This window comes from Juglans regia, chromosome 4, assembly GCF_001411555.2.
Source record: "Juglans regia cultivar Chandler chromosome 4, Walnut 2.0, whole genome shotgun sequence".
In the NCBI taxonomy this organism is placed as follows: Eukaryota; Viridiplantae; Streptophyta; class Magnoliopsida; order Fagales; family Juglandaceae; genus Juglans; species Juglans regia.
Window position 1 is genome coordinate 8,181,145 of NC_049904.1, and position 72,089 is coordinate 8,253,233.

At 36.0% G+C, this 72,089-nt stretch overlaps 3 protein-coding genes, 1 long non-coding RNA gene and 1 other non-coding gene across 6 annotated transcripts; 3 read left to right on the top strand and 2 right to left on the bottom strand.

Annotated features, from left to right (window-relative positions):
- Nucleotides 1-22,888: 22,888 nt before the first annotated feature.
- Nucleotides 22,889-24,760, top strand: LOC109009882 (zinc finger protein 593-like). The gene is made up of 4 exons (XM_018990528.2): nt 22,889-23,113; nt 23,238-23,346; nt 23,705-23,767; nt 24,433-24,760. Exons 1-4 carry the CDS (start codon nt 23,029-23,031, stop codon nt 24,533-24,535), a joined length of 360 nt encoding a protein of 119 aa, XP_018846073.1. The 5' UTR covers nt 22,889-23,028; the 3' UTR covers nt 24,536-24,760.
- Nucleotides 24,761-25,562: 802 nt separating this feature from the next.
- On the bottom strand, nt 25,563-29,971 carry LOC108982339 (4-coumarate--CoA ligase-like 7). The gene is made up of 6 exons (XM_035689879.1): nt 28,867-29,971; nt 28,436-28,625; nt 27,138-27,283; nt 26,828-26,895; nt 26,595-26,697; nt 25,563-25,796 (listed from the first exon to the last, which is right to left on the bottom strand). Exons 1-6 carry the CDS (start codon nt 29,872-29,874, stop codon nt 25,683-25,685), a joined length of 1,629 nt encoding a protein of 542 aa, XP_035545772.1. The 5' UTR covers nt 29,875-29,971; the 3' UTR covers nt 25,563-25,682.
- An 82-nt stretch (nt 29,972-30,053) lies between these two features.
- On the top strand, nt 30,054-34,938 carry LOC108982967 (protein FAR1-RELATED SEQUENCE 5-like). Of its 2 annotated transcripts, XM_035689552.1 has the most exons (8): nt 30,054-30,652; nt 31,199-31,316; nt 31,397-31,534; nt 31,618-31,836; nt 31,907-32,861; nt 33,804-34,087; nt 34,167-34,376; nt 34,468-34,938. In XM_035689552.1, the coding sequence occupies exons 2-8, from the start codon at nt 31,221-31,223 to the stop codon at nt 34,486-34,488; spliced, it is 1,923 nt and encodes a 640-aa protein (XP_035545445.1). In that variant the 5' UTR covers nt 30,054-30,652; nt 31,199-31,220; the 3' UTR covers nt 34,489-34,938. The 2 variants fall into 2 exon arrangements, with proteins under 2 accessions (XP_035545445.1, XP_018810009.2); XM_018954464.2 differs by having other exon boundaries at nt 31,907-34,087.
- Nucleotides 34,939-34,998: 60 nt separating this feature from the next.
- Nucleotides 34,999-37,680, bottom strand: LOC109009337. Its single transcript, XR_004801362.1, has 3 exons — nt 37,160-37,680; nt 35,520-35,676; nt 34,999-35,442 (listed from the first exon to the last, which is right to left on the bottom strand). It is a non-coding gene; the product is annotated as an uncharacterized LOC109009337 (long non-coding RNA).
- A 2,326-nt stretch (nt 37,681-40,006) lies between these two features.
- On the top strand, nt 40,007-40,093 carry LOC118348382. Its single transcript, XR_004801473.1, has one exon. It is a non-coding gene; the product is annotated as a small nucleolar RNA Z102/R77 (small nucleolar RNA).
- Nucleotides 40,094-72,089: the final 31,996 nt, after the last annotated feature.

Here is a 72,089-nt window from a genome sequence, read left to right on the forward strand (position 1 = left end):
CACTCGTCTTTAATTGTCGGAGATGTGCTCGATCACGCTAGATTGTGAGGAGTGATGCACTTGAGCAAGTGACGTATCCTTTGATCAACGAACATGAGTGTTAGAACACTCAGCTTCATGGTGAGGTAGGAGATGTGCTCAACTAGGCTAGTTGGTGAGGAGTGATGCACTTGAGCAAGTGGTGCCATCCTTGATTTATGGTATGAGGGACAACATTTGGAAATGAGCTAACTTTATTGTAGTTTCGAGTTTACATGAGTACTCTTAAGGGAAATAGTTTCTAATGTGTTATGCATTCTACGGATGAGGTAACTCATTTCCTTTTGTGTCCATGAGGTTGTATGATCCTAGTTTGTGGTTGTCTGTGACCACATATGGTCCTTCCCATCGAGGGTCGAGTTTTCCATCTCCCTGAGTTGTTGTCCCTGCTTCCTTCAGAACCAAGTCCCCAACTTTGAATGACCTGGGCTTGACCCTTCTGTTGAAGCAGTACTTTGCTTGGTTTTTGCTGACCACCGTCCTGGCTTCCGTCTCTTCTCTTCTTTCTACTAGTAGGTCAAAGTTCTCCTTCAGCCCTTTATTATTTGGCTCCTCATCGCGATGATAGACTCTATAGCTTGTTATTCTGATTTTCACCTATACCACTTCTTCAGTTCTATAGTCAAGGCAAAATGGGTTTCTCTCATTGTTTTCTTCATGGTTTTTCTATATGCCCACAAGACCCTTGGAAGTTCATCGGTCGAAGCTCCTTCTTTGTTCTCTAATTTTTCCTTCATTATACCAAGCAATGTTTTGTTGGTCGCTTCGACTTGTTCATTGGCTTGAGGGTGACCTGGAGAGGAGTATTTGATCTTGATTTCTAACTCAGCACACCAATTGCGATAGTGGTTGGAATCTAGTTTTCGCCCGTTTTCTAGGATTATGCTTCAGGGTATACCTACCCTGCATACGATGGCCTTTCTATAGGAATCTGGTGACATTGTTAGTCGTGATTGTCGCTAAGGCCTCTACTTCCACCCATTTTGTGAAAGAATCTACGATGATAATGAAAAACTTTACTTCTTTTGCCCAGGGGCAATGGTCCAACAATGTCAACCCCCATTGGGTGAAAGGCCAAAGCGTTGTGATCGGCGGTAGTTATTCGGGCAGTCAATGAGGACTGGTGTGTGCAATTGACACTTTACACATTTTCTAACAAATTTTTCTGCATCTTTGACAGCACGTGGCCAATAATAGCCCACACTCATGACCTTTCCCGCCAAAGTAATTCCCATGCACCCCTTTGTGTATTTCCGCCATCACATACTGTGCTTTTTCCAATGATATGCATCTCAAAAGAGCTGTGGAGAAGTTTTTTTTTTGTATAATACCCCATTTACCAGAGTGAATTGAGCCACCTTGTTTTCCACTTTTCTCACCTCCCACTTTTCGTCAAGGAGCTCTTCAGTAGTAAGATATTTAATCATGTCCAGCGCCCATTCCGGGGCTCTTGAATTTAATCATGTATGGGATTTTGAACCTAACAACGGGGATTTCCAAGGTTATGATGGTTACCTCCCATGATAGGGTTAACTCATCCATGCCCAAGGCAGCTCATGCTAACTTGTCACCTTCCAGTTGTCTTCCTATGGTATTTGCTGAATGTTGAAATACTAGAAGTGGTCACACTTCTCCCATACTCGTTGCAAGTATATTCTTAAGTTTTTTCCCTTTTTCCAAGTACTCTCCCATTACTTGGTTGACTACTGCTTGGGAGTCAGCCCTTACATCAACTTCTTTTGCTCCTAATGCTTCTGCCATGACGAGTCCTACCGGTAAAGCCTCATACTCTGCCTCGTTGTTGGTGGTTTTAAATGCCAGTTTTATCACATAATAAACTTATTTACCAGAACTGGTTATGAGATACATGCCTACCCCCAGCTAGAATGGCAAGAGGAGTCATTGACATAATTCTTCCAAGGATTTCCTGTCGGTGTCACTTGTACTTCCTCGGAGAAGTTGGCAAACTCAATTACAAAATTTGCCAGTACTTGACCTTTCACGGAGTTTTAAGGGAGATACTCAATATCAAATTCGCTTAGCTCAACTCACCAATTCATGAGGTGTCCAAACGTAACGGGCTTTTGCAATACTTTCTTTAGGGGAGCCTCAGTTAATACTTTGTTGGGGTGGGGCCTGGAACTAGGGCCTCAATTGGGGGGTGGCTATTATTAATGCGAAACATATCCATTTGCTTGTAACGAGTCTCAACTCCTCTCAAAGCTCGGCTTGTATAGTATATCGATCTTTGGGTGTTTTCTTCTTCCTTCACCAATGTTGCTCAGATGGCATCAGGGGAGATTGATAAATACAAGTACAAAATTTTCCCCTATCAAGCTTGACTCAGGAGGGGCGGGTTAGATAAGTGCTTCTTTAGTTTCCCAAACGCCTAGTCACATTCATCACTCCAGGACTAGGCTTTTCGCAATACTTTGAAGAAAGGCAAGCTTTTGTTTGTTGATTTGGACACAAATCTATTGAGTGTTGCTATCTGGTTAGCCCATTTTTACTGATTTATATTTCGGGCAGCTTCATGTCAATTATCACCCTAATCTTTTTAGTATTGGTTTCTATTCTCCTTTCTGAGACCATGGAGCCTTGGAATTAGCCTAAATCAATGATGAAGGTACACTTCATCAGATTGAGTTTCATTTTACATCACGACAGTACGACGAAAGCTTCCTGGAAGTCTGCTATGTGGTGCTCGGGTGCCTTGTTCTCGACAAGTAGATCATCCACATAGATTTCTATATTGTAGCCGATTTGTTCTTTGAACATGCGGTTTACTAGCCTTTGATATGTGGCCTCGACGTTCTACTATCCGAAGGGCATCACCTGGTAGCAATATAATTCACCATCTCTTATGAAGGAAGTCTTCTCCTGATCAGCTTGACTCATCTAGATTTAATTATACCTGGAATATGTTTCCATGAAACTTAGCATTCGATGACTTGCTATAGAGTATAATATCAGGTCGATACATGGAAGGGGAAAGTTGTCCTTTCGGTATGCCTTGTTTAAGTCGATAAAATCAATGTACATTCTCCACTTGCCATCTTACTTCTTTACCAAGACCAAGTTGGAGAGCCAATCTAGGTGATGAGCTTCCCTAAGGAACCCAGCAATCAAGAGGCATTCCACTTCTTCTGTTATTGTCACATACTTGTATGTGCTGAAGCTCATTCATTTCTACCAGACCTTTTTGGCCTCGGGGTTTACATAGAGGTGGTGTTCAATGACCTCATTGTAGATTCTGGGCATATATTCGTGGTTTCAAGCGAACACATCCTTGTGTTCTAATAGGAGTTACTTTAGTTTCTGCCTGACTTTAAACCCCATTCTGGTTCCAATCCTCGATGTTGCTTCAGGGTGATCTGTGCCAAGGTTGTAAGCTCCAGGGGTTGGTCAACCTCACCCTACTTTAGACTTTGCTTGTCCTGTGTTTCAATCCCATGTTCAATTAGTTCAGGCAGTGGCGATGGTGAAGCTTCACCGAATCCTGAACTTGTTGCTACACGCACGTCCTTTCCCTTATTCTTGAGCTCTTGTACATAGCATTCTCACACCAACACCTGTTCGTACTTCCCCTACACCCACCTCAGTTGAAAATTTCATCTTTAAATGATAGGTGGAAGTAACGGCTTTTAAGTTGTTTAGGGTCTGGTGCCCAATGATTCCATTGTACTAGAAATGGGCCTTAATCCCAGAAAATCTGTCATGTTGGTGGTTATGCATGGTCCTATTCTTGCGGATACAGGTAGCACGTTGACATCTACATATTGAACTATTTCTCCCGAGAAGTCCTTTAGTGTCATGGGCGATGGGTGCAATCGACTTAGGTCAATTCTCATCTTTGTAAAAGCGTCCCAGAAAAGGATGTTAGCCAAACTCCCGTTGTCAACTAGGATTCTCTAGGTGGTGTTATTGGCTACTAGTAACGTCACTACTAGTGCATCATCATATGGATATTAGACCCCTTCGCAATCTTCGTCGCCAAAGGATATGGTGATCATCTTCTAGCTCTTTGCTTGTTTTGGCAGTCTCTCCATGGAGAAGACTTCTCTATATCTAGCTTTCTAAGCATGCACCTTTTTGCTAGAAGATGTTGAACTGCCCCTAGAAAACCCTCCCACTATTGTTCAAATCTAGCCAAGGGGTGCATTATTTGTGTTAGGACTTTGGAAGATGCAGGGTTTCCTCGCATTGTCCTTCTTCACTTTGGGCTTTCACTTCTGTTGGACCTTTGGGGTCCGTTCCTGCCCTCTATCTAATGACTGTCTTAAAGGTGAAGAATGTTGGGTGACCAATCGCTCCACCTCCCCATTCTCCCGCATTGCCTCTATCCTCCATTTTAGGAAGTGGCAATCTCCCATCAGGTCCCTTCCATGTTGTGGAAGATGCAGTAGCGGTGGGTTCTCTTACCTTGGTTGCTATCACCCCACGCATATTCCCCACTCCCTATCTAAATGGCCAACTCGAATGTGATAACCTCGAATTCTAATTTTTGGAGTGTGCGCGCCTCCATCCCTCCTTTTATTGTATGGCTCTTCCTCGCCTTCTACTCCTGATGAATTCTTCCATTGCTTGTTCAGTGTAGAGAGGGAATTTCGGGGTGTGCTGTCGTGAGGATGAAAAGGGTGAGCGATAGAGGCAAAAAGGGGCGGAGGAAGAAAAAGAGCAGAGAGATAGCCTATGTGTGTGTACCTTGCAGTGTCTGTTTCGTGGTGATTGGCCATGGACAACAACAATGATTCTAGTTGAGCTTTAGCGTACAAAGGCTTGATATGAAGGAGATCATGGCTTTTGCTTGTTGGGCCATGTGTTCGATGTGTGCTGGAAGTTGGCCACTATGAAGTGGCGTCGCAGACAGTGGTTGCAGGCTGTCGAGGTGGAGCCAGCAGTGATGGGCTATGTAGCTTGAAGAAGGAAAGTAGGGAGGGAGAAAAGAGAGAGGGTCTGAAACCGAAAAGGGAGAGAGAGAATTTATCGATGTGAGGCGGCATCGCCGATGGTGGTGCTGGAAGATCACGATGGTTGCAGCTGGGTTGCAAAGAGGTGTGCTGGGGGGTCACTTGAGGGGACGACACAGGTGGGTGGAGAAGGAAAAGAAAGAGAGGTATTAGGATTTTTGGGCAAACTAATCCTAACCCTACATTTATGCCTAACTTTAATCCGAGGGTGAGATTAAACATGGAGAAATAAGAGAGAAATAAATAGAAAAAAATAGAAAGGGAAGGGAAATGCACTGAATAGAAAATTCAACTTTTCTTTCCATGATTCAAAATAATATTTTTTATCATAAAATAAAATGATGAGTTTTAATAAATATTACTTAGAATAAATAAAATCTTCTAAACAAGTAGAGATTTTAACATAAAATAAAATGATGAATATTAAATAATATTTCTAAAGAAATAAAATCATTTAAATAAAATGACTTTTTAAAAATAAATTATTTTCGAGTCTCCAAAAGTAAAGAGGCTTATTTGAAAATTAGGCTTGGTCCATTAACACTAAAATACCCCATTAAAATAATCTTGGACTCATAAAAATGTTTAGAAGATTTTAAAACACTTGGCTCAATTTAAAAAAGCGTCGGCTAAATTTAAAAACAAAGATTCGAAATTTAAACGTATAAGCAAGATTCGTGACCAATCGATAAGAAAAGGAATGGTTGGTCACAGTTACACACCCTTACGCTCATGATGGTAAATATGCATGAATCTAGCATGCTAATAATTGCAACGGAAAGGTAAATTAAAAATTCTTCCAAATAAAATATATACCAATCCAAAAGCTTTCATAGTCACAAAGATAAATTTACATTACATGCCATACTTCCCTTAACATAAAATATTGTCTTCATTTACAATGTCTACAAGATCATGCCCCCAAATATTACAAGCCATACGTCCTACTCTCTCTCTACTTCTCTCTCATGGTGTCACTCTTGGTCTTTCTCCCTCTTGGATTTACTAGCAAGTGCGGGGCAATTGAAAGAGAATAGTATGTGCGTTTGGGTGTTCGGTTGAGATAGCCTAATCAAGAGAAAGGTGCAAAGTGTTGTTCTTCACCTATACATAGTCTTTAACCACATTGACAAGTATTTATGCATTGTCAATAAAGCTATGAGGTCTCAAGAGACTCGATGTGAGGTGTTGTGTACATAAACATGAAAGGTGGTAGTTCATGCATGGCTTTCGAGCATCCTTCCAGTTTGAGAAATGTGTTTACTATGTACTTAAGTCAGAGTACTGGGCGAATAAAATATAGCATACATGTAACAACCTATCTGAAATTTAACAGATTAATTTCTTTAAACTGTAGGAACCTCGTGAAAATCTCAGAAGTTTTCATAAATCTACCAATCGCATAAGTTTTAGTCTGTTAGTATAGTCAATCTTACTACTTATTATGATGTCAGAAAAGCGATTTTATTTATTTGAAGTACTTAGGAGTGTGAGAATAAGAAATGGTCTACGACATTAGTCTAATATGAATATTTAGGATTTTATGGTGCAATAAAATGATTTTTGTTTTCGTGATAATAACTGTTCAAAAACACTTTCTGATTTGTTTAAAGCACTTAGGAGTTGAATTTCATGAAATGAAGTATGCTCCTAGTTTTGTATGAATATTTAGCATTTTATGGTACAAAGTTATTTTCACCATTTATTAAAGTGAGTAGTGACTAGTGTAAGCGTCATGTGGCACTCAGTCTAATGTTTTCAAAATCACAGTGTTGAATGTCCAAATGAGGTTAGATAAGTTTTATTTGGACACTTGGCAAGATTTTAGCCACAGTTGGTGAATAGTATTAGACACTTGGCACCAAGATGAACCATGAGATGGAAATGTGAAAGAAAATCAAGTTTTGTAATCATGCCACCTATGCCAAACATTATTCCACCCAACCATCCAATTTGTGCCAAACCAATAGGGTTTCAACCCTAGTGAAACCCCAAATACTTGGAATCCAATTGAAGCCCCATAATCTTTGTGAAAATCGAAACCCCAAATGGTTTCCCCAAACCCCAAAAGTTTGCTTCCAAACCCTAATTGGAACTGGTTGTGGCTTAGTGTTTAATCACTTGATTAAATCACTTCTACATTATATTAACCACTAAAATTCATGTTATTACATCCCTATTTATTCTTTTATACCTTGGTAATTTATTGGGCCAAGAAAAATTAGATTTGGGCTGGTTAGAAACTCAAATCCCCATTGAAACCCAAAATGAAGGCCCATTAAGACCTACAAAATTGCACCATCAAGGCAAGACTTAAGGAGGAATTTTCCCCCTACCAAGGATGTCCTTTCACTACCCAAGTCAGTCCCAAATATTTTTTGATAGGAAGGCCAAAAGCTGCCTCATCACCTCCCTTTCACTCAGCAGCAGCAAGGCTGAAAACCATGGGCTGTGCCACCTGATTTTGCATCTTGTTCTGGCTAACACCACATCACCCAAAGTGTCTTTCACATATCACCCCTCCAGATGTATAAGTTTCATCCTTTTTCATTCCACTAGTCTTTGATCACTTTTGAAGCCTTTTCTTAGAGAGGAAATCAGAGGAGCTTTTAGACAATTTTTTCTAACCCTACTTGCTCGACTTTTTTGAAGCTATTTCAAGTGTTTTCTCACTAAGTACCCTTCACGCAATTTGTTTCCCTTTGATCTAGTTTCCTTTGGTATTTTTTGAGTAAATTTTCATGGTTGTTTGATGGGTGAAAAGTTCGTTTAAGCATGAAGAAGTCATTCTAGGTGATAAACTGGACAGTGTGTGATTCTTTGAATTTTTATGGTGTTCATGGAAAGATATTGGTCTAATGCTTTTATAGTTTATAATTAATATTCTAATATAAAGGTTTGATGAAGATTCCTTGCATGTTATAAGTTTTTTATGAGAGTTTTGCATAAGTCTAAAAGGTTGAAAACTGTAAGTATGAAAACAAATTCTATTTTGAATAAGCTTAGGTCTTCTATTGTGAAAGCATGCTCCAGTGGCTTTAATATTCACATATGATGTTCCTAGAACTTTGATCTACATTTTAGGATATTATTTTGAAGATTTATTGTGTTGATTTTAAATATATGAATTTTTACGCATGGAAAAGTCTGGATAGGTCTTGTATTTGAGGTTCTCATGTAGATCTATGTTTTCATGCGAATTTTGCCTTGTGATCATAGGTTTGATTCTTAGATCTATTCTAGGACTTGACTATTAAGTATATAATTTGTTCATTTATAATTTATAGGTTTTGGATCTAATGGTTTGATCAAAACCAAACCACAAGGCTTTTGGTTTTAGTGAAAGGGTGAAAACTGAATGTTATAAGTTAGATTTTGTTACTTTTTGTGGTTTTGGCTTGATGATTCAAAGCATGATAGGTCTTAGCAATGTGTTATGAATATATTGAGAGTATGTTATTAAATTTTTGGAGTCCTTGGAGTTGTTTTAAAAGGAGATAAAACCTTGAATATCAAGGGTTGTTCTTAAGGTTAAATACTTGAAGTTTTATATTGAAGAAATTTGTGATTTTGTGATGTAAGTTTTTTTTTTTTTTGTTCTAGTATGTTATCTGAGCATAGGATGTGATTTTTTTATATTGCATATTTCGGTTTTAGCATGAGAAATGAGGTTTGAAATAATTGCAACAAAAATTAAGAGTTTTAGCCTATATATGTTTCGGCCTATGCATGTTTGACCTAGTTGGGTTGTGTTTTATAATTCTCTAATTAGATATTTTGATTTAGGATAAAATGTACATGAGGAATATAAATTTTGGTGAATTTTGGAGTTAGGATGTGAAATCTTTAAGATATGGATAAAATAGTCGTTTTACTCTAAGTCAGTATTTTTATATTTCAAAGTTGTTTGTGAGAAGTTTCTGACATTTAGAAATATCTCCTTACAAATTCTATTTATTCAAGAATTTTGTTCATTATGCTACGCTCACTGTAAGTTAGCTCATAACTTATTGTCAGAATATTGTGTATGTGTTGGTAAGATAATAGTTATTCATGTTCTTATGTTCTTATATATGTTATGTTATGTCATATCACGAAATATTTATCTGTTACACATTATATTATGTCATGAAATATTTATCTATCACACATTATACTATATCACGAAATGTTCATCTGTTACATGTTATATCATGTCACGAAATATTTGTCAGTTTCATGCTATATCATGTCATTCATCTCACATACATGTCATGTTACATTACGTTAGGTCATCTGTCCTTTCATTTCATGTCATTTCATATCTCGAGTACAAAGTGTTTCTCGAAAACAGTTTTCCACGTCAAGTTGAGTCTTTTTACGTTTATCAAGATGCCAAATGCTAGGATCAATGCTCCAATTTATCAACAGTATTATGGCATCCTTGACTGAGTTGCGTGAGCTACTCAATAGATTAGCTTAGTAGTTGCAATAGTTCTAACTTGTACTCGAGGAGCTCAGTCTCCAGTACTCTTATGATTACAGCAGAACTTTTGGACTTATGCTCTAATCTTGAATGTCTATCACATTTAGTTTATGAATTATGTTTCAATGTTTGGGATATATCTTATTTGTTGTAATATTGCTAGATGCTTGCTAGGTGCATTACATCTTTAATTGTCATGAATGGGGTTAGCTAACCATGTGTTGCATGTCTCGATACTTCAAAGTTCATTCAATTTCAAGTGGAATCTAGGGGCGTCACAATGGAAATCTCGAGTAAATCGACTAAAGCATAGTTTAAGACACCAAACCAAACTCATGAGAGGGGCGGGAAATGCATTCTAGGTGCTTTTCCGAAAGATTTCGAGGTATACTTCTGAGCACTTGCTTGGACACTTCAAGGAACACACTCCTATTTGCTCTCCCTATCTTGGGTACTTACCACACGTGCTCGCCTGCCTATGCCCACAAGGTACATTGCCCGTCCTAATCCATTGTTGCCCGTTCTCTTGCTCGACTACTGCTCGTTCATCGCACTTCTTCACCCAGTATCCGACTGCACCAACTCTTTGCCCACCAACACCTTTGCTTGGCTAAGTGTGTTGCTTGGCTGCTTGATGCTCACCCAAGTAAACTGCCCGACCACTCATTACTCGCCCAAATAGTTAGTTAGCTTGTTTTTCTCACCCAAAAGAAATAAATCTCATTTTCCTCAATTTTCCCCTTAAGTATAGACTACCTAAGACCGTGGATCTCATAATTTGTATTAAACGCATGCATTCATAGATATCAATTGAAGGTAGAAGCAATTTTGGAGTGGCCAATGCCCAAGGCCTTACACAATGTGCGGAATTTTCATGGATTGGCGTCTTTCTTCCATTGACTCATCCGAAATTTTAAAATCTGATCACCCCATCAGAGAGTTCCTCAAGGGTTGTACATTCCAATAGTCTGAAGAGGCAGAGATCAGTTTTCAACAAGTCAATCTGAAGATTACAGAAACACTAGTTTTGGCACTTTCTCATTTTGATAAACTTTTTAGGTCAGTGGTGATGCTCTTGGGGTAGGGATTCATGGAGTTCTAAGCCATGAAGGGTGCCCAAATCCTTTTCAATGAGAAGTTGTGGGTGTTCAAGAAGATCTACTCCATGTACGACTTGGAGTTCTATGCTATTGTGCAGTCCCTAAGGTATTGGCGACATTATATGGTGTAGAAAGATTTTATCTTATCATTGACCGCGAGGAATTAAAGTACATCAATGGCTAGTAGAATTTGAGTCAATTACATGCCAACTGTGTTGCCTATTTGTTTGGGTTGACATTTTAACAAAGGCACTAATTAGGGAGTTTGCAACTTCCTAGTAGATGCAAAAGTAAACTCGAGGGCAGGATTCATGCTTTCGGGCATGCTAAAAGACACACACACCACTTGCCACATGGCATCCATGCATAAGCCCCTAGGGATTCTAGAAGGTTCTAATCATTACAAAAGATATTTAGGATTTTGGCCATAAGGGCCTACACGACACCCTTACAATGGTTCATTGAACCTAGACCGCAAAAGAGATGGTAAGAGGCACTTAAATTTCGGCTACGGCAAGAAACCACCACTTGTCATCCATGCAAGCCCTTAGCATTCCCAAGAGAAGCAATAATGAGGGAGGAAGAAGAGGTGATTTTCAGTCAAAGTAAGAGGCAAGGTACCACATGGCACCCATGTACAAGAAACCTTTCAGTTTCCACATTAGATGTAATGATAAGAGAGAGAGTTAGTGGGGGGACAAAAAGCATATATAAGAAAGGGGTATTAATGGCCAGGGGCCCCTTACCCTTTCTAGAAGAACACCAAAGGTCATGTTTAGATTTCTCTTCTCATCTTCTCTCGTCTCTTTCTCACCTACCCTTGAAGAAGAAGAATAATAAAAACCACCACCATTCTTCCACCAACATGCCACTATCACACAAGCATAGAAAGGAACACACAAGCATAGAAAGGAACCACAAACCTCAAGCGAGGAAGGGTTTTGGCATGGTAAGAATTTTTTATTTCTATTTCCTTCACATGAACACGCACACACACCCCAAGTTGGAGAAGTGATTTAGCCTAAAGGAGTTGAAGCATATGTGGCATGGCTTTGTTTTATGTCCCACAGGACAAAGGGGAATGTTAGTTCATCCAAAAGAAGGCAACTTCGATTGGAATGGGTGTTTTAGGGTTTCTTTTTCTAACCCTAGCTCGATGGTGGAATAAGAAAAGAGGTTGAACCTTGGGAGGGCAAGACGTGTTCGACTCTTACTAGAGTTTGTGTGAGGTTCCACTTGACCTTTGTTTCAAGAAACCCATCCAAAATGTTTTCATGCATTTCAGCCATTTGGGTTATGCCGAATAAGTTACACACTTGCATTCTTCACACCAAAAGTCAATGGGAAAGAGCTTGTAGCTGAATAGGGTTATGGGCACAAAAACCCTAGTTCACACCACACACATGTTTGGTTTAGTATTAAATCCGAATCTAATGGTTTAAAAACACACACTTCCAGCTTGTTAGTTCGTTGGTATCTTTACATCGAAAAATTTGTAAGTTACCCTCTAATTTACTATTGAATAATATATTTATATTTATGTGTAAACTCTACATCTTGATCGTTCAAATTGGATTATGGAATTGCTACTTGTCACATGCTATGATTTGTATCTTATATGTACATGCTATGCTCAAATGTTGCTTGTTAAATTATTAGTTCAAATGGCATGTTTGGAGTTTTGGGAAATTGTGTATGCTTTGTTAAGCTTTCATATATTATACACAAGTATCTGTTTCTGCATATTCTAATACTTTCAAGCTAGAAAGTGATGTACTCTTGATATATGGCATAAACACATGACATTGTTGCATGAAAATTACATGGTCACATGTCACATGTTTGTTTCGGGTTATGCATTGAAATAAATAGTTTGGTCACGATCCCAAATGCTATGATGGGGGAATATCCTGATGGAACTCCTCTATCCATTCTGGAGTGCATAAATTGGAGTTGTAACCCCTGGGTTGACAAAACGCAATCAACTGATTTCAAATGGATTCTTTTTAAGGGATTCCAGAGTGAAGTAGCATCTAACGCTAGTAGGTGCAACACATTGGAAATGGGGTGAAGGAGAATTGAAAATTTTCGTATCATATGGACTCTGACGTACTCACACCCGATCAAGAAGGCGGCAATGTGATGTCGTAACAGGCAAGGAGCACGCAATGCTTAGGGGAGTCGTGAGGTGTCCACCCACATTCTTAAATGGCTTAATGATTATAAAATATTAATATTAATTGAAAATGATATTTTGTTAGATGGTCACTTGTTACTCTGTTACATTATTACAATTTCAATGTTTGAGAAAGAACACACATAAGAAAGAAAAGAGTTTTTAGTCAAGTTCATGTTCATGCTCATGCATTCAAATTCATGGTTTGCCTTTATATGCTTATGTTATCTTCATATATGTTACTAGTTTAACTTGTTGCGATTTCTTGAAATCTCACCATGGTGGTTTTCATTATCATTCCCTCCAGAATAGTAGAAGTTGTGACAGGAATAGACAATAGTGACGCAGAAATGCAAACTTGAGGATGCCCTAAAGGGGAAAGAGACTCCTAAGAGCCTTAAGCGCTCTCGGGGGAACCAAAACTAGTAGAACGACTTGAGTCGGCCAAGAACTTTATATGTGAAATGATAAAGCTCTTTAAGGACCTACAAAAGATTTTGGATAAGGACTTGGACAAATAAGACATCTCCTGACTTTGTTAAGGAACAATATGATTTTTGGATAATTGGATTTTGAAATCGCAAGAGTTGTGTTTAAACCATTTTATTTTGTATTGGGAGATATTTTTAAACAAATTATTTTAGAATTAATAGTTATTTTATTTGGTACGATACTTTAATTGCTCAAAATTTTAATTAGAAATTAACTTTTTTCGCTGTGATTATTACATAATGCTAGAAACATGTTAGGTGTATTGCATGTTAACTGTCATGAACGAGGGGTGTGTAACATTGAGTTACATATCTCGACTCTTTAATCTCCGTCCAATTCTAAAAAAGTTCTAGGGGCGTCACATTTGCAAATCAAAGGGAGGTCGATGTCCATTGGGTGGTGTAAAGCACACCATGTCTGGTTAGCAAGCGATCTAGGGGTTTTTTTTTTTTTCTAGTTCTTGTTAAATATGATTAAAAGGATTCATCCTCGAAGATGCATGACAGCTATAGCCCCATTTGATGGTAAAATCATTTCAGAATTTATCAATATACTTCATGCGATTAAGCATACTCTTTATCCGAACTCATAGGTCTCATCTAAAAGATTATTACTTTTCTCACTTTTTCTTAATATTATTCCCTGAACGGCAACTCATAACATGGCAGAGGGGTCAGGGTGAACTCTTCTCCCTTTCATGTGACTGACGTTCCTCCCTTCCCCCAAAACCCTCAGCATCCTCCCCTAGCCCCCACCCAAGTCCGTGCATTTGAAACATTTGTTTTTTCTATTTAAATATGTTTTTCCGCTTTTCAAACCCATAATTGATTTTTATTAAAAATGAAAATTAAAAAGTAATAATTATAAATAATTATTCTATTATTACAACAACAAATCAATCATTGATGAGACCCACTACGTTTTTAACTTCTCATACATGTCTCATCTCACTCAAAAGTTAAATATGTCTCAACTAACTTCATACATCCAAACATATCGATCGACTATAACCCATATCGAGTTCTTTCGTGATGACATCCTTGGCAGACCGATTACAAAGTCCATAGACACATCATCCCACTTCCACTCCAGAATAGGCAATGACTGTAATTCACCTGCTAGTTTCTGATGTTCAGCTTTTACCATCTGGCAAATGGAATATTTCGCCACAAACTCTGCTACATCCTTCTTGATTCCATCCCATAAAAACAGGCCTTTTAAATCTAGATACATCTTTGTACTGTCAGGGTGCGCTGTGTAAGGGGTGCAATGAGCCTCCCTTAGCAACTTTTCCTTAAGTTCAGCGAGATTAGGAATAACTTTTCTCTCCTTATAAAAGAGCATCTCATTCCTTCCAATAGAGAAACGTCGTGGCCCTTCTGATTTCAGAATCTTCTGTCGAAGCTTTTCCAGTTTCTCATCCTTGCACTGTCCTTCCAGGATTTCTTCTTCAGTCACAGCTATGAACTCTTGCGCAACTGCATACATGACATCTCGCAGCAGATCTCCAATCATTAGGTTCCTCAATCTTGCTAAAATTGATGGTAAGTCTGCCTGAGCCTTTTACTAAATGCATTAGTTACAACGTTAGCCTTACCGGGGTAATATTTAATCTCGCACTGATAATCACTAATGGTCTCCACCCATCTTCGTTGACTCATATTTAGGATCTTCTGACTAAATAGATACTTTAGACTTTTGTGATCCGTGTACACTTCGCATTTCTCCCCATGCAAATAGTGACTCCAAATTTTTAATGCAAAGATTACCACTGCTAATTCCAATTCATGGGTAGGATTATTTTGTGTCTCTAAGCTATCACAAAGCATATGCGACAACCCTTCCTTCCTGCATTAGAACACATCCCAATCTCATCTTAGATGCATCATTGTAGACTATGTAGGCCTTATGAGGTCCTAGTAATGCCAACATTGGGGCCGAAGTCAACTTCTTCTTCTATTCCTGGAAACTCCTCTCCCACTGGTCAGTCCATACATATCTAGCATTCTTTCTTGTCAATGTTGTTAAAGGACTAGAAAGTTTGGAAAATCCTTCCACAAACCTTGGTAATATCTTGCCAAACCAAGGAAACTACGTACTTCATGAGCATTAGTTGGCCTTTGTCATTCCATTACAACATCAATCTTAGCAGGATCCACTGCCACTCCTTTGCTAGAAATCACATGTCCCAAAAATTTCACTTCTCGAAGCCAGAACTCGCACTTACTAAGTTTGGCATACAATTGATGTTTCCAGTACAATCCTCAAGTGCTTCTTATGCTTTTCCTCATCATGAGAGTAAACCAATATGTCATCTAAGAATACCACTACAAAGCTATCTAAATATTACCTGAAAATCCGATTCATCAATTTCATAAATGCGGCAGGGGCATTCGTGAGCCCAAAAAGCATGGCTAGAAACTCGAAATGTCCAAAACGAGTTCAAAAAGCGGTCTTAGAGACATCTTGCTTCCTGATTCTAAGTTGATGATATCCAGATCATAAATCAATTTTCGAGAAAATAGTAGCTCCTTGCAATTGATCCAATAAATCGTCTATCCTTGGCAAAGGATATTTATTCTTAACAGTCACTTTATTCAAATCCCTATAATCAATGCACATCTGAAGAGTCCCATCCTTCTTCTTACCGAACAAGATCGATGCTCCCTATGACGACCAGCTAGGTCGAATAAAACCCTTTGCTAGAAGTTCTTTAATCTGCACTTTAAGCTCTTTTAATTCTATTGGGGCCATCCGATAGGGTGCCTTATGCACTGGAGTTGTGGACGGTTCAAGCTCAATTACAAATTCCGTCTCTCGTTCTGGAGGTAATCGAAGTAGTTCATCAGCGAAGGCCTTAGGAAAATCCTCAATCACAAGGATTCCTTGGATTCGTTCAGGTCCTTCCATTACGTCCCTTATCATCACTAGATAGACATTATCCCCATTCACCAAACTCTTCTTAACTTGTTCGGCCATTACCATAAACAAATCAAGCCAAACAAACTCACCCATATTAAATCCTTTCACATGCAGGTAAGTTAAACACTACTTCCCGCCTCCGACAGTCTATCTAGGCATAATGCCTAGACAACTAATCCATTCCTAAGATTAGATCGAATTTCATCATGTGAAAAACAATTACGGTTAGGACTAAGTTCGCAATTTCCAAAGGGCAATTCGCAACTATACTCGTACAACCGATTACCGTCCCGTCAAGAATAGCTACTAAAACCTTATGAGACATTGGCTTAGCCTTGAGCTCACATCGTCGTACGCATCTATTAGAGATAAAAGACCTTGACGCTCTGAAATCAAACAAAGCACAAACCACGTACTGCTTCAATCTAACTTTACCTAAAGAGATAACTATGATTACTCAAGATTTCCCAAACACAAGTTATCTACAATTAAGGCAAAGTTAAAAATGTTACGAGTAATCACTCTCGCGTTGGCCGTCTCATCAGCTTCTAGGTCTACTTCTCCTAGCGTAATAGCATAAACCTTGGGTTTAGCGTTTGGCGTCGACACTCCTCCAGGCATAATCTACAGGAAATCCCGAATCATATGGGTAGTTTGACCACATCTAAAACACATTCCTGAGGCCCTTTGACATTCTCCACTTTGCCTCTTCCCGCATTGGTGACAAGGTGGTGGAGTAATGGGTGCTGCCTTCCCAACTACCACACTCTTTCCTTTGCTTGGGGTTACCGGGGCCTTTCGCTTCCCCATATTACTTTCTTACGAGTAAGGAAATCCCCTTTTCCTATCCGCTTGAGCCAGTGCAATTAGTCTCTGTAGCTCTGCCTCTGCTATTGAAGCCACATTGACTAATTCTTGGAAATTTCCTATCTGTAGACATGCTACTTGGTTTCAGATGCGAGGTTACAAACCGTCCTGGAACGTCCTTGCTTGCATCTTCTCTAATAAGATGAGGTGCGAACCTCCCCATTTCCATAAAACGAGCAGCGTACTGATCGACCGTCATATTCCCTTGAGTTAAACTTGCAAATTCCAAAGCCTTCTGCTGCTTAGCCATCTCCGGAAAGAAACGGTTGTCGAACTCGATCTTGAATCGTTCCCAAGTGAGTGCGGTCAGACTTCCCAATTCTTGGACCGAAAGTTGTCGTTTAGTTTTCCACCAAATTCCAGCTTCTCCCTGAAGCATATGTCCCTCATACTGAACCTTTTGCTCCTCAGTACATCCACTAATTTCGAAAGTCCTTTCTAAATCCATAAGCCACTTGTTGGCCTTCAAAGGTCCTTTCGTTCCAATGAAATTTGGGTATCTATACACCATGAACTTCTCGTAGGTACACCCTTGTTCTCTAGGTGGTACTTGTCTGACATTTTGTCCTTATTCCACCTAAGTACACCACTTCAGTCATCTGGCGAATGGCTTCAGCTATGGCCTGTCCCCCTTCCATGGGAGGATTCCCAGTCTCTTGATCCTTGCCTCTCGGAGATGTATTCTCATGCCGGTTTTAGACCATAGTTTCATTCTTCCTGAAAATGCACAAAACCAATGTGGGTCAATCCTTTCCTCAAAGAGAGTAACCCTTCTTCCCTTGGACTGGCGATCTTATGGCGCAACTCCTTCGTCCGCATTCAAGCCTAGAGCTATAAGATCCAAGCCTAAGACTACAGATCTCAAACCTAGTTAAAGGTACCATGCATTCCTAGGACAACGTGTGGGTTTACCTAGAGACTTAATTGCTCTTATACCATGCTCTGTGGCACCCCCAGCCCCTGCCATGCTCTGTGGCACCCCCAGCCCCTGCTTGTGATTGGACGGTGACTGAGACGCTCGGACATGTAACACAAGGTTGCATATCCCTCGTACATGACAGATAAAATGCTATGTACCTAAGTACACCAGCAATATGCAATAACGATGCAGCGGAAAAATTATAAAAGTCAAATAACTAGGCAATGCGATAAGCAATTGTAAAGCACATGGCATCATAAACTAATATCATAACCCAAAACATTGTCCCGAAACATAAACATAGGCCTTAAATGTAAAATATCCCAAAAGCATGAAGCATAATTTTAAAGTTCCCAAAACACGGTATTCACACAAAAGAAACTTGAATCCACAAAAGATGGCCATAAACATTGATGTCCTCTTTTTTTTTCCACAAAATATTTAAACTCCCTTACTCTTCGTGATCATCGTCCCATCGGGAGATAGACACCAAAAAACTCCAGAAAAGGTGCTGTTCTTTTTCTCTTGGCCATGGATATCTTATTCTACACCTGTAACAACTTCTACCATTCCGGTTGGGGAATGGTAGTGGAAACTACCACAATGAGAGTTTGAGAAATCTCAACAAATAAACACATAACATACCACAGTTAATACATGCATACAAAAAGTATATCATGATATGCGTGCATGGACTGTACTTGACTTATGCCTTAACCAGAACTTAACTTATGCACTTGACCATTTGTAAAAGACTTATAACGGAGACTTAATCTTTTCAGAAAAACTTCTTAGCTTTTTCTTATTCACGTGATCTTATTCAAAACTTGCCTTATCAAAACATATTACAAGACTTTTATCAAGAGATCCTTATTATATGAGCTCTTATATTTGTTCAGAGGGTGGATACAACACGGCTCCCCTCCTTGCACCGCGTGTTCCTGCTAGTTATCGTACCATTAACGATCAGTAGGCGGGAATTGCAGGTGAGACTCTACCACCATCCATGCTTACCACCTTCCCTATAGTTTGAGATACATAGAGGATCATAATAACTCGACCTTACTTCATCGAACTACATGCATTATGCACCTACTAGCATTAGGTGCTTCCTCGCTCCGGCATTCTTTAAAAAGAATCCATTTGAGATTCGTCAACTATTCTTCGTCAACCGAGGGATTATCACTCCATTCTTATACACTCCAGAGTGGACATAGGAGTTCCACTAGAACATTCCCCCGCCTTAGCACTTGGAGTCATGATAAAACTGTTAGACTTTTTTTTTTTCTTTGAAAAACACTTTTTGAAAATACTTCTTTGAAAACATATTCTTTGAAACATTTCTTCTCTAAAATGCATGTGACATGAGACTTAAACATGCTTACTTATGCATCGCATATGAAATATGACATGCCATGCATAGAACAACTAAGCATAACATCTTCATTTCATAGCATAATCACAAAAAACCATGATAGATATAAAAACATGTGCATAGAACCATAAAATCTTGCTAAGGCCGAAACTCATGGGCATAAAAAATGAAAAACCATCACATAAACATGTTCCAAACTTCAAGCAAATAACATAGAAATCATAGTTTAGTAAAACAAAGCATGAAATCGTAACATTTTACCAAGATCCGAATCATTCAAGACATGGTATGGCCGAAACATTATGTTACATTTTCCATCATTCATAAACATGTGAAAAACAAAACATATACAAGAATTTCATGGCATATTCATCACAATTTCAAAGCATATAATTCCTTCCATAGATTGATATAAGATCATAGTAATATAATCAACAAACAATCAAGAAATAACAACCAAGATAAACATGGTAATGAAAAGATTTACATAATCATATACAAGTGTTAACCAAGAGTAAGTTGATTGTATACTTACAAAAAAAATTCACGTATAGCAATATTAACAAGCTGTAAATCCGAACATTCCTCATTAGAAAAATAACTAAAAACCTCACCTTATTGTTCTTGAGTGTATGTGCAGATTTCTGGAGCAAAACTTATCTATATCTATTCGGCTTCTAGGGTTTTTGGGGTAAAAACTACTTTAATTCATTCTTAAGGTAAAACAAACCCTAAAATAACTAAAGACGGAGGATAAACTCTTCCCTCCATTCAGCTTCTAAGGTTTCTTAAGAACCTCAAACCATCTTCAAGAAATCACAAGAAAAGTGGGTGTTCTATCTTCCACATTGACCAAATGAGATTTGAATCTCATTTTCGGGTTAAACAAGTGATATGTGTAAAGCTTAGAAGGAAAAACCGATTCTTACCTTGACTAGACTTAGTGTGCCGAAATATCTTCCTGAGACAAGAAAATATTCTTGTTTGGTTTAGGAGAAAGTATAAGAAAGTGAGAGATTCTTCAAGAAAATATGAGAGAATTGTATGGAGAGGGTAAGAGCATGAAAATTTCAGATTTTGCAAAGGAAGAAGCCTTTAGGAGTGTGGTCTTTGATGAGTGCGTAAAAGTGCACTCTAAATATCCTATTATTGGATTAAAATATTAAAATGTGAATAGAAATAATTAGATATAATTTATATTCTTGAATTTAATATCTATTTACACTTAGATATATTTGAGCATGATTTTATAATATTTTAAATCTCAAATATTGCATTATTAGTTGTGAGATATAATTTGCAATTAGACTTTATACTTTAACATTTTTGGAACTTTACTATTTTAATTTTTACATTTAGTTTTTGACGGCAGCCGCATGGAGTAAAATGCGCGCATGGCAACATATATATATATATATATATATATATATATATATATATATATACACACATATATATAGGTGAAAAGAATTGGAGAGCAGCCGTATATCACTTTGGGTTACACTTACATGGGCTCAAATCTTAAAGAAATGAGAGTACTGATAGTAAAAGAATGATCTAGAAAGTATTTTTTAAATATTTTTAAAAAATACACTGAAGTTACATTCGGAAAGACGAATTTGTATTTGAGTTTCAAATCAATGTCATGATTTCAAATTCCTTTCGTTTCAATATAATCTAAAATTTGAGATTTTTATAATAAAAATATTTATTGAATAACTTGATTAATTACAAGTGTAAATCAACATTTATATTATAAAAAGTAGGGTTGTTGGGCGGGCCCCGCATCCGGCCCATCCGCCCACCCTCACATGGGCCTGGACGGACAATCTGCACAGCTCAAGAAGACGGGTGAGCGGGCTTTTTGAAGACATGGGTATGTGGATGTGGGGGGCAGGTGGGGCTACCCACCTAACTACATTTCACCCGCTCGTCTCTTAGACACAAGCATAAACATTAACAAAAAATTTACACAATTTTTATACACCACATTTTTTTTAATTTTATTATTTTTTTTATAAAATATTTAATATCTAAATAATAAATAGAAAATTTTAATTAGTTTAAATAGAATAAACTCAAAAAAAAATTAAAAATTTTAAAAATTTTAAAAAAATATGGTATGGGGAGAATGAGAAGTTGTGTAGCATTGCTCTCTGTCGCCATGTGGGTGTGAGGGGTGAGGTGGCTAGCTGCCCGTCCGCTAGAGGCGGGTACCAAGCCTAATGGAAAATGAATTTCGAGCACCTTACTTATATGTCTATCAAGTACCAAGCATGTCTAGCTAGGTTGTTGGCCACCTCATGAAACATACATCCAAGTGTGATTTAGAATTCAAAATTTTAAAAAATTAAAATCTCGTTCAAATCAAAATTCTAATGTATATTCTAAATAGGAAATTTTTCTTTTAAAAATACAAATCCAAATTCTCTTCTTTAAATTTATCCATACAATTTATAGTTTGAGAAATGATTTATTCACAATATTTTTTATAATATTTTACACAATTATATTTTAAAATTAAGGGTAGTTTTGTAAAATAACTTATAAAATTAATATCACTTTAAAAAAATATCACCATATTAAAACGTTGTTGTAAAATATATTGTAAAATATGTTAGATATTATTATTCTTATAGAGTTTGTTGGATGAATAATCACGTGAGAAAGTTTCATTTATCTATCTTGTATATGATTACAACTATTTTATAACTTTATAAAAAAAATATTTTTTAATTTAAACATATCACATCAAAAATAAGTTTTTATAAAAAAATATTTTATTAGAATTTTTTTTATAAGATATTTTAAGAATAATGATAGGCTAATTAATTCCTACCACTTATTTACTATTCTTTTTTTTTAATTCTTTTTACGTAATGATTAAGGGGGTAACAAGCTGAAGGATAATAATAGGTTTATTATTTTCCTACCACCCTTTTATTACTTTATAGTATATTTGAAATTTTATTTTTTATTATTTTATTTTAAGTAATTTTTTAACATTCTTAATTATTAAGAAAAACTAAAAAAAAATATACAGTTTCACTAATAATCAATTCCTTAGCTATTAAATAAAAAAATTTAAAAAAATAAATAGAAGTAATAAGTCTACCATCATCCAAAGAGCCATGTTGCAGCCACAAAAAAAGTGACCCGAATGAGTTTACCGAATAGTGTATTTTGCTTTTTTATTTTATTTTCCTTTATTTTTATGTATTTTTTTAATTATTATAAAAATTAAAAAAAATTACAACATCATTAAAAATATTTCTTTAATCACTAAGTTAAAAAAAAAAAACCATTCAAAACACAAATCCGGAATCGAAAGCATTTCTGTTATCCAAATATGTTGGTTCTCCAAAGAAAAAAGTTATGCATCAGTCGAAAACCGCAGCACATCTCATTTTTTTTTTTTTTACACTCAATACTTTGAGTATGCTGCAGTTCCGGCTGATACAAATGTTCTCTCTTCTCCAAATATGTTGCTCCGATTTTGGCCCTTGTGCTTTGGTCCTCTTGCACATTAAAATGTTAAACCGACGTCGGTTAACGACTCCACATAAATACAAAGAAACCATAGGGAAATTTCTCTCTCTTACTTCCTCGAAATCTAGGGTTTTGCCCGAGAACAAGACCCAGAAACCTCTGCCCCCTTGAAGATTCTGAGGATCCGAACACCGCAACCCAATATCAGAGAGACATGGGAGGGAAGTGCCCGCACAGACATGTGAAGAAGAGACGCTATTCTCACAAGACTGCTCGCCGCACCAAATTCCTCGTCAATGATATCCTTTTTTTCCTCTCTCTTCCCCTTCAAAAATTTTCTGTCCTTTTCTCTTTTCTTATTCCGGAAACGTTGATTTCCTTTTTTATTTGAGTAGATTTCGCTCCTTGACTGAAATTAGACACGGGACGATATGGTTTTTGATGAGCTGAAGAAGTCCGAAGAGGAAAGGAAGCCGTTGCCGGTTGATGAAGACTTGCCCGGAATGGGCCAGTATTATTGCATCCACTGCGAGTATGTCTTTTTTCTTTTTGTAATTGTTATTTATTTTATCATTCAAAAAAATTCTTTCTGTTGTTCCCTGAATTTTACAATCCTGTTATTTCATTTGCAAGAGAAAAAGGCTAATCTAGAAATTTTATATTTTGTTACCTAAAAGTTAGCTTTCTTTGGCGTGGTTTGGTTTGCCATGTTAACTGGTTGTGTTCGTTCGAAAACGAATATTTTCAAATACAACAGTGAGAATATATCACGGACTCGTTTGATGTTTTTCAGTGCCCCATTCTGTTAGGATGGATGGGTTCTGGGTTTTCTTTATTCGTTCGATTGTTGAATTTTGTTTTTGTTCTGATATGTTTGTTCTTGAATGCAGCCGATACTTTGCGAATGTATCTGTGAGAGATGAGCATTTCAAGACAAAACGTCACAGGAAGCGGTAGGAAACTTCTTGCACCAAAATTTCCTTTGTATTTTTTTCCTTGTGCTCTGAATGAAGACGTGTAATAGGTTCATTTGTCAATGTTTTGCACTATTTTTCTCCTATGTTCAAGTGTTACTCCAACTCTTGCTTTTTCTCAGCTCCAACTTTTACTTCTTTAGGCTTATATTAAAGAGCTACTTTGTTGCCATACTTGATAGCTTGTATCCAAGAGCTTAGGTTGCTTTCTTCCCTAGAAAGTAGTTCGTTCCGGGCAATTTATATATTGATGCTAAGGGCTTAGCTTTTAGACTTGATTGCTACATTCTTGTTTGGTGTCACAGTTCTTTGAATTGGGTGTGCTTCTTGGCCTCTTTTGTCCAAAAGCAGCTGAATGTTGTAATTTAGGCCAATGCATGTTTTTTTATCTTTTAAGTATTTCAGGCCTATTAATCTGTTTTTGGTCATGTATTAACTCAAACCTTAAAAGAGTCTTTTTTGTGAGGAAGATGCCTTCTGTTCAATTGGGGAATTGTTTTGTGATGTTCTTTCATTTTCAGACTCAGCCGATGTAGAAGCAATCTTCCTCTGCTTTATAATGACTTAAGACTGACTCTGTGTAGCTGTATATCCTATAATCACTGGAGTTGATATATCATCTCACATGGTTCTTGTTGATGCAGTGTTAAGCAGATGATGGGTCCTGCACCTCATACTCAGCTTGATGCTGATTTAGCATCTGGAATGGGTATGCCAGATAATGGTCCAAAGCTTATGTCAACATAGATTTGTATTTTTGATATAGCTATTAGGTTATGAGTTTGAGTTCAAAACTTTTTATGTTGCAATAGTGGTCTTTTTTGTTACACTTGCCAGTATCAACATGAATGTAACGATAATCAATTTTCCTTTCAATTTTTCTTAATGCCATATTACATGTTATATCTGCAGATTATGTAGTAGTTTATTTAAAATGATGCTTTGGGGATTTTTGCTGCTCTTGTTTCGTTACACTATAGTTGGAATCAATTGTGAGTACGGTATTTGCACTGATTATATTCTTTAAGTAACATCCCTGATCTGGTTTTGGAATTTCTGTTTTTTTGCCCCTTTTTACCATGCTCCATATTTGTGATATTGATCATCATACTAGGTATACATCATTAGATGATTGTTTTATGGTGTTTGGTCAGTTTTCTATCTAAGAAACTGTAATACCATTATTCAAGTAATAAATTTTTCTTGGGAATCATTAAAATGGTTGAAACTACAATCTGGCTCTTCTTAATTGTGCTAATTTTTTGTGACATAATAAGGAATGGTACCAAGACACTCGAGTGTATTTATATATTCGACCAGTTGGTCTTGAAGGGAAAGTCTAATACCTCATATTTATGAGGGTGATAGGTGAGATTCTACATTACCTGAGCAGTTAAAGTTCTTGTGGGTTATATAATGATATTAAGAGATTCCAAGCACAACGTTGGCTAGTCATTGTAAAGTGTTAACTTGTATATATAGCTTAGGTGTCCTTACAGCTAGTAAGCATTAACATTTATAATGCTTTGGGTTGGGAAACTAAATGAATCGATGGTTTGTTTGGAGCTTCAAAATTCTGATATGATTGAGATGATTGTCTTTTTAGGTTGAAATATATGAAGTAGGTTAAGATGAACTTAATTTTTTTTATGGAAAATTGAAAAAGCAGTGAGTCTTATAAATGATTGGTTTGAGATGAGTTGAGTTAGATCCATAAACCAAACACAGCCTAAGCTCCACAACAAGAGCCAACTAGATTGGAAAGAGATTTGAGTTTATATCATCTAACGCTTGAAAATTTGAATATACTACCGAACCGAGTCACATATACTGATATGATCTTTATTTAGAATCTGTTGGCAATTTTGTCACATGTCTGTGTCAATATCATTCTCTATATCTTCGATCGGACTTTGTCTATGAGCACCCTCCTCAAAATCTTCCCCGAAGCTGACTTTGGGACACTTTTTACAAAAGTTACCGCCCGTAATCTTTTAAATGGTGCGACCTGAGGAAGCCAAAGAAACTGATCAAAATTTGAGCAAATACATGCCTGAGCATCTTCATGAGCTCTTAATATTGTGCATGCATATGCATAGGTGACAAAGATTTATCACCCTGTACCAACTGTACAGAGTTCATAATAAAAAGCCAAATATCGCATATACGTTATTGGGACATCTAACTTTTATAATCTAGACAAAATGGCTGGCCAGAAGCATGAAAGCCTACATTCTAAATCAACAGAATATTTCACTTTTTTAAGGAATGCCGGAATGGTGTTGAGCATCTCACAAAATAAGAGAACTGATTTGTACGTCTTAAATAGACAAGTCTTATACAAGTCTTTATAAAAAGTGGACCCTACTTTAAAAAAGTGTAAAAAAACTATTCTTTATTAGTAGAATCTACTTTTTTACAAAAGATTTGTATGGAATTTATCTATTTGAGGCTTGTATCTAGCATTTCTTAACAAATGATGACCCAATAAAGAGGTATGTTTATTTGAGAAATGATAGTTGCAGTTGTAAGTACGCAAGCGCCGTGCAGTTATTTTGAAAAAAAGTGAATAAATATAGAACCCGTATGAAAAGAAATTATTTTTTTAAAAGTAGAGTCTACTTATTTTCAAAGCAACTGTACGGCACTTGTGCACTCCACACTTTATGTAGAATTACTTATTCTGCCATTACTGAAATTGATATATTCCCAAACGTTACGGACTTTTTTACTTGATGAAATCAACCAAACAACAAAGAAGTCGTGTTTTTTTTTTTACAGTGAGATGCTTTTCAAACTCTCCTACCTGCTTTCCGATAAATTTCTGAACATCTTCTTCTGTCAACAAGCTGTTTGGAGAGCGGACAACATATGCAACTGGGACTTCACCAGATTTAGGGTCTGGAAATCTACAAGTTGAAATTCACATACAAATCTCATGCGATGTTTCAAATCTAAGGCAATTAAATAAATGGATCTGTATTAAATGCTAACAAAGCATGGAAAAAGTACTAAACACGTTTTTATTCTCCTACTTACGGGATCACAACGGCGTCTGATATTTCAGGGTGAGAAAGCAGCAAGCCTTCAATCTCTGCCGGTGACACCTAACAACAGTCATATACATATATAAAACTTTGTTTCTTACCACACTTAAATTTAATAGGACAAAGTGTGCCATTTTTAGTTTAACAACCAAAGGGTTTCCAAACTAATCAGATAAGAAAAATTATTAGTAGTACTGTAACATTGACAGCAAGATCGATCTGTGCTAATGCTGCAAATCAACTAATCTTGATCAGGCACTATTTAAAATACGTGACACCAGATCTATAAATGATTAAATTACCTGGAAAGCATCACACTTAATGAGCTCTTTAATTCGATCTACCACAAATAATTGTCCCTCTTCATTAAAATATCCAAGATCTCCAGTGTGTAGCCATCCTTGCCCATCTATAGTTAGTTTTGTGGCTTCCGGATTGTTGAAATAACCTGAAAGGATTTTCTGATATTGCATGAACCATACTGGCAATATTTAATGTGCAAGACAAAGATCAGTACTAAAACAAATATAACTTAATAAGCAAGATCAAAGAATGTTTTTTCTTCATTGATTAGTTTGTTTATTTAGTTATTTACCTTTTCTTTTTTTTTGAAAGGAAAACAATTTTATTCCTCAATAATCTCAGATCAAAGAAACAAACAAGGACTTTTCTTCCATTTCTACAATTACATCAGAAATGAGTAATGCAGATCTTGCCAAGGCATGAGCAACAACACTATTTGCATTTCTGGGAACATGATGTGTAGACCAGTTTGAGAACATCTGTAACTTATGCTTGATATTGTTGATCACCATTCCATGACTTGCCAAATTTGTAGAGTCTCTTGATAAGTCCTTGACCACCTGTAACGAGTCCCCCTCAAGGATGATGTTCTGCAATCCTAAATCCAGACCAAACATAGAGGCATGTAGTGCACCAATAGCTTCAGCCAGCAAAGGATCAAACAGTAATGGTCAATTGAATCTCAAGCAGCTAAGAACTGACCCTTCCCACAGTCTGACCACAACTCCAATACCAATGATTGACCCTTTTTGGTTTGGTAGTAATAACACCGACCTTTTTAACTAGAGTTAATTAGGATGTAAAGATAGGGTTCAATCACTTGAATCCTGCATTAAGATGGCTAGTCAAGTAACTCTAATCCATAGGTGTCAAGGTAAGTGTATAGAATCTGTGGTTAAACCCTGATTTCACTTTAAATGACTAGGAAACATATGAAGTGCTATGCTCATAGCAGTGAACATACATACATACACATTATGTAATCAGTCTGAGGCCAATAACTCTCTGAAACGATGATAATATTTAAAACCACCTAATCTGGCAAATCACTTAGCGAATCCCATAATGAACCATTTGACTAATGTGTTTAATGCTGTCCTATCTTGAAACGCCATTATGAGCAGGCTTGACCGTTTTAACGCCAGAAAAGGTGCCTAAATCAGTGGCATAACAGTCTGCTAGATGTTGCTTCCTTAGGGAAGAAAAAATAGAGATGTAAGGAATCTTAGATTAGAAATGAGGATATACTCTGTCAGAAGGGATAAACCATATCAAAAATAGTTAACCAAAACTCAACCTTTCATCATATTAGGTCCTCGAAGCCATATTTCACCCAATTGATTAGGTGGAAGAGGCTTTAAAGTATCAGTGCTAATTATTTGGGATTCAACTCCCGGAGCAAGTGTTCCCGCTGAACCAGAAAGGCAGGATTCTTCCCTTGGATTTTCCGATGAAATGAGTCCGCATGATTCTGTCATACCATATCCCTGCCAGAATAGGACATGAGGCAATTCAAATCTAGATTAAGCTTTCTTGCTACAAACTATTACAAAAAAAAAAAATTAAAGAGTACATAATTTAGAGCTCTATTTACCAAAGACAACCTCAAAACAAGGCCGTGAAAAGTATGAAACAATTGCTGCGAAATGTATGCAAACACTGACAAAGATGATATATCAAATTAAAGTTTTTGACTTGATAATATCTAAAACCTTATATCAAAGTTACCTGAGTAATTGCAGCGTGAGGGAGATTTTTCGCGCACTCCTCCATCACATCTATTCCCAAAGGAGCCGCACCTGACCCAATCCGCTTCAATGATGACAAATCGAACTTCTTCAGCACAGCATTCCGCTTTGCCAGTACAATCATCACAGGCGGAACAACGGACAGATAAGTCACCCTATACTTCTCCACCGCCCCCAGCATCTTCTCAAATTCAAACTTTCCCATCGAAACCACTGTGTTCCCTCTCCGAAGCTGTGCATACGTGACAACCACGAGGCCAAACACATGAAACATCGGCAGAAAACACAGAAACACGTTCTTTGGGTCGCCGTATCGGTCCTGATCGGCCGTCACCATTAGCGACGTTGCGATGATGTTCTGATGCGTTAGAATCACTCCCTTGCTTGTCCCGGTCGTGCCGGATGAATACAGAAGGACTGCTATATCGCTCTGCGTGACATTTGTAGCCGGAAAATCACAAGCTCGATTAGATTTTATCAACTCAGAGTAATACCAAATTTTTGAAGTAGTCATATTCGTAATACTAGTGGAATTCGAGGAAGGTATCATTATCGATGGCAAATTGAATTTTTCGATTTTGTGCCATAGTTCAGGAACGGTGATGATGAGCTTGGGGTTACAATCTGTGACTTGCTTTGAGAGTTCCGCAACAGTGTAAGAAGGATTACAGGTTGAAGCGATAGCACCGAGAGCGACTATCGCGAGGAAGCAAACGGGGAAGTCGATTGAGTTGGGGGCGACGACGAGGACGACGTCATTTTTGCGAATGTTGAGCCGGAGCAAAGCATGGGCGAGCTTGCAGACATGGAGTTTGAGCTGGTGGAATGTAATTGACTTACCATTATCAGCGTCGATGAGAGCAAGGCTGTGTGGGAAAGAGGATTGGAAGAGGAAGGAGGTGAGGGAGAGGTTGGGATTGGTGGGGAAGTCGATGGGCGGTCGTGGAGATGAGTAGGTTTGGGTCTTTGGATCGTAGGATTTTGTCATGATTGTTTGCTTGAGTGAGAGAGTGGGAAATACCGGGCGTTTGTTTCGCGAGAACGTTTGGATTTAAGCGTGAAAAATAAGCGAGGTGACGCAGAAACGTAGAGGTTGACGCAGAAACGTAGAGGTTGACGCAGGCAGTGACCTTTCACGGGTCGTGTCACATATTGTATCTCGAGATATACTACGTACAGTCCCCTTAAGCAGTCCCCGCGTACGCAGTTGTTTGTCGTTTGTCCATATCAGCTTGGTCGAAAGACGAAATTAACCTCCTCTGCTTTGAGCCTTTGACGAAGACAATGGAAGGAATTCAAAATCAGAATTCACTTTGCCGCTACTATTCATCCCGCGCGACCCAGAAAGTTCCTCCACCTCTGGCATTGTTTTCACTGACCTCCACCACCGGCGTTGTGTTCATCTCCTCCACCACCATCAGCCGGTAACGTCCTCCCCCACCCACTGCTTAACGAAAATCGTTTTGCCGCTAGGAGCCCCGCGCGCGACCCAATTTTTTTGTCTCCTCCACCACCAGCGTAGTGCTAATCTCCTCCACCACTGCCGTCATGTTCAACTCCTCCACCAACATCAGCCGGTAACAAGGATCGAGGCTACCGAGCAAATCTGTTTGCCGCTAGGAGCCCGCGCGAGCCAAAAATTTTTTTCTCCTCCACGAGCTCGCGCGACCCAGAATTTTTTTTCTCCTCCACCACCGCCGTCGTGCTAATTTCCCTCACCACCGCCGTCGTACTCAACTCCTCCACCACCGGTGCTGTGCTAATCGGTTTGCCTCTACCTAGTTTCTTCAGTTTCGGCTTTAATAATCCATATGCATGTACTAGCTTTGGGTTCCTGTAATATTAACTTCATCAATTAATCCTTGTTGCCTGATGATAAGTAAGAATGGCGTTCTCTTCTGAAGGAACTAGTTAGATTCATCTGAATTTAGATTTCAAGGTCATTATTTGGCAAAGCAAAAAAAAAAAAAACAGTTAGCAAAAAAAATTTAGATTTCAATGTAAATTTTATTTTTCCTTAGGCAATGTTTGATATTGTTGATTTATCCACAAAAAAAAATTAGAGGAGCAGCATGTGTAGATGCCAGAGGTGGAGGAGCAGCATGTGTTTGATAGTTTGTTTGTGTTTTCTTGGGACTGTGTAGATGAAGAATAAGTTTTAGTTGTGATTGGTGGATTGCTTTTTGTGACTCTGAGTGTTCCTACCCATTGTTATTACCAGATTATTAAACATGTTCAGCACTATATATTTAGGAATAGGCTATGATTCTCTTTACTGTTAATTTTTTATCTTGAATTGGCTGAATGTGTAGGTCCATTTTGGTAGACAATTCGATGGAGAAAGGGGAAGAAAGCACAAGGCCTACCGGCAGTGCCACAAGGCCTACCAGCAGTGCTACAAGGCCTGCCAGCTCTACTGCAATGACACAGGTATTCTTTTCCCATCCAAAAGCCATGTTATCGGTGTCATTTATAATTTGGTGATAAGTCATTTTATGCCATTGTTTTAGGAAATACCAAGACCATTTTATCCAGATTGGTCAGCATATAACAGCTATATGCATGGGTATCATGGGATGATGCCACCTACATTTTTCCCACCGTTTGCTCCTCGTCCAAATGCCGACCCTTATTCATGGAGAAACGAGGTGATAAACTTTATGATTTGGAAGTTTCTATATTTAAATCCACTTTGTGAAGGACATTTATGTTTATTTATTGAAAAATCCAGCTTCCAACGGGAGTACCGTTTAGACCACCAATTGCCTATCCTTATGCTCCTCCAATTCCCTATCCGGGATGTTCAAGTAATTCAAAGGACATGACAGAACCCTCCTCGTCTACTAGGCCAGAACCCTCCTCGTCTACCAGGCGATCATTATTTTCTTCTGAAAGCAATACTTATGAGGATAGTTCAAATGTCGGAGACGAGGACATTGAACAAGAGCAGGTATACACTTTATATATTGAAATTGAGTTTATACATTCCTTATCCTGATATGTGTTATGGGTTAATGCAGGAGTTTGATAATCCAATGGTTGAGGAAGTACCATCAATGGTTGAGGAGGTACCATCGATAGTTGAGGAAGTACCATCGAGCAGCCATGGAAATGACGATGATGGTGTTATAGAGCCGAGGCCGGGGATGTCATTTAAAACTGAGCATGAGCTTTTAGACTTCTATAAGAAATATGGAAAACAGATTGGGTTTGGTGTAATGACCCAAAGAAGTAAAAGGGAAGACGATGGGAGTGTTAGGTATTTAACACTTGGTTGTGCTCGTGGTGGTAAGGCAAGGAACCGTACCTCGAATGTTTCTAAACCACGGCCGACAACGAAGACGGATTGTAAGGCTAAGATTAATGCAATCGTGCTTGATGGAGTGTTGCGTATAACTACCGTTGATAATGCACACAACCATGGGTTGAGTCCAAGGAAGGCAAGGTTTTTTAGATGTAATCGTGCTATCGACGCTTCCGTGAAAAGACAACTAGATATCAACGATAAGGCAGGAATAAGTATGGCTAAAAGTTTCAACTCGTTGGTTGTCGAGGTAGGTGGATATGATAATCTTCCATTTGTTGAGAAGGATGCGCGGAATTATATTGATAAGGCCCGACATCTTAGGCTTGGTAAAGGAGGTGCTGATGCACTCCGTGGCTACTTTGAGAGAATGCAGTATAAGAATGATGGGTTCTATTCCTTGATGGATTTAGACGACGAGGGAAGATTAAAGAATGTTTTTTGGGCGGATGCACGTAGTAGATCAGCATATGGCTATTTTGGGGATGTTGTGACATTTGACACAACATACCTAACAAATAGATATGGCATGCCATTCGCCCCTTTCGTAGGTGTTAACCATCATGGACAATCAATACTTTTTGGAGCAGGTTTGATTTCAAGTGAAGATACTGATACATTTGTTTGGTTATTTGAGACTTGGTTGAAATGTATGGATAAGAGAGCACCAAATGCTATCATCACTGACCAGGATAGGGCCATGAAAAATGCCATAGCAATAGTCTTTCCGAAGACCCGACACAGGTATTGTTTATGGCACATTATGCGAAAACTACCAGAGAAGTTGGGTTCCCATTCTAAATATAATGATGGATTGAAGAGCGCATTACACAAATGTGTTTATGATTGCCAAACTTCTGAAGAGTTTGAGAAGTCTTGGGAGGTGTTCCTTGATACGTATAATTTGCATGAGAATGTATGGCTTCAAAGTCTATATAGTGAGAGGATGCATTGGGTTCCTGTATATCTTAAAGATACATTTTGGGCTGGAATGAGCACAACTCAAAGAAGTGAGAGCATTAATGCATTTTTTGATGGTTTTGTGCATTCGGGGACAACGTTAAAAGAGTTCGTTGATCAGTTTGACAATGCATTGAGAAAGAGAGGAGAGAATGAGATGGCAGCGGACTTTCACTCATTTAACTGCACAATCCCATGTATAACCCATTTACCCATGGAGAAGCAATTTCAAGAATTGTATACTAATTCTAAATTTAAAGAAGTGCAGTCTGAGGTAATGGGGATTATTTATTCTCATTGTATTCTCATCAAGACGGAAGGGGCAATTTCGACATATCAAGTTAATGACCAGTTGCAAGTTGAAGGGTATATTAAAAGAGTTACATACCAAGCATACTTTAATGAAGAGGAGTGTGAGGCAAAGTGCATGTGTGGACTATTTCAGATGAGAGGCATTTTATGCAGGCACATTCTTGCTATTTTCTCAGTAAAAGATGTTCAATCAGTGCCTTCAAAGTACATTATGGACAGGTGGCGAAAGGACATTAAGCGTAGGTATTCTCTGATTCGAAGCAGTTATGATGATTTGAGTAATAAACCAGCTGCTGGAAGGTATACTAATTTGATTAAGCTGTGCTACGAAGTTGCTACAAATGCAGCTGAGAGTGATCATTTTTCAATGGATATGACACAGAAGTTGTTGGCTATGAATTTGAGTTACACAAAAACCAAGGCGCAGCCTGTAATTGTGAATGTTGGTACTGAGGTTAATGATGTTGAAATGGGAAGTTCAAAAAAAGTGTTAAGTCCTCGCATTGTTAGAGGTAAGGGGAGGCCTCCATCAAAGAGACTGGCACCTACAGTAGAGAAGGTTATGAGGAAGCAACAAACTAAACGTAAACAGTCCGAGACCGGTGCAAAGAGAAAGAGAAAAAATGTATTTAATTTGTTTGTTATACTTATGTAGAGTTATTCCATAAAAAAATATAATTTAATTATGTATGGTTAAAATGTAGGCACCTGAACTTCAGGATGAGGTCTCGAGTGGCGCTCCAACAACAGATGAGGTCTTCAGTACAAGTGGCGTTGCAGTAACAACAGATGAGGTCTTGATCACAAGTGGCGTTCAAGCAGTAACAGATGAGATCTTGAACACAAGTGGCGTTCAAGCAGCAACAACAGATGAGGTCGTATTTCCTGGCACACAACAAAGTGTCATTAGCCAGGTATGTAATAGTTCGTGTATATAAATTTGTGTACTATGGTATGACAATTTTTAAGTGATTTCTAAATCTATTTTCATTAATCTGATTGCAGGTGGATCTTCAACATGGTTAATTTTAATCAGTGTATAATGATAGTGACAAGAATTTTATGCCTGTGGAGCTGTTGGCATTTTATACATTTGTTTGGCATTTGTGTAGCTGGTTGGCATTTGTGGAGCTGTTGGCATTTTGTGGAGCTGGTTGGCATTTGTGTAGCTGGTTGGCATTTGTGTAGCTGTTGGCATTTTGTGGAGCTGGTTAGCATTTGTGGAGCTGTTGGCATTTTATGTAGCTGGTTGGCATTTTGAATGTAGCTGTTATTGGTCGCTATTGAAATTTTTGTACTCGTTGTTTGTGGTCACACTTTGTATTTGTGGACCTTTTTTGTATTTGGCATTAGCCATGGCTACATTTGATGACAACACTTTGTATTTCTGGTTACTGAAATACCTGTTGTGACATTTATTTTCATACACAATGTTCTTTGCTTTTAATGAAGAATGTCATATATTTAAGTTCTTCACAATTTAATGCACCTGTTGTGACATATATTTAAGTTTCACAATTTATTATTGCACTATTACAGCAACAAATTTGATGGAAAATACGTAATATTGATTGCAACATAAGTCTGGTACAGTTGGAAATAGAAACTGCATATTACAACTTCGCACAAAAGACTGCATATTAATGCAGAAGGTTTACAAGTAACCAGTCTGGCTACACTAGAACACAACAAGTTGACAACATCCAAAAAGTCTCTAACACAAACTTAATCTTCAATTGTCGTTGATCGTAGCAAACAACATGAGATTAGTATTGTCAATGCCCAATACACGCAAAGTAGCATGCGTGCATGTTGGAGTTCATTCTCTCTCCTTTGGACTTCTTCCTCTCTTTTTTCGACTTCTTCCTCTCTTTTTTCGACTTCTTCCTCTTTTTGCTGGAGTTCTCTTTCCCTAGCAAAGGGACTTTCATTTCGTTGTTCAAAATCTGCCCATATAAAGTAGTTGCAGTATGGTTTTCCCTGCAGCAAATAACTTGTAAAAATCAATGTAAAAAAAAGAAAGATCACTTCAACAATGTAGGAGATTAAGTGATGACCTCTTTATTGTACTTTGGACAAGTGAAAAAAGGTCTTCTTGGATTTCTCGAAGTGTTCGAGATTTTGAGACGTGCAATCGACCCACATAAACATATTGGAGCATTTCTCAAATAACGATCACCCAAGGAAGATGATGACTGAGATGACGACATTGCACTTTATTAAACACAAACACCCATGAAACAAGTAAAATATTAGTATAGTGGTGAATTATACTATTAGTAAAATATCAAACACAAACACTCAAGCTGAATTATTGCCCATCTCTGGGCTATTAATTTATATAAATATTATTTTTGCTCACTATCATCTTGAGTGTCTCAATTAACTCCACCTGTTATATGTGATGCATTCCCCTTTTAGCATGTGTATCACTATGTGTTTGACTCAAATCTTCTATCTCTCACTCTTGTTACCCTTCTCTGTGGGTTGTGTGACCAAAGGTCAAAATCCTCAGATTTCATTGGGTGAGTTATATTATCATCTGTCTTCGTGGAATAGCATATTCTTAGAAAATGCTGAAGTCAAGAGAATTGTCATACAATCCTTAGAACTGAACTATATACTAAGCAATATGCATTTACTAAACATTGATGCATTAAACATATATATTGGAAGAGCAAACTATGGTACATGCAGAAAGTCAAATTAGATTAAGAATGAACATTTGTATATGTTAAATGAACATTAAAAATGTTCCTTTTTTTTCTTTTTTTCTTTTCTATTTGGATGCTCCTTTTGAAACTTCAGTTATGTATTGACTCTACTCATTCTCTTGTTTGATTGCAGGATTTTGGGATCAAGTATAATATGGAAAATGGTGGACCTGCTCCAGAGGGAATCACCGATAAGATCTATGAGAACACAAAAACAATAAAGGAGTACTTCAATGCAGAAAATCTACCTGATGTATTTCTTGCTTCCTATGCTGCCCGAGTTTCCTTTTTACTCCCCTTGTGATGTTGTTATTAGACTGTTATACGTAGTTTCAGTTATCATGTTATTATCTGTCATTTCAAAATATGCATATAGGTGGATATCTCTACAGTAGGTGTAACTAGTTTCCAGGGCCCTGAGGGACAATTTGATGTTGAGGTTTTTGATTCAGCAAATGATTATTTAAAATTGATGAAGTAAGTTTTCCCTACAGGATCTCCATTTCTCTCCTATATTTGCATGAGCAACACAGATGCCAATGGGTCATTCCATTCATTGTAGTCTTATTACATTGCATGAAACTGAGTCACTGAGTCACTGAGTCCCTCTCACACATTTTCTCAAACAATTGGACTGCAGCAGCAAATAACACCACGACATTCCAACAACAACTAACAGAATTTCCAACAACAACAAACTATAAAGATGTACTTCGAAGATGCCTTAATTTCCACAATTACCAACAACAACGTGTATGAAGATGTACTTTGAAGATGCCTTAATTTCCAGAATTACCAACATAACCTTAATTTCAAATACGAACTCAAACAGAGAAATATTGCCTACCAAATGCCTTAATTTCTAACAAAAACAGAGAAACATTACCACCAATTACCAAATGCCTACCTACCAAATGCCTTAATTTCTAACAAAAAAAAAAAAACAGGGAATCATTGCAATAAAAAAATTGGGATAAATCAACCTATTAGGGCTCAGACGGAGTGAAGTTAGGGCTGGGCTCAAAAATTACTCTTTTCGGCGGAATCAACTCCTCCACCACCTCGCACCACGACGTTCACCACGACGTTAGGGCTGGGACTTCGAATTTATTAGAGTTCTCGGCAACGCGACGCGAATCTCCACCACCGACGGAGTGAAGTTAGGGCTACTCTTCTGGGCAAAGCATCGGTCTCGAGGAGGAAGAAATCAACTCGTTTGAGGACGGAGTGAAATTAGAGTTCTCGGCAAATATCAACTCGTTCGAGGACGGAGTGAAATTAGAGTTCTCGGCAACCTCTTCTGGGCAGAGTCTGGGCAGAGGTTAGGTCTCGCTTCGAAGAGGTCTCGGATCAAAGAGGTCTCGCTTCGAAGAGGAAGGCGTCCGTCCATCAAGCCAGACGACGTCGTAAGCACAAGTTAATAAAACGGGGCGTTTTTGCCACGTTGGGCGTGCGCGCCCAGTCCTCTGACTTGGGACTGCATAAAGACTTTCTCTTGTATCTCCTACTCTAATGTAAAGATTTGGATGATTTTATTTTAAATATAGCTTTTCCATTGGACAACATATAAATAACAATTAATGGATACCTAAATATATATTTCTTAATCTGCCATATAAATCTTTAAATAGATACCTATAAATCTTCTAAATTTGCTATGTAAGAGGGCAACAATTAATAAATCGCTCAATTTTAACGACTAAATCATAAATAATAAATAAAACACAAAGCAATGACATTGTTCTCCACATACTTCAAATTGATTGAATCGCAAGTTGATAATGATCAAGTGCTCAAAGGAGAGTGGCAATTTTCGCCAAACTTTGTATCGCATATATCCTACAATCATAAAAGGCGTTTAGAAGTTCTGAGAAAGGAGTATGGCAAATCATAGCCATATATTTACGTCATTTGTCTAAAAAATGAATGTATTATATTAGTCAAATGCATAATTTTATAATTTTGAGTATGGGTGAAATTTTTTCGGTCCGGACCGAAAAGCTACTGCACCGGACAAAACTGAACTCACCCCTCCTCGGTCTTGGTCTCGGTCTATGTTGTCTCCAAAATTTGATTTTCGATCCTGGTGTGTAGGGCTGGGCTCCGACTCCGACGGAGTCGGAGTGCTCGTTTCCGACCTCCGACTCCGACAAGAGTCGGAGCCAAATTGGAGCTCCGACTCCGACTCCGAATTGGAGTCGGAGTCGGAGTCCGACTCCGATCGGAGGTCGGAGTTCCGACCTCCTATAGGAGCTCCGACATAAGATCGGAGCTCGACGTGCGCTCGACGTAGCGCTCGAGCGAAACTCTTTCAGAGAGGTTCGCTCGACTTCCGCTCGACTTTCGCTCGAGCGAACCTCTCTGGAAGAGGTTCGCTCGACTTCCGCTCGACCTGTCGCTCGAGCAGAACTCTTCTAGAGAGGTTCGCTCGACTTCCGCTCGACATGTCGATCGAGCCAATGTTCAATACAACGTGTGCTCGACTTGCGCTCGACACCTCGCTCGAGCGCAAGTGTACAGTAAAAAAAAATTTCGGAGTCGGAATCGGAGCTTCTTGGAGCTCCGACTCCGACTCCGACTCCGAATAGATATTCGGAGCTACTCCGAATTCCGACTCCGAATTCTGATTCGTAGGAGCGGAAGTCGGACGGAGTTGGAATTTTCGGAATTTTGCACACCCCTACTGGTGTGTGGTTTTCTTTTACCAAACCGGATCGAAACCGACCGAATCACTTATATATAAATTTTTTAAATATTTTTAAAAATATATAATATATTATTTTATAAAGTAATTGAATAGGTTAATTATGTAATCTATCATCATTGATCATATAAAATATACAATAATATATGCTATCAATTGACTAATATATCACATGATAAATCATATGATAATATTTATTATTACATTTAAATACATACTCTACTATCTACAACTAATTAAAGTAATTATGTATTTTTTTTAAGATGCCTAAGTTGCAAGTAAGCATAAATAATCTATGGGCAATTAAATTGTTTAATATCATTAACCATATATATAATGTTAGAATTTTAATATAGACCATTATAAATACTAAAGTACTAAGTTAGTAACTATTAATATCATAAATATAAATATAATTAATATTTTTTTAATGAGTTAGTTACATAATCCACATTAAAGAGCTCACTTAGTTTTGATTTTAATATTTGTATTAATTTATTTAACAAAAAAAGAAAAGAGGAAAAAAATGATTTTAGATCATATGGACTGAATCGGACCGACCGAACCGATAGCTAACGGTACGGTCCGATCCTTAAGAGTAATCGGTCCAGACGGTTCAAAACAAAGGGTAGGCCAAAATTTTCGAACCGAGCCCTACCTTATTGGACTGATTACACCGCTAATTTTGAGGTACAATAATTTTCTCTCACCAGTCATATTTGGCATAGTACTATTCATAGACCAAATGAATATTTTATTAAAAAAATACTATTTACCTCGTATTTCTCTCGTATTGCCCGAACCTCTCTCTTCTCTTCCTGTTCCTAGTTGTCATCTTCCCTTGAGTAGAGGATCTCAGCTTTTCGTCGTCCCTATAAATTGTAGATTTGGACTCCTACAATAATCTTCCACAATAAATTACAAATCTCTCTATAAATACTCCCTCTCTAGGGTAACGATTTCCTATAAATTAAAATTTTGGACTCTTACAATAATCTTCTACCATAAATTACATCAATAATCTCCTACAAATCTCCCTATAAATACTCCCTCTTTAGGGTAACGATTTTCTTATAAAGTGTATTTTTCTAATTTATTTTCGATCTGTTGGTGTTGGAGAATGACATAATGAATAGAAGATCGATGTTTCCCTATCGGCCGCTTGATTGTCATGATGATGGCATCCCTAAGTATTAGTTCTATCTTATCACTATCCTAATTAGGACTGTGCAAAATTCTAAAATTTCCGATTCTGCCAGACATCCGCTCCGATTCCGAGCCCGACAGAGTCGGAGTTATCGGAATTCGGAGTAACTCCGAATAGATAATCGGAGACGGAGCTCCAAGGAGCTTCGACTCCAACTTTGACTCCGATTTTTTTTAAAAACAAAAACCCAGTTGTAAAACGATGTCGTTTTGAACATTGGATCGAGCGAGATGTCGAGCGCAAGTCGAGCGAACCTCTCTAGAAGAGTTCTGCTCGAGCGCCACATCGAGCGCACTTCGAGCGAACCTTTCTACATGGGTTCCACTCGAGCACTGAGTCGAGCGCACATCGAGCGAACCTCTCTGGAAAAGTTCTGCTCGAGCGCCACGTCGAGCGCACTTTGAGCGAACCTCTCTGTATGGGTTCCACTCGAGCACTGAGTCGAGCGCAATATGAGCGAATCTCTCTGTATGGATTCCGCTCGAGCGCACTTCGAGCGAACCTATCTGTATGGGTTCCGCTTGAGCGCCGTTCAGAGTTCTGCTCGAAAGTCGGAGTTCCTATCGGAGGTCAAAGCTCCGACCTCTGATCAGAGTGGGACTCCGGAGTCGGAGTCTGAGGGACAATTTAGCTCCGACTCTAGTCGGAGTCAGAGGTCAAAAACGACAACTCCGACTTCGTCGGAGTCAGAGCACAGCCCTAATCCTAATGTTCATTAGTATGTTATCAAGAAAACAAAGTTCTAGTTTCTAACGTTGTTGTTGTGCTAATTATTGTTCGTTAGAGTGATTTGGTCGTTCTGATCAAATAGATCTTAACTCGTGGTATATATGACCCATTGGTATGTTATTAGAAAAAGTGGAAAACAATGTTTAATCTTCTAACACTAGCTACAAGTATGCCCCATTAAGCAGCTGATCGAGTTTATCTTAATATGAATTGAAGTTGGTACAGGAGGGTTCTATCCTCCTTGATCAATAAATAGGCAGGCGTCTAAGAGAATTGGTATTAACTTCATCAAAAGCCTAACCAAATGTAAAATATGATGAATTTCATCAAAAGATAGCTGCATTAGATTAGCCAAAGATTTAAATGTAAAACTTTGAGTTATAGTAAATTTATAGGTTTCTTTAAATTTGAAGAGTTACTGTTTACTCATCAAATCTATTTTTTATTCACTTTTAATCTCCAATGGCCCTTTTTATTCACATTTAATCTCTAACTATCTTGTAATAATAATGTATGAATTAAATTAAATTATTAATTAACATATGATTAATATAATTATAAAATATGAAAATAAAATAAAATATTATAATTAAAAAAATAATATTATATTATTATTTTGATGACTTCAATAGCTAATTCAATATGGAGTTATGGGTAAGGAAGTTTTAGATATATGAAGAACATGTACTTTTCATCAAAATTTAAAGATAAATTTAATGAATCCAATACTAATGCTTTAAAGTTTTTGATATCAAGATTTATTTCGTGGTTATCGAAATGGAAGCTAGTTGTATTTTTCTGTCTTTTTACTTACCAATGACTGAATTGTGAATTCACTTGGATACTAGAAAATTTATATTGCTAGAATTTTAATTTTAGCATGTCTTTTAAATTTGTAATGCACGACCCATGACCATTTTTCTCTCATCTTTTTTTTTTTTAAGCATATCAACTTGGTTTTCTAAATTTGTAATATCACTATAAAAAAAAACTACTTATTTGCGATCAGTTATTTCTAGCAAAATGACTATTTTTAATTAAAATAAATTTATTTTTATCACAAAAAAAAAAAAATCACAAATATCATTTTTCTTATACTCCTATTATGTTAATTGCTTTTGCACCGAATGATTTGTCAAACTATGATTGTTGCTCATTGGTTTTGGAGGACAGTTTTATGTCACTTTCCAAATTATCAGGGTAAAGTAGATATTTTATAAAAATTATCGATGAAAGAATAAAAAGAAGCAATCAATGATTTCAAGGAGAAGGAAATCATGGAACTGCTCGCATCATCTTACGCTAGTTTGATAGCGACTGATATTGCTTCGTTAAGAAAATAATTTGTACACAATATTTTTTATAATATTTTATATAATTATATTTTAAATAAAAAATATTTTTATAAAATATCTTCATTTTATAATATTATTATACAATATATTATTAACATCTATATGATCATGACATCTTACAATTATAATTACCCATCTCTCTCTCTCTCAAGAAATTTATCTCCTTTTCTGCCTTGTCATAATATTTGTTTTTAATTGGGTATCATTTCTTAGCAATGCTACACAACCTTTCATCCTTCACACATCACATTTTTTTAAAATTTTAAAATTTTTTAATATTTTTTTAAAATTTTTTTTGAGTTTATTTTTTTAAAATTAATTCAATTTTTCTATTCATTATTCATATATTAAAATTTTGATAAAAGAAAAAAATAATAAAAATTAAAAAAAAAAAAGTGATGTGTGGAGGTTGTGTGAATAGTAAGAGATTGTGTAAATTTTTTGATCATTTCCATCATCAAATTACTTGTGAAAAATGTGTTAAAACCTTTCAAGACCTACATTGACAAAAGGTTTAAAGGAGATAAATGTTTTTTAAGAATCTTCTTTTGTTTCAAAAAAATTATTTTCTCGTCCAATTTAAATAATTTTTAATTGAATTTTTTTTTCTTGATTTTGTTACAAAAGAAAAGTATAAAAATCAAAATAACTTTCATAAAATCTAATACAATTTTTACGTTCACATTTAAAATATTATTTAAACAAACTTTACCTTTTATCATAGAAAAATCTAATAAAGACCAAAGTTTCGAATTTCGTTTGAGGTACTGGAACAGAATATTTTAGTATCGATATGTTTTGATATACCGTTTCGAAATAATTGTTATATAAATTTATATATATATATATATATAGAAAAACATTATATTATAAAATAATATCAATACAAGTTTTCAAAATATATATGCATAAAAAACTCAAAAATAATTTTAAATATAAGTCTTAAAAATATACATATTTAAAAACTAAAAAGCTATGGTTTTTATGTTGACTCTACAAACCTTGAGATCATTTTTCACTTCCTCCGTATAAAGAACAGGAAAAATATATGCATCTGCCCCACACCGGCACACACTCAACCTATTGAGTGTAAAAAAAAAAAAAAAAAAAAAAAGTGATGTGAAGTGTGTGCCGGTGTGGGGCAGATGCATAGCATTTCCCTAAAGAACAAAGAGACTCTTCTTATAAAAACAACGACTAACCCCCAGCACAAAAAGAGCATCGAGTTCCGTTGCAGGTCATTGCCTTTTTCTTCATTTCCACAGCAGACTGAGAGAAAATCATGCAAAAAGTTGCTATTGTTTCATCAGTTCCGAGACTGTTGCACGAAAAATGAATGAAAAAGGCTAAAAATTTTCTGTTATAGCATTTCGGACCGGAATGAACATTTTGGCCGAAACACCGGAATCCGGTGGGAACGGCCAGAATTTAATCCGAAACCAAATATCCACCTTCATCATGCTGGTTACAATACCAGTACGGTAAATTCTGGTCGTTTCGACCGGAATGAAACGAAAACTAAAACATTGATAAAGACCCAATGGTGAGGACTTTTATCTAAAAAGAAACTCTTATACAATATCCAATATAAAATAAATTTCAGTATTTTTTTTAACAAATTTTAAAAATTAAAAATATTCAGTTATCGAAACTACCAAAAAACCCACAAAAAAGAGAGAGAAGATACTGTATAGGTAGGGCGAATGTGTCATCCTCATATTGATCTTATAATAACTGCTGGGGGGAGCTTCCCACTGGACCAAAGTTGTTGACTCTATCGATGGGATATCAGGGCTCTTATGGTGCAGCAGCCTTAATTCCTCCAATTTTTGTGTGGTCTGTTTCAATAAAGAGTTAGAACTAATGAAATATTGCTGAAAGACAACCTCATTTCTTCTCTTCCAAATTCTCCAAGCCACCATAGCCATCTCTACCAATACCTCCTCATCCAATTCATCAAGCATTTTGATCATAAGCTCTTTAAAAGTTTGTTGCCTGATGCTTCTCTTCTGTAGCTGGATTGAACATTGGCTCCATACATCTCTCACTGATTCACATTCCCATAAAGTGTGACTTTCTTCATTCTAAAAATAAATAGGGCAACTAGAGTTTGCTACAACCTTCTTTTTAAGCAAATTAGCATTTGTATGCAGTTCATTATTACAAGCTTTCCATAAGAAAAGCTTCTCAGCATTAGGAACTGGCAACTTCCACAATCTATTACATCTTTCCTTTTGTCCAACAGGGTTTGAGGGTTGGCCCTGAGCCCTCTGTTGGATCTCGAGTTGCAAGTTGTAAGCACTTCACACAAAGAAGATGTCATTTATTGTACACCTCTAAGATATCTTGTCAAAACTGTTGCAAAGACTAATAGGAATTCAAATAATAGTGGCAGCTTCTTTTTTAGATAAAGTTTCATTGATTAGCTCCATCTTCCATGAACTTGTAACTGGATCACTAAGCGTATCCACAATTACCTCTGGTTCAAGATTTTTCATTGGACTTTGAACTTTAAAAGATGTTGGGCATGTCAGCCACTTGTCATGTCATATTTTAGTACTACAGCCATTCCCAACACGCCAAAATAAGCCCTCCTCAAATAAAGGCCTAGCAGCCATAATACTTCTCCAAATGAGAGAAGGGTTTCTGTTAAGACCAACCTTTAAGAAATTGCCATCAAGAAAGTACTTTGTTGAGAGGACATTTGCAACTAGAGAAGAGGAGTTATGAGTCAGCCTCCATCCTTATTTGGCTAGCATAACTAGATTAAACTGCTCAAGATCTCTAAATCCAAGCCCGCCATTTACTTTAGCTTGTCTCATCTTTCCCCAAGAACACCAATGAATAATCTTTTCTTCAACTTTTTGACGCCACCAATATTGCTGCATTAATCTATTGAGCTCCATAAAAATATTTTTGAGAATCTTGAATACTCTCATGCTGTATGTTGGGATGGCTTGGATAACAGCCTTGATGAGAATCTCTTTTCCAGCAAGTGAAGTCATGGAACAGAGGATATTGACTACTATGGTGTCATACGTGACATTATCTGTGACTCCCCCAAATTTTGCTTGGAATTTGAAGTATCAGGACATGCAACATAAGGTTACTTGCCCCCATTCATGACAATTAAGGATGCAATGCACCACCTAGCATACATCTAACAGTATGTAATATTTACAATGGATAATTTTTTTCTTGAGTATACACCAAACTAAAGATATCTCAAATACATAAAACATAATACATAAATATTAAAGGGTAGACCTTCTTGATTACATCATGAGTCCAAAAGCTATATAATCAATCATAAGGGTACTAGAGACCGAGCTCCATAAATACAAGTAGGAACTAAAGCAACTACTAGGATAATCCATTAAATAGCTCGCACAACTCAGTCAAGGATGTCATAATACTAACGATAAATCAGAGCATTGAGGCTATGAGCTCCAAGTTGTGCCGTTGACGTCTAACCGACCGTCTCCAGTCAGCCGACCTCTAGTGCTCCTTTTGGTCCTGACACATGGTCTACCATTCCAGGGGTAGTTGGAACTACCATAGTGAGATTTTATTATAAATTTTAACAAATTAACAAATAACTTAACATACAGGTCAAAGATGCATGCATAACAATAAAAGCATGAATGCATACATGATAATAAATAAGCTTGACGTGACTTGACATAGAACATGACATGAGTTGACATGACTTAAATAGAGCATGAACTGAACTTGAAACTCTACCTGACATGAACTAACATGAGAAGAATTGAATTGACATGAACTTAACATGACATAAAGCTGAACGTGAACTAAACAAGAACTAGCATGACATGAAACTGATCGTTAAATAACAAGAACTCAAACTAAACTGAACTTGAAACTGAACATGAAGCTGAAATGAATTGATCAAGAAACTAAAATAAATTCTGATGCCAGTTGTTTTGTCAAAAATAGTGAACAATCAGAATGATTCCGCCTAATATATTCCATCAGAGATACTCAGACAATCAAAATGATTACGCCATGAGTATTTTAAATGAGATATCCTAACAATCAGAATGACTACGTCAAGAGTACCTAGTAATATTTTGACAATCAAAGTTACGTCAAGAGTATTTTGAGTAAATGTATTCTAACTATTAAAATGATTATGCCGGAAGTACCTCGCGCGAATTATAAATGGAGATACTCAGACAATCATAGCGTACGTCATGAGATCCCAGACATGATTGACTGAGAAAATTATGTTTGTGAGACACACTCTGAACTCGAGACAAAACGTGACATAAAATGAAAGGATAGATGACTTAAAGTAACGTAATGTGACATGTACATGAGATGTATGACAAGACGTAACATGAAACAGATAAACAGTATGTAACATGGCATAACATGTAACAGATAGATATTACATGACATGTCATAACATATAACAGATAACATTAAGTGACATGATATAATGTATAGCAAACAAATAATTATGTGACAAAGCATAACATATAACATAACATTAAGTGACAAAGTATATTGTGTAACAGATAAATATTACATGACAGAATATATATATGACGTATAAATATTTCATGACAGAATATAATATGGGTAACAGTCATACAAGTAGTGGCATGGCATAGCATGCTGTATAGGATAACATAAGTATATAAATTGTAGTCCACTTACCTATCACACATACATAGTAATCTGACAATAAGTTAGAAGCTAACTTCCAGTTATCGTCCCGTAACGGGGATTAAGCATGAAACATGAGAAATTGTAAGTATGGATTCTAAAAGTTAAAAACCTAATCACTAACAGTAAGAAATATGAAAAAAAAAAATGCTAATTTAGAGTAAAATTAATATTTTACCCTCTACATGTGGGAAAACGATCATTTTACACCTAACTTAACGATTTCACATCCTAACTCCAAAAATACCAAAATCTTACATGAGATTTGTCCTAAACTCAAATATCAACTTAGAAAAAATTAAAACCAAACACAACTATGAGACACCATAGGGCCGAAAACTATCAAAGACCATTTTTCTTTAATTTTTGTTGCAATTTTATCCAACTCCAAAACTCATGATCTAACCGAAATATTGTAACAAAGATCCTCATATCCTAAGTTTAAAAATATGCTTAAAACATCCGATAAAATTATACTTCACATAATCACAAAACTCTTTAATAAAAAGATTCAAACTTTTTGACTAAAATACAACTCTTTTAATCTCAAGGCATGACCTATTTCAAAACATTTTCAGGAACTCCAAATATCCAAAACTTTCTTCTAACATGTTCATAACACATTCAAACTAACATGCTTTGAATCAACACATAAAACTCACCAAAAATCACAAAATAGCACATGAAGCACTCGGCTTCCTACCCTTAACCAAAAATAGAATTTCTTTCCCAACTATCTTTGATCAAACGCTTGATCCAAGGCATTCTATTGTGATATATTCAAACCAAAACATCATATGGTTTACAAATGTGTCCTAAAGTAGATCCAATTATTAAACTTAAAATCACATGGCTAAAAATAATTCAAAACGTGGATCTAACTAAAAACATCAAACTTTTGACCCAACTGAATAATCTCTTGCATAAAAATTCACATCTTTGAAACCAATGCCAAAAGTCTACAAAATAGTATCCTAACATGTAGATAAAAGTGTTAGGATCATTAAACAAAAATATCAAAGTCATTAGAGTAAGATTAAACTACAAAAAACTCAAACTTTCTTAAAACATAAACTATTTTTCCTCTTCCAGTTTCTAAGTTTCTAGATCTAAGAAAATATTTCATCAAAAGCTTTGATCATACAACTAATCTCCAACAAACATTCATATAAACATGTTTAAAATACTCCATAAAAATTTCAGACCAAGATTTGTCCATTAGCAACTCCAAAATACAACACACTATCGAGATTATCACCCAAAACGACTTTTCTAAGGTTAAAAAAACTTTTGACCATTCAAACGACCATGAAATTAAACAAACGAAATACCCAGAAAACCTAGACTGAAAGATAAAATTTTTTATGCAGGAATAATTATAAGAAGACACTTACAGAGGTTCCAAAAATGGCACACAAAAATCTTTTGGAATTTGCCCGAGAGAACTTCTAAGGGTTTATTTCTAAGAATGGGAGCTAAAAGTGGTGAAGTGGGGGAAGTGGTGATCTACACGCATCAAGTACTTCTGAAAAGGGAGGTATGACCTTGTATAACATCGTGAGGTATAGTGATTAGGTCACAAAAATGTGCAAATAGTGAGTGGTTTTCAGGTAAGGAAACTTTCAAGAGAAGGGTGGTGGTGAGGTGGCCTTTGGCCTTCACATCATGCAAGACTTTGGGGCTGTTAAGAGTAGTGGATGGTCTGCCATGGGCGGTTGGGAATTTCTTAAGAAACTTTGCCAATGTGGCCAAAGTTCATGTGCCTTAATGGCCTTAAGCAAGTGGGCTTCATTTTGGGTTTAAAGATAGTTTGGCTAGAATTTGAGATGTTATCAAACCCAAATCCAATCTTTCTTGACCTAATCAAATTTTCAAAGTTTAAAGGATTGGATAATGATGTCATAACATGAATTTGAAGAATCAATAGAATGTGGAAGTGATTTAATTATGTGATTAAACAAAATACTAAAAATCAGATCAAATAGTGTTTGGAGGCCAACTTTAGGGTTTGGAGAAACCGTTTAGGGTTTTGGTTTTAACCAGACTTTTTAGATTTTCAATTGGATTCTTAGTATTTAGGGTTTCACTAGGGTTGAAATCTTCTTTGGTTTGACATAATTTGGATGGTTGGATGAAATAGGGTTTTGCTTAGGTGACATGATCTCACACCTTGATTTCCTTCACAAACCATCGCATGAGTCCTCTTGGTGGCAAGTGTCAAATAATATTCACCGAGGGTGGCTAAGATATTGCCAAGTGTTCAAATAAAAATTTTCTAACCTTATTTGGACATTTTATATTGTGATTTTGAAAATACTGCACTAGGTACTACTATTGAGGTTACTATTCACTTTCGGTAAAGTGAACAAAAACTTTTGCACTAAAAAATCCTAAATATACGTATGGAACTAACTGTGTAATTTGTTTATCGAAATTCAACCCCAAAATGCCTAGAAATAAACAAAATGCACTTTCGAACAAGCATTTCATCCAAAAATTGAAAATTAGATTATTGCATCACAAAATCCTAAATATTCCTTTGAGTCTAATGGCACAAAATATATCACATGCTAACACTTATAACTATCTCAAATGAATAAAATCTCCCTTCTGACACTATAGTGAGCGGTAACACTGACTATGCTAATAGATTAAAATCTACGCAATTGGTCGTTTCGTGAAAATTTACGGAGTTTCCACTAGATTCCTAAAGCGTATAGAAATTCTACCATTGAATTTCTAACAGGCTGTTACGTTATCAGACTGAAATACCGTAGAGGGAATATTACATATGTATTTAAATGTGATTGGTATGATCTAGGTGGTGGTTGGATATCACTACTAGGCCTGCAACCCGATGAGAACCAATCGGTTTAGGACTCGGGATAACGCGCCAAACCAACCCGGCCCGACCTGTACCATTCGGGTCAGGTTCCTTTTTTTTTTTTTTATGTTTGCTTGCCTGCTACAACATTCCATACTGGGGGAGATAATTGCTATTGGTATTCTTTTCAACATAATACAAGTTAAATCTGTACAAAAACTAATATAAAAAATTTACTAAAGCTATTTATTACAAAAACTATCTAAATTACAAAATATGAATATCAATAGAGGACTAAGGAGCATCCAACGATCAAATTTTCCAGCTTCCCATATGGAGATACAAAGAGTTATTTCTACAAATATGTTCATAACATCATGATAAAATTCATAAGCAGCACAAGTGAACTTACAAAACTATCCAATTTCATAAAAGATGTACATTTGGCAAAAAAAAAAAAAAAAATTCAGTAAAGAATTACAAATTAGAATCAAATAATAATTTTGCAACAATATTAGGAATTATATTCTGAAATATATTATTGAAATAAGAAGAAACATGATAAACTGTATTCCAATTTTTAAGAAATATCTCAGGAATTATATTCTATATTATAGTCTTGTTATACTTTTATTATATTCTGGGTTTGGCTTGATAATTTAAGCTATATAGTTGTGCCTGACCCCTCAAAAATATTAAGTAAAAGGGTTATTCCAACTAGCTGGTTGACCACGATTAGATAAATAAAATGGGTAATTTTAAATGGCTTTGGTTTACCGATTACAGGAAGATATTCTTTAGAAAAAGGGATTTGGTCTTTTTGCATGATGATGATGATGATGAGAAGGGAAAGAGATAGAGATAGTAAAGTTGGAGGAGATGGTCTCTTACCTCAAGTTGTATGACTCCCAACGTAGATACCAAAGATCAAAGGAATCATTTTCAAATTGCCTTGCAAGTGCACAATATCATAGTTTTATAGTAAAATAATTAGAAGAGTATTGTCCTCAGAAATTGATAACTTACTTTTGATAAATACTGAAATTATACTAATCTTGACTTTATTTAGAAAAATCATTAAGATTTTTGTAATTACAAATTAAAATAAAATTAATTGAAAGAGAATACTCGAAGGAAAATAAAGATATTGTTTGAAAATCAAATCAATGGGAAAGAAAACTTCTAGGAAATTGATTTCATCTAATCCCTCACTATGCTTTACTCATCTAACTAATTGAATTTAATTCTTTCTGTTTGTTAGCAAATCTCCACAAACATCCAAAAGCTTTTTTCAATAGTCAATTGGAAATTATTATTGTTCATCATTTTATACAAGAGTATGCAAATTAATAAAGCAAGAAAGCAATACGACCAATGATTTTAATACTACATAGGTTCATACAAGTCTTTCTATCTCTATAATTACCTATGTCGAAATATCCAAGATTTATCCTATAATTCCCTCTTTCGACATCAAATTACAAGATTAAAATCATTTAATTAATGGCCAGTTAATTAGAAGCGATAAGCTTAGAATAAATCAGACAAACATAGAAGAGAATTATTTCAAATTAGAATAGAAAAGCAAGCATAGTTCTGAACTAGATTACATCGTTTTCCTAGAATAAAGAAAATTTAGTTCATGCTAAAAGTTAAATTCAACATAAACGAATTCACCATAATTTTTCTAAGAGAAGAATAGAAGAAAATGAACACTGAAAATGCTCTTCATAATCCGCAGTGTCGTCCATCGCAAGTCGCAGCGTCTGAAATGAAAAAATCCAAAGAAATGCCCTTCTGAAAAAACTCTCCAATTTCGTGCTAATAATATGCTTAAATAGGGTAGGAAAGAAACCCTAATGTCTTCATATTCCCGCACACAAAATCACCTAAATTTTTGGACTCAACTTGGTAGCTATGTACGTGCTTCAGAAGTTCGAATTTGGAAATTCTTATTAGAGACAACTTTGTAGCCCTTTAAGATAGCTTTCCAACTCATCAATAATTGCACCAATCCGATATTGGAACATAAAGTTATGATTAAAATATTAAAGTGTGTCTATGCTGTCTGCTAGCGTATTTTGGACTCTGATCCGAATTACTCTCAAATCCCATTATTATCCTTATTTGAAGAGTCCTACACTCATTGAAAGTTCTTAGGTTGTTTCAAAATCTTGCCCACTTGAAAGTCCTTTGAATTTGAATGGGTTTGGATTTGCTCTTTTATAAACTCTAAAATTAAACATAAAAATCTACTCAGTAGTATCCTAAAGTAAATAGAAACTCAATTCAAGAATACACATTAATTCCAATGATTTCTATTAACATTTTAGCATTTTATTCCAATAATAGAGTATTTAGACTGAAGTTTAAAGTTAAGAAGTGATAAAATATAAAAAATTATACTAGTCATCAGCCGCATACCAAGAAATTGAGCAGATGAAGTCGAGACAGTAGGAGTTGGATGCTCTCTTATCGCAACAGTCCAATTTAGAGACGCGTTTGGAGCGACAAAGAGATCAAGAGGAAATAATACGCATTGAAGTTCAAGAACAAGTACATTGGGAGACATTGGTCCAGGTGGAACGTGTTATGTCACTATAGCATGATCGCATTGGGCGAGGAAAGAAGAAAAAACAAACCCTATCATTGTTCAAAACATTTGTTTTCTAATTTTGCAACTCTCTCAAATATTTTCATGAGATGAGGCTATTTGTGGTATAGTATGATACAATTTGTATGCTTTTTTAATTTTATGAAATTATTAGTTCTTATCAGTACGTTCAAATGTAAAGAAAGAAGATTTGAGCTTTACGTTCGAATTAACGTTTGAAAATAATTACACAGACGTGTGATAAATACGTTCGAATGTATGCACCCCAGAAATGTTCTAACTTTTTCTGTTACGATCAAACAAATATTTCTTAATGTTCAAGTGATTAAAAAAGATACGTTTGAACGTATTGATTAACCATCCGAATGTTTTGACGTTCGAACAATTGCCCAATAACGTGTGAATGCAACATTCAAACGTCACAGCCCAAAACGTAAAAATCAAACGTGTAGATGAAAAATATCGAATGTTAGATATTTATCGTTCAAATGCTAATCTGTTGGGTAAACGTTCAAACGTTTCTTTTTGTGATGGAATTCGACTGTTACAAAATATCTTACATTTGAACGTTGCATCTCAAGGAAGACTTCCAACCGTCACAAAAAAAAAAAAGTGTTTTAGTGACGGTTGTACAGTAAACCGTCACAAAATACTTTTTGTGACACATTTTTAGTGAAGGTTGTGGTGATGGTCTCAAACCATCACCAAAAAGTTTTTGTGATGATTTTCTTATTTTTTGTGACAGTTTCATCCATCCCAATAAATGAAATCTGTAGAGTCGTTCACTTAGAGCATTGGTACTGGACTCGTCAAACGAGTTCAATCTTCAAAATTTGATGAATTTAGCTTTAAAATCTTGGCATTGGATTAACCATATACTCAAATATAAAACTTTGAGCTACTGAACATTTACATTCATCTTCAAATTTAAAGGCCTACTGTTCATGGCTATTAGTATTATTTTACTAACAAAATCAGATCTTTTGCCTGTGATGTCATTGCTTTCTCCCCTTTCTCTTCCTCTACCTTTCTTCCTCTCCACCCAAAATCCCTTTGGTCTTCCTCTCCATTTCTTCCCTTCGTTTCCTCTCATTTTCTTTTCGCCAAGCTATCCATTCTCTTTGCTGTGAGAGTCAGTAGTTCATCTTCGTCCATTTGAAAAACCTCCATTGAAGTTCAAGTTCTTACGAGGTGTTTTAGGTGAAAGAGGACCTCCATCACCTCCATAAGCGCACCATTATCGCTCCCTTCTCTTTTTCGATTCTTCAATTCTCTGCTCCAAACATTCTCTATCTCCATGAGTTCACTCTCTCCCCCCATCTTTATATATTAATCATATATGCATGTATGTGAAATTTTACATTGCATTTGTATGCTTACGTTTGTATTTTTGCCCGTGAATAAATTTTACATTCCATATATGTATTTTAATGCTTATGTTGTTTGAGTTGTTTTAAATAAAGAGTTGCTTTTTCAATCATTATGTTGTTTCTTCACGGGCAAAATATATATTGAGTTGTTTGAAACAAAGGGTACACACATATACCCTAATTTATGTACGGGTAGTAAAGTATGAGTTATTTGGTTCCATGAATGCCAATAACTGCTTTTGTGTGCCTATGTGAATTATTTAGAGTGCTTAATGTTTAGTTGACTGCTATTGTTTGATCTTTTTAAACTTTTTATCTGATCTCATTTGGTAAAAGTTAATTTTTCATCGTGTATAAAAAAAATTACTGACATTAATTGGGGTGGATTGTTTTAACTAAATTCCTTTGAGTTCTTGACCGTCTCTATTTTTGTTACTTTTTTTCCTATCTTTTTCAATCATTATAAGAATGCGGGTGTGTGATCATGTTTGGACTTATTAGTAGTGAGTTCAAATTGATACTGCCCAAATTGTCATAATCTTTTGAAAAAAACTTAATTTGTTAGTACTTAACAGCCTCTTCTTGAGCCTGATGGTCATGACATTCTAGATATTTATTATCTAAATTTATGTCTCTTTTTACTCTATTCAGAAGTGACAAAAGCAATTGAGTTTATTTGTGGACTGAACCAGAAGAGTGAGAGCATATATATTCTTTTGATTGGTAGAACTAAGTACATCAAGTAGTGAGCTGCACAAGCATGAGTCTGTATTTGTGATGACTTGGGAAATTCGTTAGATATGCTTGTCCTGTGGAAGAGTGAGTTAGCACTAATAAATTAGCTCTTTAAAAATAATTAATATTATTGTTCGACGGATAAAAAAGAAAGAAAGTTAGTTTAGCTTTCTTTATATTAGGACAGAAAATGTAAGTTGGTTTTGCATATGTACTTGTTGTTCCACTCTGTCCTTGGATTTCAATTGCATCTGAAGTTTTGCCATGCATGCATTTTCCATAGTTCTGCTCATGTGCAAATAGTTTAATCTAAATGAACTTTGGGGAAGCAACATGCAGCAGGGGTTGATATTTTTTTAAAATGTGCTGCTTTGTATCTATTTTCTTGTGCTGCCTTGTATATATTTTCTTGTGAAGCCTTGTATGCGCTATCTTGTCTAATAAGTTAAATATTATGATTCTTAAAGGATGGACACTCCATTTGAGGAGGATGCTTTCTTCATCACTTTCTACCACTCTCTTATAAAGTGGAGGAGAATGTTGTAATAGCACTCCAACATACACGAAACATTCTAATGTTGTGATCTAAACAACCCCTACTTCACGGTGAAAAAAGGCTTAAAAAAAAATTCAAAGAGGTGCATCTTTTACTATAGAGGAGGATAACTTACTTGTCTCTGGTTGACTCAACATTAGCATTGATGCCATACGGGGTACGGATAAAAAATCCACTCAAATGTGGGACATAATTTCTTATTTTTATCACTTATATAAAAAACCAAATATTGTGAACTATTCGGTAGGGTCATTGATCAATCATTGGTCCATGATCTAGAAATGCACAAAATTTAACAAGTTTTGTGCATTTCTAGCGCAGGTAGAATCATTGCACTCGAGTGGTGCGACCGAGCAAGACAAGTTATGTATCATTTTCCTTTAATAATGTATTTATTTATCTAAAACTTATTTTCTGACAATTTTCCAAGTTATTTTCAGTTTGAAACGGCAAAATAATGTACAAAGGGATGAAGGGGGACTTCACATTGGAGCATTGTTGGTGTCTTTTGAGACACCAACCCAAATGGCAGTAGCACATGATTTCAATGAATACGAGGAAAAGGCCACATGTTAAACGTCCAGCTAATAAGCAGTCAAGTGAAGTTGCCGATGACATTCTAGAGGAGAACATTGAGAGGTCTCCAGGTAAAAAAGCTTAGAAAGATAATTTGAGGAAGTGGAAGGCCCATGAATCATGTGATTCTGAGTTCAACATGACGTTAGAAAAAAAGACCAAGGATAGACGGTTATTCATGGCAGAGATGAGAGCATGGGTGATGAAGGCAAATGAAGGTAGAGGTGCACAATTAGAACTGTACAAGAGAAAGTTTGAGGCAAAGATTATGAGCAAGGATCTTTCTGGCATGAGTGTCATGCAGCAAGCCTATTTCCTTAATATTCAGAGGAAAATTTATAATGACTCTTTGAATAATTCTAAAGGTACATTCGACAAATCTCCATCTACACCTCATGGAGGTGTGTAACTGTTGGCTATGATTTCAGATTTTCAATTTTTATATGAGATCTGATTTTTTTTAAATGAATGATTGTATTTTGGAAAGATTAACTTTTTGTAGACTGATTGTAATCTGAATTATGACTTGATTTTGGAAGAAGAACTTCACAAAATGCTATGTTTATAACAAGCATTTATATTTATCAGCTGTGTAGAGTGTCTATTCTCTACACTAACTTAAAGACTAATTTAGAAGTGCAATTATTCAAAAAAAGAAAATGTGAACTCAAACTAGTCCTCCTCCCGTTCATCTGACCTAACGAGTTAGTTAAAAGGTGGTGGCTGGGATTAGCCTCCGTTCCAGAGCGTGACAAGTATTATTGTAAAATCCCATTAATTAAAACAAATTTAAAATATATGGGAATATTGATTATGAAAATATCTATTTACAACCGGCCAGGGGAACCGCGGGGGCACCGCGTCCCACGTGGCCGGTTGACTTTTCTTTACATTTTATCTGTTGCATTTAAAGCTTCCGATTGAATTAAAAACCTATCTTCACATTGTTTTAGACGTTTTTCTCTCGTCTTTTCATCTCTTCGCTATTAAAACTATCTTTTTTCCTTGCATCATCTGCGTCTGCGTCTGCGTCTGCATCTGCGTCTGGAATAGATCTCTGCAAGAATAGAGTCAAGTTGAAGTATAGAAAAAATATTATAATTTGAGAGAACTATAAAAATAGTATCTGGACTGCAAATATTTTTTTCTTCTTTAAAACCAACTTAACCAGCTTTTTCCTTCCCCTTCATATTCTTTTCCTAAACAACCAAAACAGATATTTGGAAATATAAACATTTTCTTTACTTTTTGTTCTGATTTTTATTTTTTATGAAGGGATTTATGGAGATCAGGATATGTTATATGAAATGGTGGTGAAATAGTGGGTGACCATAGGATTTGTGTGTGCAGCAATTTCTGAAGTTTGAGAGTGGGTATACTGTGTAGACGGTGTTTGACGGAAGATGAACCTTACTCTGATGAGGTGTTGCCCAGTGGAGAGCGACAATTTTTTTGTTTCGTAAACAACAACAATCAGTTGTTCAGCTTGCAAAAGATAGCATATTTTAGAGAGAGAGAGAGAGAGAGAGAGGGGTTGCAGTTGCAAACAACAACCACCGGTTCAAGCTACCCACGACAACCACTTTCAGCAGCTTCGACTACCCACGACGACGACCACTGGTGCAGATTCGACTGCTCGCGATCGGCTACCCACGACAATGAACACCAGTGCAAACCCACGACGACGACGACACTTGATTTTCGATTTCCTTGTTTTGTATTTTCCTCTGTTATTTTTGTCTTTTTCTTTTTTCTTCTCTTATTTTTTTAATAATAAAATATTAGGCGGTTCCTCAACGGTTACTCGCGTCGGTTGTACGTAGAAGAACTGATTGATTATACTATTTGATTGGTACGCTCTTTTTAGAGAATGATTGTCGTAATGAAATTTTATAAAATTAAATTTATAAATTAATATTACTTCTTGACATATGTTAAATTTATTTTATAATTTAATATACTATATTAAATTATATTGATTTATAAATTTATTTTATAAAATATTTTTACGACTAAAATATCTTTTTAATCAATAATATATATCTATATTTAATAGGTTAATATATAGCCTTAGAAATAAAATATAAAAGAAATCGAAAGAGAAAATCCAAATTTAAGAAATATTATTAGTGAATAAAATGTATCCGTTGAAAGAGACAAATTTGTCGGCACCTATCCAGATCACAAAAAGGGAGAGGTGCGACTCAGCCGTGATTTTGACACAAAATTTATGAGAAATGCTTTGGGTCTTAAGGACAGGTTTGAAGTATAAAATAAAATATAAAATTTTTATTTCATTTTATCTTATTATTATATATTTTTTAAATTTTTATATAAAATATAATAAATAATTCAATTTTTTCAAATCTCAATACATTTTTTTTTAAATCTTAAAATAATAATAATATTAAAACTTAATATTTTAAACTTCAAAATAAAATATAAAATTCTCATCTCACCTCCCAAACCTACTCTAAATATTTAAAATTGAGATATAGATGAATATAAATCAAATAACAAAATTTACCTATTCGAAACTCGGCCTACAGAATTGATCCTGAAAGAATTTCAATCTTCAAGGAATCAAGAGTTGGTAATTAGACACCAAAAGCGACTTCATAACCATAGAAAAAAAAACCATAGGCCTCATTATTAATGCTAAAGTATAGACAGACGTCACTTTTGTGATTATGTTCTGTTTGAATAATGAGATATTTTTAAATATTTTATGAATAATAATAATAAAATAAAAATAAAATATTAAATAATAATAAAATAATAAATAATAGTATATTCAAATTAGGTATTGGATTGTATTTGAATAGTGATATATTTTGAAATATTTTATAAATATTAATAAATTAATAAATAATAATAAATTATTACGCAATTACGTGAATACTGAATGTCTTCACAGCCATTCATTAGCCTTTGACTGTCTCCAGTCATTTCGTTTGAAGGAAAATGCTACATGCCCCGCTGGGGGCTCCCGCTGGGGGCTCCCGCTGGGCATGTAACATCTTTTTATCTATTTATTTTAGTTTTTTTAATATAAATATTATTAATAATTTTAAATATTTTAAAAAATAAAATAAAAACTATAATATTATTAAAAAATATTTTCTTAATCACGAAATAGAATAAAAAATAATATTTATTTTATTTCGTGATTAAGGAAGTATTTTTTAATAATTTTTGTTTACTTTCTGATTAAGAAAGTGTAGCATGTCCATTTTAAATATTTAAAAAAATCATAATATTATTAAAAATACTTTTTTAATCATGAAGTAAAATAAAAAATTATATTTTTTTTTACTTTCTGATTAAAAAAATATTTTCTTAATAATATTTTAAATTTATTATTTTTTTAAAATATTAAAAAATATTAAAAAATCTATATATAAAATTATTTAAATAAAAAATATATAAAATAATCCTACAGCCCCCAGCGGGAGCCCCCAGCGGGGGCTGTAGCATCACCCTTCGTTTGAATTCATCACTCTCTTTTCCAACCGATACTCATCTGACAACACCTCGTGATTTGTATTTTAACGTAGGAATAAATTTTAAATATAGATAATGATGAGATCATTATTTTTTATTAATTTAAATTATATTTAAAATTTTTATTTTTATTTTTAAATATATTTTTAACATTTTTAATCTGTAAAAAAAATTAAAAAAATATACAACTTTACTAATAATCAATTTTTTAATTATTAAGTAAAAGAAAATAATAATAAAATAAATAAATAAAAAGAATAGCAAAAGAGTGATACGAAATAAAAAGTCTATCATTATCCTTTAAATATATAATTTTTGTGAAAATTTTTTTTATAAAAAAATTAAGGTTTGGTTATTGAATTAATTTCTGTGTGCTGGTGCTCGTAAGCCGGTGCTGGGTGAGGAAGCAATGGCTGATGCTCGTGCGGCTAGAGGTGGCTGGTGTTTGTGCGAAGGTGGAGGGGAAACTTGAAGCCCATGTGGAGGTGCTCGTGTGGAGGAGATGAAACCCTAAGGGTCTTCCCACTTGCAAACAGGCTGGACCTTTTTTGTTTAGGCTGGACTCATGTGTTTTTCTTCGGTCCATGTGGTTCTTTTTGTTTGTAGATGTGTTTTTAGTATTTTTGATGAATTTGCAGGTCTGTTGTTTTATTTTAGATAAAAAAAAAATAAAAAGAAATAAGTTATTGGACTTTATGTCCATAGTAGGAGAACCCCTCCTCCAAAAGGAGGAGGGTGGTGGTGTGACGCCCTCAATCCCTGCTTGGGATGGAACGAAGACTTAGAGAGTCAGGACATGCAACACAAGGTTACATACTCCTGTTCATGACAATTAATATGCAATGCATCCTAGTATGCAATTGACATTATGCAATAATCGCAGTGAAAATAAAAGGTTAAGGTAAAAAATATGCCAGAATAACTAAAACATCCCAACTTCATTAGATAATTATCATGTTCAAAATACTAAAGTAACATAGATTTATATACAAAATCATATCATTCTCTTAATGTGATCTAAAGCATAAAGGACTTGGGATATGAATATAAAAATTAAGTCCAACTTCCTCTCCAGATCCGACTCCTCCTCAATCATGCGAATCCAGTGCTCCATCAATCTCATCTTAGTCGATCCCTGACACAACTTCTATCATTCCGAGTAGAATGATAGTGATCCCATAAAAGGGTAAGATTTACTCGAAATTTCAGTAAGTTAAACAACTAACTGACACAAAGATAAATCAATCATGAAAAATGATAAATATGCAATACATGAGATGCGGAATATCAGTATGCATGTCTCCCATCCAATTAGTCCCAACCCGTGGCATTCATCCTAATTGATGCCTATGTGTATTTTCAACTATTGATCCCTATGAATGCATGCATATGAGATTTTCTTTAATCATTAATGATCACTAGCATCTTTAGGGATATTATGAAGCCTAATCCTTAAGTAATCAAGTTCATCCCAACACTTAATCAAAGCTAAGAAATCCTTAATCACCAATGTGCTTAAAACCGATTCATGCTTGATAATTAAAACAAGATAGATTTAAAATCTATCATAATATGCTTCTAATCACAAATTTAACATTCCATAATCATGTTAGGATAATGATAGATCACATCAAATCATGCTTAGGACATGCCATAACTAAATTGCACTAACCTCAAGTATGATTGTAACACCTGGACCCAGAAGTTGAATGGTTGGCTATGGATATATTATTTTTTTTTTTTATCGAGCTTGATATTTAGGTTAATTTTTATTTTTGGTTTTTAGGTTATGGATCGAGTAATGAGTTTTTATTTTGAGTTTTTGGCCCAAGAATTGTGGAACAAGGCCACACCCACTTGTTTAAACCTTGAAAACCTATCGGTTTATGAGCTAGCAGTTTTCCTCACCTGCATGACTCTCTTCCCATCCGCATGCACGTCTCTCATGCACATCCCCGTCCTTTTGGATTTCATCTAGGGTTTTCCATTCAACTCTTTATATATATGTACTTCTCTCCTGAAAAAGAAGTAGCCGCAGCAACCCACGCATAAATCCCTTTCGTTCACTGCCTCTACACGTTCTTGGCTCAATGCTTGTCAACTTTGCACCCATAAACCAAGCCACCAAAAACCTCCACAACAAACCACCAACACCGAAAGATAGCCCACTATAGAAAACTCGTCCGCCTTGGTAACGTAAACACACCCCAAGCCGTGCGTGACCATCCACCAGGAAAATCAAACTTTGCACCCTGTTGCCGTCCAAGACCTCATGGAAGCCCAAGCGAGAGAGTCCCTGCTGCCTCTGTGTTACATCCCCCCACAGAGCCGTCCCTGCACCACCACCGTGAATGCCCATCTGCTCAACGAAGCCATCGTGCATCACCATCCTCTTCATGAAGTCAGCCTGTTGAGTCTCTGTTTTATCTCCGAAAAATAGAGCATCTTTGGAAGGCACTGTGAACCACAGCCACCACCCCACCTTCATTCATGGCCACGGATCAGAACCACCGTAGCCACTGATTGATCTGCACCCCTCTGCCTTAACCATCGCTCTCTCTCTCTCTCTCTCTCTCTAGGTAACACCTCCATGCACACGCCGTGTTTCACTCCGTCTATTATGACTTTGTCTCTCTCACTTATCTCTCTCCCTCTTAGACTGCACCATCACTTGCAAAGGAGGTCGCCGCGGAAGCTTTTCTATCCAACCAACAGGTTTGCCATTGCTCGGTGGTTGTGCCTCTCGGTGAGTATCTCGCACTTTCCCTTCTTCACTGTAACTGTTTCTTCTTTTCCATAGACTTCGTAAGACCACTCGAAGCCTCTAGCCAAACATTTAAGCTTTTCACTTAATTGTAAGTTACATCCCTACCCTTTTAGCTGAAAGGCATAACAGATTGGTTTATTTTTTATTCATGTGGGCTGGGTGTTTGTAAATTTGTTGAAGTATACTATTATTAATAATGTATTTTTAATATATAAATTTTAGAAGTTCATAGTAAGTACACAATTTTACTTTTGAGTACTTAAATTTGATTAAGTTGTATTTTTATTAAACGAGATTTTGTTGATTATTTTAATCGATTTTGCTATATTATTACATTAAGTGAATATCGAGGCACTTGAGAATTTTTTATATTTTAAGATTTCAAGGAATTTAGATTTTTAGGACAATAGGTTACTTAGCATCTCAGGTAAGTATTGAAAATGGTGTTAATTTCAGATACTTATGGAAATTACGTGATTATTTTTATAGGTGACGATTGATTTTCGTTCAGTACTGTTGTGGAGAAATTCTGAAAAGTTAAGAAGTTCAGGTAAGCGGGGTTCCTATGCTAGATTTGCATGAAAAGAAATGAACTGAAGTTGATTTGTAAAAATGTGCATGTTGTTTTAAAAAGAAAAGGTGAAAAACAACCTCAGTATATGTTTTGCATTCACTCATGAGATATGTATGAAAGAGAAAAGAAATGCTTTTGACATGAATAGTGTAGACATGAACAATATTTGACATATTTTTAAAATATGCAAAAGAGTGAATATGATATCGTTGAGATTTTTATACATGTGATATGAAATGATTTGGATCTGTTTTTGATCAAATGGAAATGATATGAATATATTTGGCACGTGTTTTGATATGATATGGATATGAAAAACCTTTGGCATACTTATCTATTTGATTTTGATTTTGAATATGGTTCTGATATGATGATACTGGTTCACATGATATGGTTGGTACCAACATGATATGATATGATATGAGTGCACCCACTTTGGGAACAAAGTGGTCTTTTATGTGTCATTTCCTATGTGCACACTAGGGGCTCCGAGATTGAAAAAGATGAAATTTCACAATATGATACTGCCTAGTTTGGCCACAGGGGATAGCATAACCCTACCACGAGGGTTAAACATGGTATATGATATGATAAGATGAAGATATTCAGTTATGTTATGCCAAAGTATTCTTGAATATGAAAATGGTTTATGAATATGAAAAGATTGAAATGTCGCTCTGATTTTTCTGATAATATGTTTTGAGATGTGCATATGAAAATAAAATGTTTTGCTTCTCAATACCAAACTTTCTAAAAAGGGCTCATGTTTACACGCTAGTTTATGTCCTCTGCTTACTGAGTTGTTGATAACTCACCCTTATCTCCATAACATTTTTCAGATATTTTGGATACTTCAACGGAGGTTCAAGAATAGGAAGCATGGGTAAGGCTTTGTGAGCATAGTCTATTATATACAAAAAGGGTACTTGATATTGGAGAATTTTATGGAATAGTTTTGTTTTGTTCTGTTGACTTAGTACTTTGGGAAGTTGACTTTTATTTTGAGATTTCTTCGTAATCTTAGTTATTTATTTTGGAGTAGATGGTTTAAAACAATGGAGGTATATGAATAAATGAGGAATTGGAGTTTACATTTGTACAATGAGATATGATTTTAAGTGTTAAGTGGTAACTCTCCGATCCATCCGGGACCGCGGCATTACAATAATGTTTAATGGCCTTAGCCAATTTTCAAAACTTAATTTGGATACTTTGAGTGTGATTTGGTCTTAAGGAAACCAATAGTATGGTGTATTGGGCCTTTGGTCTTTGAATGGTGAAATGAGTTCAAACATGGCTTTGGGCCATATGGGCTTGAAAAGGGCCAAGGGTCCGATCTACACCAAAGGCCTTATGCCTTCCTATCATTGGGCCAAGACTAGCCTTGATTTCCTAATGGCTTGGTTCAAGGTTTTCTTGAACTAGGCCAATGAATGCACTTCGGTTCTAAAAAGCCTCACCAAAATTACTAATGGGCTTGCATATCTAATCCTTAGCTCATTAACACTAAATACTAACATTAATGCTAATCCCACTACCAACCTTAATGAAAGTGATTAACCCATAATTAAAAGTCTAATATAAAGTACTTAAGGGTTAATTAAGCAGGGTGTTACAAGTGGTTTTCCTTCTCCTCCTTTTAAGAGGATGGATGTGGTTTCTCCTTCTCCTCCGTAGGAGGATGGAGGTTGGATACCCTTTCCTTATTTGGAGGCGGGGGATGGTTTATCTCTGTTTTATACAGAAAATGATACTCTCAGTTGAGAGTTTCTAGAAGTTAAGACAATGTCTGTTATAAAGAAATTTGTATGCCGAGAAGCTTACAATAGATGTGTAGTTTGACTTGTATCTTGAGTCACAACTGTAACTTACTTCCTTCATGGAATGAAATAATGTCTATTTCCTATAAAAAAAAAAAAAATCAATTTCAACTTATTTTAAATTAATTATTGATGAAATTTATTTCTTTTTAATTTCTCATAAAAAGTTAAATGATTGAGCTGAATTATTACATATTTTATACATTTAGAACCAATATATTTTATTTATTTTATTACATTACTATTGGTTTTAGATGAAAAAATGGTTAAGATGAATAAATCCGAGTTGTGATTTAAATTGGTTAATATCATAATTTATGCTTAATTTTATAACTTGTGATTTAATTGGACAATGTTCATTCACATGCACAACATATTTTTGATATTCTATTATTCTTATTTTATTTTATTTCTAATTTCTATTATTTTATTTCTAATTTCAAATTCAAAAGACTTTCAAGTGTGTAAGGCGTTGGAACAACCTAAGAACTTTCAACGAGTATAGGACTCTTCAAATAAGAATAATGATGGGGTTTGAGAGTAATTCGGATCAGAGTTCAAAATGCGTTTGGAGAGAAAATGGACATATTTTAGTATTTTAATCATAACTTTCTGCTCAAATATCGGATTGATATGATTCTTCATGTGTTGGAAAGCTATATTAAAGGATTACAAAGTTCTCTAATATGGATTTCCAAATTCGAACTCCTGAAGCACGTACATGGCTGCCAAGTTGAGTCCTAAAAATATAAGCGATTTTGTGTGCGAGAATATGAAGACATTAGGGTTTCTTTCTTACCCTATTTAAGTATATCATTAGCACGAAATTGGAAACTTTTTGCAAAGCAAGGCCGCGCATTTGAAGAATTCATTTGGGATCCAATTGCCGCTCCAGTGGCTGCCTCCATTGCCTACCACATTCATCTCCATTTATTTGGCTTGCTCTTTTTCATTCCCTACTTTTTATTTAATTTCAGTTTAAAATTTATGGAATATTTTTGAGATATTTGGCTTAGACCGTTTGGTATTTTATTTTCTGTTTATTTATTTGGTGTTATTTATTTTTCTACGTTCTTTAAGCTTTCATTTAACAGTTCTACCTTCTTTAAGCTTTCATTTAACTGTGATTATAATTGCTATAGATTGATTTTGAGAATTTGTGATTTGAGTACAAGGATGAACCTGTTAAAAACTTGAGGTGGAAGTTGCCATCTGAAGTTGCTACTTGAAGAAACCATGACGCGAGCTTAAAGGCACAACTGGAGCTGATTTCTATTATACGACACAGTTTTAATAAATGTAGTGTAGTGTTTTAAAAGCAGTAAAACGATGTAGTTTTTCTTATATTCTGTTTGTTATAGTTTAAGGGTACTCTAGTAATTTTCTAGGCACCTGTTATAACCCACACATGAAGGGTGGGAGACGGTATCTTGAATCTGAATATTTTGTAGCTTGAGTAATTTTCTGTAATGGAGGTTTGGGAGCCCTCGAAGCACTCCTGTAGCAATTTAGTGTTTCTTTAGCATATTATCAAACATATTGTGTGCATCGGTTTTTATTGCTGTAGCCGCAAATCTCTATTTCCCATCATCTTCCTCATTACAATAGAAATCATAAAGAGTCCAACAGCAATCGTAATTCCTCCATTTCCATCATCTCCTTATCACAACAACATTTACAAGCAGGTTCATTACAGAACCCTAGAATCTTGATTTTGGGGTTTTTCAATTTTCAGTTCGTATTTTGTCAATTACTTTCTAATCTAGTTTAATTCTTAGCTTAGTTTTATTATCTCTTAGTTCCATTGTATATTAGATTGATTACAGCTTAATTAAGACTTAAATAATTTCAAATTTTAGTATTTAATTTTCAGATTAATTAAGATTGTTTAGTTTAGTTGATTCTTTGATTGGTTCCTTGATCAGTGAGGGAACCATGAACCCTATCAACTGTGGCTTCGATGCTAGGAGGCTGGTTGGTTGTAGATTCCATGACGTTTCTATTCAGAGTTACATTAAATTTTCACCACTTAAACCCAGCCTTGGGGGAATTTACAAGGGAGGCCTCCATGTTCCTATACGTCTCGTATGGCAACCTCCCTGGAAGACCCTTGCCTGTGAGTGGTTGTCGAACAAAGAGGAGCCCATTGTCAACGTCTATCCAACTTTCCTATCTAACATCACCAATAACTCCACTACTGAAATGTTGGGTTTGCCTATTATCACCATCGCAATTTCTCTATGTCTACGGCTCAGTCCCAAAACAATGGCCAACAACACTACTACCACCAACTTTTTCTCCTCCTTCATCTTAAACATTGAAACGGTAACTACTTACAACAGTTTAAGTGTTACTGCCCGTCGGAAGTTGATCTACTCTGTTCTTGAGCTCATCACAAATGAGGCAAAGAATGGCGATTGCTTGCAAGGGTTTCAGGGTTGCCACTCTTTAGGAGACAGAAATAGGCCAGGAATGGGAACGCTTCTCATTTTTATGGTGTTTGATACAGTTGGTGAGCATTACAACGCAACGCCCCCTGTTCATCTGCACCCACCAGTTGATGAAATTCCTTACATCATCTTCAACAACAGGGATTGAATCATTTATTGGGTTTTTCTTGTGGAGGGACACATTTACTTCGTTTGCATTAGCTGCACAGAGGAGCGATTCAAGACCCTTTGTATTTCCAAGATCAAAGAGGAAACTGTAGGGGGGTATCTGGAAAATCATAGCAACCCTCGCTAATGAAGCTAGACTTCTTGGTACGGCATTGCAGGCTACGAATCGAAGTGATGAGATCAAATTAAATCGTAAGCTTGGAAGGATTGAAGGTTCCTCCTATGATTTTGTTTTTACGTTAGATGAACCTGAATTTTTTAAGAATGAGAGTAGTAGGCGGTTAATGGTTCAACGAATGAAGAGACTTCCCAATATGAGGTTCAGGTCCATTATCCACAACAAATATTGGGAATTTCACTTGCTTACGAGAATGAAGCTTTACAAATTATCACAAAACTTAGGTGGACCCAAGTTGCCATTAGGCGTTTGTCTTTTTCAAAGAAATTTCCAATTCAAAATCAAAAACTCAGGTGGGATTTGCTTTCAAGGCTTTACCAACCACATTTGGTAGGCTTTTTGGGGCACTGTGTTGATGTTGGTGGAAGAGATTATTGCAGTGTGAACAATGTCTTTCTCACATCTGAATATATTTTCAGGGGGAGTTTTCGAACTTATCTTGCAGATAATAGCTGTAGAAAAGTTTCCAAATGGTCACTAGTGATGAAGATCAAGATCTTGGGGTTACTAGTTCAAAAAGGGGAAGTCCATTTGTCCCTGCAACCTTGCTTAACCCAAAATTTAAGGAGCTATGAGTATGGATTTCCGGTATATACACTTGATAGGTTGCGAGAATTTGTTAAGTTTATGGCCATGAATATAGCTGGTTTGCTGGTTGTTGAGTGGATGGAGTCTCTTTCAAATGTTGGTGATAAATTGGATGAAAGGGTAAATAATGCACCTCAATTGCTTGATAAATTGCCATTTAAGGGTGTGTGGCGGTATGAGACATTTCTTAGAGTTGGACCCTTGAATTGTGCTCACGTTGTCCTTGCACATAGTTACTTTAAGGATTATGTTGTGGTACTTTTGTCTCCCCAGCTCCTTCAATTACCATTTCATTGGGCTTTTGACAGAGGAAAACAATTTCATGGGAAATTAAGTTGTCAAAGATATGTTTCAATGATCACTTGTAATTGTTGTTTTATGGGTTGGTTGACAATGATTTCCGGCTTTGCAAATAATAGGCTCTATCAGGAGTGCTTGAATATTTTTCTAAAGATGCGATGTGGTATGGGAGTTGAGAAAGTTACTGTAGCCTTGCACTGTGTTGAAGGGCAACTTATGGAGTTTCAGGAACCAACAATAGGTGTTGTCCTTTTCTCACCTTATATGTTTGATGTATTACCAGTTAAAGGGGTCTTGTGGCCCTTTGATAAAGGAAAATGAAAAGAAATTGTGGAAAGCTTCACCTGCCAGCTTATTCCCAAAACTGTCAATGCTAAACCTTGAGGACAAGGTTCTTTAAGGGGAAGAGATTGTTAGAAACATGAGGTGGAAGTTGCCATCTGAAGTTGCTACTTGAAGAAACCACGTCGTGAGCTTAAAGGCACAACTGGAGCTGATTTCTATTATACGGCACAGTTTTAATAAATGTAGTGTAGTGTTTTAAAAGCAGTAAAACGAAGTAGTTTTTCTTATATTCAGTTTGTTATAGTTTAAGGGTACTCTAGTAATTTTCTCGGCATCTGTTATAACCCACACATGAAGGGTGGGAGACGGTATCTTGAATCTGAATATTTTGTAGCTTGAGTAATTTTCTGTAATGGAGGTTTGGGAGCCCTCGAAGCACTCCCGTAGCAATTTAGTGTTTCTTTAGCATATTATCAAACATATTGTGTGCATCGGTTTTTATTGCAGTAGCCGCAGATCTCTATTTCCCATCATCTTCCTCATTACAATAGAAAACATAAAGAGTCCAACAGCAATCGTAATTCCTCCATTTCCATCATCTCCTTATCACAACAACATTTACAAGCAGGTTCATTACAGAACCCTAGAATCTTGATTTTGGAGCTTTTCAATTTTCAGATCATATTTTGTCAATTACTTTCTAATCTAGTTTAATTCTTAACTTAGTTTTATTAATCTCTTAGTTCCATTGCATATTAGATTGATTACAGCTTAATTAAGAGTTAAATAATTTCAAATCTTATTATTTAATTTTCAGATTAATTAAGATTGTTTAGTTTAGTTGATTCTTTAATTGTTAATTTCAATTTGTTAGTTTTTTACATTTCATTTCGACACTCAAAAATCTAAAAATATGAATCTAGTCCATGACTAGTATCCTTTTCATTCCCGTTACACTCTTCCATTCATTGTACATACCATCATTTTTATTTTCTCTTTGTGAATAGAACATACAAAATAATACTATTCATCATTCAATTCAACTCATCCCAACATCTAAACCTAACCTAAACTTCACAATAAAATTTTCACATTTTTATAAGATAGAATTCACTTTTTATATAAAAGCCTGCAATTTATATTTGTATACATTATTATTCTTTTTATTTTTCAGAAGTTCAAAAAGTCAAAAAGTAAGATTTTTGAAAAAAACCAGAAAAGATGACGACTGTTCATGTTTTGCTTGTGTCTGGCACAATTAACTTCAATTTTGTTGAAACAATTGTTTCTTGTATATTAATTTTCTGCACTTACAATGAGGCAATGCCTCTGTATTTATACTAGTGTTTGGTACAAGAGGAATATCATTTATAGTGAAAATATTACAACTAATAAAGACAAACTGCTACGGCAAAAGTGGATGGTTGGAGGCTATTGGGTGCTGCATAGTATTATGGACAGAGTCTTCATAGTGTGCTGGCTGTGCACTACTTGCTGCATGCCATGTGTCCTACATGTTGTAGTGCAGGTGTTGCTTGAGAAGGTTTCGTACCAACTGCTGCTGGCTGTGCATTACTTGTACGTTGCATGTAAAGGGTTGCATAATTAGCTTGAATAGACCCCTCAAGTCAAGCGGCAATGAAGACAAGCGCAAACTTGAACACAATTGTTAAACTTTGAAGCAAACAAAGGTTTTGTGAGGGGATCTGCCAACCGATCCTATTCAGAGATAAAAGTAACCTGCAAAGATTTGTTAAGGATTCTATCCCTCATAAAATGAAAATCAATTTCAACATGCTCTGTTCTAGCATGGAAAACAGGATTAGATAATAAATATGTAGCCCCCAAGTTGTCATAGTACAACACTGGTGCAGTGGTTAGATTGATGCTGAGATCTCGACACAAGTGTTGAGCCTAGATGATTTCTGTAGTGGCGTTGGCTACTGATTTGAACTTAGCCTCGGTGGATGACCTTGCTATGGTTTGCTGTTTCTTTGAGGACCACGAGATCAGATTACAGCCATAGAAAAATCAGTATGCACTTGTTGATCTTCTGTCATCTGGGCACCCGGCCCAATCCGAATCCGAAAAGGCAGTGAGATTCACTAAGGAAGAACGAGAAAAATTTAAACCAAGTTGTGAGGTGTTCTTTAGATACCTAAGTATCCTTTTTACTGCTTGCTAGTGAGGGACTCTTGGAGAGTGCATATACTGGCATACTTTGCTTACTGAAAAGGCTAAGTCTGGCCTTGTGAATGAAAAATATTGTAGAGACCCTACTGTACTTCGATAGAAAGATGCATCTTCAAATAAAATTCCTGAATGCATGCTGAGCTTTGCGGAAGTATCCATTGGGGTCTTTACAGGTTTTGCTTGTGTCATGTTAGTCCTGCCCAACAAGTTAGCAATGTATTTATTTTGTGTGAGTAAATTGAGCCATCTGAGTTGTGTTTTGCTTCAATTCCTAAAAAGTAATGAAGCTTGCCGATGTCTGTTATTGGAAAGTCTAACTGTGAGGCATGGATGAGATCATTAATGAGCTGCATGTTGGAACCTGTAATAAGAAGATTGTCTACATAGACCAGTACATAGAGGCATGCATAACGATTGATTCGAACAAATAAGGAGGTATCAATAGATGGAATATTAAGACCAAGATCAATAAGTTTCTGACTCAACTGAGAATACCAAGCTCTTGGTGACTGTTTTAGTCCATAGATTGTTTTCCGTAGTTTGCAAACATGATAAGGGAATTGTGGATGTGAGAAACCAGGTGGTTGATTCATGTATACTATTTCAGATAAAGGTCCATGAAGGATAGTGTTTTGGACATCATAATGCTGAATAGGCCATCCATTTGTCATGAAAAAGTCTAAAACAAGTCTAATAGTAGTTGCTTTCACCACAGGACTAAATGTTTGATCATAATCCAAACCACACCGTTGAAGAAATAATTTTGCCACTAAACGTGCCTTACACCTTTCAATGGTGCCATTTACAAGTTGTTTCGTACGAAAGACCCATTTACATGACACTATATTTTTAGCTTCAGTGGCTGCTACAAGTGACCAGGTATCATTTGCTAGGAGTGCATTAAACTCCTCTGACATGGCTTTTCTCCATTCCTTATATTGTTGTGCAGTTGAAAAACAAGTGGGGGGTTTCTGGGATAGGTGAATTGATTGATGCATGTGCTTGGGGAGGTGGCCATCTAATAGTGCCATCGGTGGATTGACGTGGGCGGGATGAAGTAGTTCTTGAACGAGTTACTATGGAATGTATTGGCTGATCATGAATTGGTGTAAGTGGTTGTGATGGAAGCTGTGAGAAAGAAGAAGTTGGTATTGTAATATGCTTTGGGTCTGTTGAGTGGAATTTAGAAGAGAGGTGAAAATGGGAAGAACAGCCTTTGAGGGCTTAGGAAGTATTTTTGTGGTGGAACTGAAAGAGTTTTGAAAAGGGAAGTGTCCTTCATTATGTTTAATGTCTTTAGAGATGTAAATTCTTTTTGAGGGAATATGATAACATATTGAACCTTGGTGAGCAGGGCTTAGTCCCGGATACACACACTCCATGGCCCTATAATCAAACTTGTGTTTGTTATAAGGTCTGGTTAAAGGCCAACAAGCCGAGCCAAAGACAAAGAGAGCTTTGTAGTCTGGGTCCTTTTTATGAAGATTGGAAAATGGTGAGGCTTGTTTGAGGGAAGTGGATGGCAGCATGTTGATTAAACGCATGACATGTTGAAAAGCATAGGGCCAAAATGCTAAAGGAATAGATGCATGTGCAAGTAATGCAAGACCAGAGTCTACAATATGCCTATTGTTGTACTAAAAATATTCTTTCAGCAAGAACACCAATAATAGCAACACGTACCAAGATTGATTCAAGAAAATATAAACAGAAAATGCACTAAA

Excerpts from the sequence above, each read along its gene's own strand:
- LOC108982967 (XM_018954464.2), top strand. The coding sequence starts at position 31,221 with ATGGAGAAAGGGGAAGAAAGCACAAGGCCTACCGGCAGTGCCACAAGG. Across the intron at positions 31,317-31,396 it reads GCTCTACTGCAATGACACAG|GAAATACCAAGACCATTTTA; the intron begins GTATTCTTTTCC and ends CCATTGTTTTAG. Across the intron at positions 31,837-31,906 it reads AGGACATTGAACAAGAGCAG|GAGTTTGATAATCCAATGGT; the intron begins GTATACACTTTA and ends GGGTTAATGCAG.
- LOC108982339 (XM_035689879.1), bottom strand. The coding sequence starts at position 29,874 with ATGACAAAATCCTACGATCCAAAGACCCAAACCTACTCATCTCCACGA. Across the intron at positions 28,626-28,866 it reads CTCACGCTGCAATTACTCAG|GGATATGGTATGACAGAATC; the intron begins GTAACTTTGATA and ends CTATTCTGGCAG. Across the intron at positions 27,284-28,435 it reads AGGACCTAATATGATGAAAG|GTTATTTCAACAATCCGGAA; the intron begins GTTGAGTTTTGG and ends AAATCCTTTCAG.
- LOC109009882 (XM_018990528.2), top strand. The coding sequence starts at position 23,029 with ATGGGAGGGAAGTGCCCGCACAGACATGTGAAGAAGAGACGCTATTCT. Across the intron at positions 23,347-23,704 it reads TATTATTGCATCCACTGCGA|CCGATACTTTGCGAATGTAT; the intron begins GTATGTCTTTTT and ends TCTTGAATGCAG. Across the intron at positions 23,768-24,432 it reads ACAAAACGTCACAGGAAGCG|TGTTAAGCAGATGATGGGTC; the intron begins GTAGGAAACTTC and ends TTGTTGATGCAG.